Source organism: Seriola dumerili, unplaced genomic scaffold (genome assembly GCF_002260705.1).
Source record: "Seriola dumerili isolate Sdu_G_001 unplaced genomic scaffold, Sdu_1.0 BDQW01001387.1, whole genome shotgun sequence".
Classification (NCBI taxonomy): Eukaryota; Metazoa; Chordata; class Actinopteri; order Carangiformes; family Carangidae; genus Seriola; species Seriola dumerili.
The window spans coordinates 447,273-519,121 of NW_019175642.1; the positions used below are offsets into that span (position 1 = coordinate 447,273).

Below are 71,849 nucleotides of genomic sequence, written 5' to 3' on the forward strand. Positions count from 1 at the left end.
AATAATTAGAAGATAATGGGTAGTAATGCGGCCCGATCTGTCCCGATTATCTCCTGGCACCGACCAGCACAGCGCCATCTGGTGCCAGATCTCGGGGCAGCGGCTGCTCTGCCACATGAAAAGAAGGTGGGCTTAGGCTTAATCTCACACCCCGTTCTGTTATTGACTGTCTGTATGGTGCTGTGTTCAGAAGTGAGTGTGTGTGAGAGTGCGAGTGCATGTGTGTCAGTCTCTGTCTGCCCCTCTGAGATGGTCGATATATATCACAGAGAAAAAGTGAGATTGCATTTATATTACATGTATAGGTGACAGCCGGTGTTGCTGAGTGTCTTGGTGATCGACAGTAAAGCAGAGTGTTGTTGAGAGCCCGGTGTGAATTTCTGCAGAGCTGTTACATGGACAAGTGTCTGTCATGCTGGGCTCTCTCTCAGCTTAACTCCCACCCTGCGTCTTCTTAAACAGCCTCTCTCCCACAGCTCCGGGCCAATTCAATATGACAGTCCATTGTATGGCCGGTGTGGCTCGAGGTTTAGTGCATTAAGGCTCTTTGTGCTTTGTATTTACAGACGCTTTATGTCCCTGGCAGAATTCAGAAACCTCCCCGCTCACCAAACACCTTTTGCGCAAACCAAACGGCCTAATTCTCATAATGCTCCAGCTATTGTCTGTTTGATTGAACAGAGACGTGCTGCTTTATCAATTATCCCATCACGTATTTTGCAGACAGCCGGTGCCATTTAGGAAATGCTGTGGTTTTTTTACGCAGTGGTCATGGACTGACTCATGCCTGTGTGAAGGGAAGAGGACCTACAAGTTGGTCTGCATCAGTGTTTCTGTAGAGCAGGCAGTTTGGCACTTTGTTGTTGTAAACATAAGAAGAAGTTTTACTTCAGCTTGAAAAGTGACAGACGTCAAACTTTTGTCTGACAACTTTTCACCATTTTGTTTCCTTGTATTATTGAGAATCTCTGGGACATTTTGAAGATGTCACCTTACACTCAGGAAAATAGTGATTTTCTGACATTTTATTGATTAAACAAATGATCAGCTAACCATAAAGATAATTAAGACAATCAATAATGAACATCATAGCAGCCATATGTGTTACTTATTCTCCTCAACTTCACATGACCTAGAATATAAATTGAAATATCCTATAAATAATTAACTTTAAAATATACTAATACTAATATAATTCATTTATGAATGTAAACAACTGAAATATACACATACATAGAATATATACACACGTTATGCGTCTCTGTGTACAGATGTAGTTTTATATATTAAGTAATATTATGTAAATGTATCTTGAATATATGTAACTTATATATAAGTTCAAAGGTCCACTTACCTTCAACTGCATCTTATGGTCTTCTTCAGCCAAGCAAATAGCAAGCATAACTAAATGTCATATACAGTATATTACAAAAGTGTTATATATATTACCCATTTAAATATGTTACATATACATATGTTGCTGTCATATATAAAATAACATTTATGATATACATTTTAATCATCATTTACTTTTTGATTTCCATTAACTAAAAATATTATTTTTTAATCTTAATGATTATCATTCTATTATTAGAATATTTTAAAGAATAATAATAATAAAACCACAAGGTCCATTTAGTGGCTTTTGTGGAGCTTTCATTCCCATCACATAATCTTCATCAGCAGATGGCATTTGCCCAGTTGTCATTGACTTCTACATGTTCAAAGTTTTTACCCTCTTGTCCATGTCGACTGAAAAGTAGAATGTTATTAAATTATAAATGTTATTAAAAGTGGATTATTATCTACTTTATTATCCACTCAGCAGCTCTGAAAAACTGCCAGAGAGTTTAAATTATATGAGGAGTTTAGACTTTTCTGTAACATGGCAGCTTTCAGAGCACGATCTCTTTCAGTTTTTATATAAATACAGTTTGGTCTGTTCAGAGTTCACCCCCACCCTAACTCCGTCAACTACTACTGCCACCCTCCCTCTATTATTCCACTTCTGTCCCTACCCTCAAACTGTCCCTCTAATTTACTCTCCATACACAACCTTTGCTGTTTATTGAGATGCTAGCTCTCTTTATGAGCACCTAATCCCAGGGCAGGAGGGATAATTTATGAAGCATTTACATGAAGAAGCCCAGCTAATTGGAAGCATGTGTCTGGGTAAGCCTCTCCAATGCAGACACACTGCAGATGAGCAGGCCAGGATTCTCACCGCTTGTAATCTTACATCATAATCATTATTTTATCTCAAAATAAAAATTTCTCCAAGACTCTCAAAGCCGGCCAGTTCCTGAAGCCTGTGTAACAGTGGTGCCATATGTCAAAGGGGCCAAGCTAGCAGCGCAGAGAGTCTGGAAAGCTGTCTTTTGTTTGCCTGTACACGTACTGAGGCGGCATTCTTCTCAGGCTAACTGCCCCATCAGCAGAGAAATGAGCCGTTGGAGAAGCACTCAGCGCAGCCTCTCAAGGCTTGACCCCCGGTCTGTCGTGTCCAGGTGGAGGTCAAAGGTCAGCTAGGCAGGTCTTTGCCAGCCAGCCAAGAGGGCGCTGGCCATTTTGATGTCAGATGACACGTCGATTTTTCCATTTACCGGACCCCAGCATCCGTGGCCCTATTCTCTCCAAACCTAGCCTCCCTCAAAACACCCCCATCCTCATTTACATCAGGTCGTTTGTTATGACTTTATGATTATATATGGGGCTTTGTCTGGCTGTGCATGTACCTTCACCACTCCCAGCTGGTCCCCATTAATAACAGGGCCCCGGTGTCGACAGAGCAGGAGAGACGGAGGAGCTTGTTAGCGTCATCGCCGAGCGCAGGGGCTCAGCATGTGAGAGTGGAAGGGCCGACAGGACAGGAGGGAGATGCACAGTACACACACACACAAACACACACATACACAAACACACACCCATAGTCACCTGAAGTATCCTCTTACACTCCAACCACCAATTTGAAGTACATGACATGATGTCCAGCATTTGTCCCAGCAATTGCACAAAGCCATCATGGCATATTTGTATGGACCTACATGTGTAAATGTGTCAGTCTTCTAGTGTGTATGTGTGTGTGTGTGTGTGTGTGTGTCTGTGCTTGTGGGCCACTGGGCATGTGTTGGGGTGAAAGCATAATGAGGCTGACTGGACGGAATGGGCCGCCATGCAGACAGGCTCCATTGTGGGTCCCAAACGGCAGCAGAAGCCCCTAAAATCTGCGTCCCTGATCTACGCTCCAGGAGTCGGTTGGGAATAAAGGCGTGGAAATAGGATTTATTTAGCACGCCTCATCAAAAGGGAATTAGCAGGGTTTGGGGAGGGAAGACGGGGCTCTGTTTAGAGCTAGGATGAATGGCAGGATCATCTCTGTAATCCCGGGCCCCCCTCCTCTCCTCCTGCATCCAAGAAAAAGAAGAGAATCACCCACATTAGCTCTAAAGGTGCCTTCTGTAGCCTCATCCTGAACCTCAAACCAGAGATCCTGAAAAGAAAATCAGTTTGTAAGATCTTGGCAGGTGAGGTTAAAGCACAACACCTGGATCCTTTCTTCTTCTCTCCCGCCCATCTCTATCTTTTAATTCCTCCTCTCCCTTCAAAACATGGCCGCGGAGCTGTCAGACTCGATGATAGCGAGGCTGACGGCAGAGAGCTGGCGCGCCAACATGCAACAAACAACGAGCGAGCGTGTAAACTAAAGCAAACAAAGCCCCTCTCCGCTCCTCCAAAGGCAGGATCCCTCCCACCTGCCACCCTGCGCCGCTGATGAAACATACAGTAACAGAGAACAGCCATTAAATGGGCGAGCGGTAAAACCGAGTTGTACAATGTGAGGGGGGCTTGTTGTGGCACATCCCGCTCTCAGTCACACACACACGGGCTTGTTCATTATCATCCCCTCGCTCGTGTTTGTGTTTTGCGACTCCTCGCCTCCAGACATGGCGGCTGGGCTGGGTGCATTGTGGGGCATTTGTTACCTGAGGAGAAGGTGACAGGCTAAAGGGGGGATTGACTGGCAAATCTCTGTCAATGAGGCAATAAATTGAGGTTTTGCTCAGGTTCCAGACAAATCTCATCAACATTCCTCTCAGCATTTATATAATCAGATTTGGAGGAGGTATCGATAATTGACAGGGAGCCCAATTTCCAGAAGCTGGGCAAAATGAGGTGTAACTATCCATTATTGAAATGTCACACAACAAAAAACAGCACCTGAGCTGTTTGCTTCTGGTGAGCTGTAAATGTTTTCTGGTCAAATTCTTAATTCCTTCTGTTAAAAAAACTACCGAGCCACCGAGGCTTAAATGAGGCTAAAGTCCACACATTTAGACAAATGAAGTTTTAATTGTGGTAAAGTATGCAACAGTATTAATCTACATTTTCTGCTCCCAGGGGCTCGTCTCGTTCCCACTTTGCTTCTCCCTCCTCCTCCTCCTCCTCCTCCTCACCCTCCTCCTCTTCGTCTCAGGAGCAGGGCTGATATAATGGGCTTGGCTAGAATAAGCAATGGTGCCGTGCTCATATATATCTCAGCGCCTGGGTAATTTCAGCTCACTTTATGTGTCCTCGAGGCTGCGTCGGGCCCCGGCAGACCCATAGCTCCTTTATGTAACACCCAGGAGAATCTGCCCCCTGCACAGGTACAGGCCTTGGAGAAACAAACACCATCAGTAACCTGTCTGCTGTGCACCAGGCTGCCAGGCCCACCTTCACCCCTCCTCCCCCTCCCCCTCTTCCTCTTCCTCTTTCTCCAATCCATCCGTCCTCCTCTTTTCTCTTTTCCCTCTCTTTCTGCACCCCGCAACCTAATCATCACCGGCCCCCATTCCCATGATTTATCGCTCCACACGCTGCTGAAAACCAATAGATCAGGCTTGCGGCGGGGGGGCCTGGGAGGCAGAGAGGGACAGGGGATGGGGACGGTGGCAGAGGGGCCGGATGGGAGGGGAGGGGAGGGAACCTGGAGAAAAACCCACCTATGATGAAGTGCTCTGTGATGCAGAGGAAAAGCAACAGCAACATCACAGCTCGCAGTCGGCGTCCTGCCGTCCCTCTGAGCGCATTCCTCTTTCTTCCTTTACTCCATCTCTGCGCAGCCCTCTCTCCTGTGTCCTCCTCTGTGTCTCTGTTGTTCTCATCCTTCTTCTCCATGAGGAGCCCCCTCCCCTTGTTTTAGCCCTCACTGTTACTCCATAAGGGCTGAATTTCAACATTAGCACGGGGATAATTTCTTCAATTAGTTTGGATCAGCAGTCTGTGCTCAGTGATCGCTGACATGGAACAGGGACATAGCGAGGATTTTAGAAACACTGGAGTGATGAGTACAAGTTCTCCCCAGTGAACCACCCGGAAAATCATTGTTTATACTCCACAAAGCAACGCAGTCAGAGCCAATAGCAATACTGTTCTTTATTAATTATTAATCATTTTCTATGCCATCATTGTCAAATTTAAGTATATCAAGTCTAAACCTACTGGAATCAGTCATGCGTGAGCGTTTAATTGCACAAGTGAATCCGCAATAAATTCCCAAAGTAAATATCACGGACAAGACCTCAGTGTCTGCAACGGCAGCTCCAGCCCTCCTAAGTGTGGAGATGTGGGTAAATTAGCGGTGGTCAGCTGTTAGGACGTAAAACTGCATCGTAAATGTGAGTGACCACTGACCCTGGTACAAGCTCAGCCAGTTTCTACCAGAGATAGAGGCCTGTAAAATCTGTTCAGGTGCTTATCCTCTCCTAATCCTTTCAACCACTTGTTAAAAGCTATAGCTATAGAATATTCTCTGTACGCAGTTTTTTCATATGATTGAATAAAGTTGTATTTTATGGACTATTCTACATTTATTTGAAGTCAATAAATCAGTTAACATATTTTAAATCCCTTGCGATATATATAAATGTGATATTTTGATCCATATTCATGATGTATATGGAATAAACATAATATATATATATATATGATATAGTATATGAAGATGAGCAAAATCAGACTCCTGCTAATTTTTGTTTGCAAAGATTAAATACCAGAAGTTTAAATGAACCTTCCTCCATTAACACTGTGTACCGTCAGAGATCTCAACTGCCACCTGAAAATGTCACCATGCTTATAGTCTTAAAGCTTATCCTTCTCCAGAAATCTAAATCAGTTTGTGTGAAATTGGCTTGTGAGTTACTCCAAGCAAGTTCAGAAAATTGTGACTAAATGAGGCAATCATAGGTAATCAATCAATCAATTATCAAAATAGCTGTTCATGGTTTCCTTTCAATCAACTAACTGATTCACTGACAGTTTGTTTCAACACTAGTGTGACTTCAAAACGCCTAAGGAGGAATAAACAATGAATTTAGTTCAGTTTGCACAGTTCGTTTGAGTGTAATAAACCGTGTGTAGTTTATCGTTCTGAATTATGAGCTGTCTGTCATCTTTACATGAAACCTGTCCATCTAAAAGTGGACATGTAGAGTAACAGAATAAATCCTGGCCTTGGAAAATGCTCAGAGTTGTTCAGGTACAGCCAAATACTTGACCCAGCAGCCACCTGTCCTCTGTGTTTTCACAGCGGACACATGGTGTCAGTCCTCAGAGAGTACACTTCATTACAAACATAGATTGGATTATGTCTTCCAAAACAGACTGACCGTGTCCAATCACTCTAGTGCTGCTTTGAATGAAGAATATTCACCTTATGTCTGGACTGGTGGGTCGGGAAGGCTCACACACACACACACACACACACACACACTCAGAGACTGGTCCTCCTGGGGACTGGTACACGGGGCTGACGGGGAAACACGGGGGCATAAAGAGAAGCGAGGGGGGAGCGAGAAAGAAAGAGAAATGTCTTTTAAATGACATCCCCATTGTGAGCTGGAGCAGGACGATGGCACTTTGCAAAACTGCTAACAATGAGCACAGGAGAAATCCCTTATCCTACAGGGGCCCGGCAGCATGCTCTCCATTACCATAGTCATTTAAATACAGTAATCTCATTTTCTGCCTCAGCCGAGGGGGCATGCTAAATTTCCCAGTGTGAAGGGAGGAGAGAGGGGTGAGCATGGCGTCCAGGGCATGCAGGATTAGTGTGTGTGTGTGTGTGTGTGTGTGTGTGTGTGTGTGTGTGTGTGTGTGTGTGTCAGAGTTTGTGGGGTTTGTAAGTGGCAGCACACTGCAAAAAACTCCATCTTACTTTGGTCTCATTGTTCTTGTTATGGCCATCAATTGATTGGTGATAAACACTGTAGTCACAAAGTTGATTGCTAATACATGGAAATGCACTTTCATCAATAAACAGAAGTCTGATGGACAAGCAGGAGCAGTCAGGCCTAGGGACAAACTTGTAGGTCATCTGAACTTATGAGTTAAGTCTGGAAGAAAATAAAGGCAGTAAAATGAATTCAAACTGATAAGTTGGAAACATCCATCACAGTTCTCCAGATGAAGGATTATAAATGACATTTTGGCTCATCAGGCTTAATTGTTGGCTCGTTTTCAACCTGTCTGGCTGATCATACTTTTTCATTTTTGCAATATGGTTGTGTTCCCAAATCTCAGAAATGACCGACAGTCCAAAACCCAAACATACTCAGTTTACAATCACATAAAACTGAAAAAAGCAGCAAATCCTCATAATTGAGGAGCTTGAACCAGAAATTACTCAATTAAAGGGCAACTCCACCAATTCACTATCGCACCTCCATAAAGTTGCAGACTCATGAGACACAGATTTAAGATTAGAATCGTCAAAATCAAAGAAGCCTAAGTCCAGATGTCTTGACTTTTAGTTCCAGGTAAGAGTTAAACTTCAAAAATGCTTAATCCTACAATTCCCATAATGCAACCAATAGCCTCTTTTCATTAGAAAATCACTGCCTGGTAAATGAAAAGGGTTCCCACTTTATAATTCAGGCTTTCTGTTATACAGATGTAGTCTTCAGTCTTAATCACACATAACCCTGAAGACATCATCAGGGGCCATTACGTCAGACTTTACATCATATATTTGTTTTCCGAAGCTGCGTCTCCTCAAAGTAAACTAATCCTGAGGTGAGCAAATTGTTGGAGTTCTCTTTTATCGTTCTGTCAATCAAATCACTAAAATCAAATATCCTCTTTCTTTATTCTTCTGGGTTGACCTGCTTCATCCTGTCTCGTTTCAAGAGACCAACACTCACTTCGGGAAATTTCTTGAAACAAGTTGACGTGTCGAAAACCAGCAAACACAATTTTTAGGACTTGATTGACAAAAAATGACTTGATGAGGGTGAACATTTCTTGCAGTGCAGGTGTCTATATGCATGAGCAAGAGTGTGCGTTTCAGGAGGGGAGGTGGAGTGTGTGTGTGTGTTGTATGTGTGTGTTTGTGTGTGTGTGTGTGGGCGTTGGTCGGGGTTGCTGCAGCAGCTTTGGGGATATCATATCAGATTGAACAACAAAAGAGGAGCAAGGGAGAAAAAGCTGTTTCCACACAAGCTGTTTTCATTCTTCTCCGCTTCCGGTCCAGTGGAACAGTTGATGAAGTTTAAATGAAGCAGAATTAGGAGATCAAGCAGACACGGGAGCCGGTGTTGATGGTATCTGCGATGCCTCCCCTCCCCACCCCACACACACACACACACACACACACGCACCCCCGCACACCCAGGAGGATCGAACCGAGGGCAGCTGACCTGGATGAAATCGAGAGAAAGAGAACCGTGGAGGAAAGGAGAAAAAAAGGGCATGGAGGAGGAGGAGGGGGTGGGGTGGGTGGGAGAGGGGCTGAGAGAGATAAGGGGATGAAGTAATCTCCTAAATGTGATAATCTCCAATCACCTCTAACATCAATTCTGTCAAGGCCTGGGTTAATGAGCTCACAGCCGATCAAGCGTTATGCACCGCCAGCCCCACCACCCCCTGATTCTCCCTTTCTCTCCCTCGCAGTCGCTCTCATCATCATTGTTGTTCTTTTGATTTAATCCCTCTTACTTCAGCTGATTTGAGCAAGAGGGGAAAGAGGGATGGAGGGAAGGGAAAAGCCTATTACCCAAGCTCCTCTGCTCTCAACTATCTAAATGCTAACGATGTGAGGGGGCGAGAGCGAGGAGGGAAGGAGGGGAGGGTAGGAAAATGATGATGGGAGGAAGGCATCGAGGGGAAATGGAAAAAGAGAGCACGAGTGTGTTGGCAGGAGAGGACAAGACGCAGCAGAGGGGGGCTAATCTGCTGTTGCTCGGGGTCTCCGGGAGCAGTTTGGTTATTTTGAAAGCAGGTTAGCTGAGGAGAAAGCCCAGCGTCCTGTGTGCTGACCTTCCATCCCCGGGGTCAAAGCACCACATCTTGGTTCTTTACTTCCTCTTGAACAGTTCTGACACACCAACACCAACATCTCCTGCCTTTTTTTTTTTTTTTTTTTACCTGCTTTCACTTTTGAATTGATTAAAACACAAGGGGAGTGTGTCTGCCTGCTGCACAGAATAGATTTATAGAGTTATAGATTTGATTCGCTTTGGCTGGTGTAGTTGGTTGGAAAAGACTGGGGTAAAAGCTGTGGGTCACCTTGAACTGAGAGTAATGTCTGTTTCGATCTGGTTCTCTGCGGCGCACCGAGGGACCGGAGGCATTTTCACATTGTTTCATTATGAGTTTTTGCTCCTCGCTCTGCCTCCTGAACAATTGTTTTCTTAGTTAGGCTTCTTGATACAGTACCCAGAGGCCCCTAAAAACAACTGAGTAAATATTTGGCAATTGCTCGAGCTGAAATGATGATTATGAGCCAAGGTTTGGCACGACCACAGGATGCAGTATCTGTGCCACCACAACTCAAACCTACTGAGCTTTAATTGGACTACAAATTCTCCAAAGAGAGCACACGCAATCCAGTGTTTCCCTTGTTTAATTTCGCTTTTGTGAACTTTGCAATTACACGGCGGTAGGTAGCGAGGCACCTGTGTGTCACAAATTAATTGCCTTGCAAGTTCGCATGGCAGCTTGGCTAATTTACATGGCGATATGAGCGAGAGAAACACAGCGCAATGTGCCATTCCTTCAGCTGTAACAATCATTTTGACTTGTTTTCGCTGCCTGGCACTCAGCATTTCAATTCATCTCAAATACACAAGAACAATGGGAGGAATTTGCTCGAAAACACACACACACTCATTGGGCTTGTTCGCGTCTGCCTGAGAAGCACAGTTACTTATTCTGTGCATAACAACTCTACCCCTCAGATTCTCCTCTTTCAAGAATCCCATTTGATTTGATATTGGCCAATGAAATAGTAGAGGGTGAGAGGCAAGTGAACAATCAATCTTTGTAATGTGATCCATGGATTGAGCGCGGTGAGTAAATGTTTGCACAGGCAGCCATCCAAGCCTGCAGTCAAACGAATTCTGCAGAAAAGGAATCTATCCAGGGCAGGCCTCTCTCTTTATCTCTCTCCTGCCCGACAGCAGCAGGTTATCAAGCACATTATATTCCAGCGCTCTGTGCATTTTTCATATAGGCTCGCCTTTTATGTTTTATGTACGCCAGCTCAGGGGAGAACAGCTGTGTGGGCGCCGCATCCTCTGTAAGTTTAGAGGGAGAGAGAGAACTCATTTCAGTGGGAGAAGTGGAGCAGAATGCCAAACGCAGCGAGCGCGGTACCTGCGAACAAACAGGAGCTGCAGACCAAGGCCTGCCTCAGCTATTACATTACCATAATACACGGAAACAACACCTCGCATGCTGTTACTGCAGTAATTTGAAAACAGATTGACAGGATTTACAAGTTCTCAGCTTATCTTCGCTGTGACCTCTGTGACCTCTATCTTCACTGTCAACTTTTGGAGTAAAGTCATATGTTGGAGGCTTATTCACAGTTGTTGCAGACTTTTCCTGGATAATCTGGTATTATATATAATAATGTAAATTGATTTTTTTTTTTCTTTTCATTTTGCATTTGATTCTGTGGAAATGTAGCCAGACTAAAACAAGAAAAGAAGAATATATATAGTGTGATTTTATAATTGACCTTGCTTGCTCTTTCATGCAGAGTTGATAAATCCCCTCAGGCTTCTCCTGTGACTGTCAGTCTGTTAGAATATAATACACTTCTTATATGGAAGATCTCATTGGGTGAAGCGCCACAGTGGTAATAGAACAACAGCTCTTTGAGACACAGACTACATTGTAGATCAGTTTATGTGCTTTCTATAGGAAACTTAATACTTTTGTTTCTGCTAATGTCAATAGAGGATCAGTGAAAAACAAATAAATGTAAATAACAACATACGACCTGTAGATTATAGGTTTAAAAAATAAAATATACAAGGGTTTGGCATTTTTCTTCACACAGTTTAAATGAATCTTTATGTTTCAATATAAGATTATACAACATTTCCAGATTAAAAAAAAAACACTATTAAGTGTTTTTCACAGGCTCTTATACAAATATGTTTAAATGAATAAAAAACACCCATACACTGACATTAATATAGTTCATCCACTATTGAAAAAAGGCCAATTAGCTTTTATCAATACAATTAGCTGAACCTGGCCTATTTTTTATTCATCAGTTAAAGCAAACTAAAGCTTTATAGCGACTGCCTTTAGATGTCTGAACCTGTCTAAGTCTGAGTGTACTGGCCTTCTATTAAAATACGCAGAACATCATGACAAAAGACAAAAAGGAGCTATTTTAATGCATAGCTCTTATCTGGGCGAATAGAAGTGAATTAAAAATAACACTGAGTGATTTAGACCCTTGTCAAACACAGTTTTAGGATATTTGACCTCTTTGAAGCTTCAGACTGGTCAAAGCGAGATGAGGAATCCTCGAACGTCACCTCAGAGACTCTCACTTCCCACAGACTGAGCTCCTCTGCTGGAGACAGAGGGTGAAACCTTTTTGTTTAGAGGGACATACTGCCACCCAGTGTTACAGGCTGTGAGGCAGGAAAAGCTGCAGTTCACTCAAGTTTGTCCATTTCTCCAGTCCAGCCCCTTCACTTCATTCCTCTCCGCTTTAATGATCCTGTCTGCTGTTCAATAAATATATTTATTTCACATCAGACAGGATGTGATGCTATAATTACATGGCTGTTCCATGTCATTATGTAATTATGGTATAACCTACTGAAGTCATAATTATACATGATGAAATTAATTGTCTCATAATTATGCTACAGTTATCTCATTATTATAAGATAAGTCATCTATACAATATGAAGTTTCATATAATATGCTAATCTCATAATTAATAAATCTTGTGTAATATGTCGTATAATATGACTTTGTGATACGCTCATTACTGGAATAGCTTCATGTCAGTGAGACAAACAGTATGACATCATAGAGGGGGAGTGCAGGGTTTGGTGTCATGCAGTATGTTCGAATCTAGATGAACAAACATCCTCTGCCCATCAATCAGTAATATGTCTGCCATCTTTCTATAACCTGCCTGCCACAGTGAAACCTTGATGGTTTCAGTGTCTGTGTGTGACAGTTGCCAAATGGCTCCTGTGAGGCCTGATCGGCTCACTTGCAAACTTCCATCTGTTGGTAGAGATACCCCTGGTTGTATTTTGACAAACTTAAAAAGTGTGTGTCACGGCTTCACTCCTTACACTTGCATGTCATGTTGTCTTCAAATTTTGGAAAGAGATACATCCTCTTATTCAGTCATGATATTCTTAACATCGCACTGATGGTCAGACAAGAGCTGCTTCGGCACCTGTTGGGTTTGCTACAACTTAGTTGAATGACCATTGTTACACGATGATCACGAGTTCAGAGTTACACTGATCAGTCACTGTTCACTCATTTAGGTGCCATTAAAACCTCACACAAGACTGATCTGATATTGACATGTAGGGAAGTACAGAGCTGTCCATATATTAATGGATCGCATTAGGTAGATTGAAACCCAGAACCCTGAACTGTATATAAAACAAACATCAATGTCCCGCTCTCAGTCTGTTTTTCATAGAGCAGGAGTTCTGTTTTTGACTCCTCAGACTCTAATGTAAAAACTATACAACTGATTCTATTCATAAAGAAAATTTTCTTATTCAGTGTAGTTAAAGCACTGTTTCTCTTTCAGACTGAGTCGGACCTGTGCTCAGCGCTGACACTGTCAGCAGGCAGCTCACTGGAACCACCTCAATGACCCCTAGTGGCCACTTACCCAATCACTTATCAAACATCTACTGTATAATCTACATCCAGGATATTTACAGAAGACAAAGCCCCCACTGATGTCAGATTTCACATTTACAGACTCATGTTATTCATGCCAGCTGCACTTGTTGTCTATTTTTGGATTAGCACCACAGAATTGATTTTACATGCTCAGTTGATGTTCTTTGATCAAATCTGTGAACCCTAAATTTCGTCATAAGTGTGTGTCCATCTGCCTGAGATCCTGAAAACACAACAAAAAATTACACAAACATTACTGTTTTAATACAGTAAAACCCTGAATTTGTATTGCATATAACATGGATTCATTTACATGTGCCAATTGCATCCAGAGTCTTCTGCATGTAGATCTGAAGCATGGTAATCCAGAACTGTATGACTTTGTACTGTGTACTACATTGAACTAGTTTCTTTAAGCCCTATCTGTGCATCTTCAAAGATCTGAGTAGGCAGCACAGACTATTTGGCTCTTAATTGATTCTTTTGTTCACCGCAATCCCCATCAGCATGAGGCTGAGCTTCTATTATTGACCAAGAAAGAAGGAGGGAATGTAGAAATTGACAGACAGAGCATGAAGAGAGATAGTTAGGGATGGGGAGCGATAACGAGGAGGGCAAAGTACCCTGTAGGCTTAGCAAAAAGGGTGGATAATAGGGAGCAAGTGTGACCGCAGATACAGTAGCCTATCAAGTGAGAGTGAAAAATGGGGGAAGGATTGGAAATGAGCGAATCATATGCTGTAACTTATCCTCCCAGTTCACCAGAGACTAGAGACACTTTGTTTTAGAAGCAGAAAAGCCAAACTCCAGGTAGCCGCAGGGGGATGGGAGGAGCATTTTTTCACGCTTGAGAGGGTCTTTGCTGTACCTAACTGGCCACACTGGCCACCAGTCCTGTACACTAGTCCCAGCTTGGTGCTTTGTCAATGTGCTGTGACTAATCCAGGAGGGGTCCCGCATTTTCTCTCACCCTAATTAAAAGAGGATTAGATGGGATGGAGCGCTAGGCCACTCCAACATGCATAGCCACCATCCCTTTTGCTTTCCCAGGATAATCGCACTCACTGGAATTGCCTGGATTTTCTGCGCAGGCCACCACCTGAACTCAACGAGCAGGTCTCCCACTGAAATGGTTGGAGCTAAGACTAGAGGGGCTTACAATATATATTGGTACAAAAAAGAGCATTGAAGCAATTCTCTAACTGGTGTCTATATATGGTCTATACACTGTAAATCTGCTTCATCTCCAGTGTTGTATTTCTTAACTATGATTATTAACATTTTCAGCAGTGGCTATAGCATCTTTTGTATCATTTGTACATGCACTGTGGTGATATTTAAAGTGATTACATTGGCCTGTTTATTTTCTTGAAAATGGAAAATTCAAAAAATTTCCATCAGTCTGACAACAATTTATTTTGATATAGGGACAAAATTGAGTTTAGGTGCCTTTACCTTCCTTTACACCCCAATAAAAATGACCTTATTGTCACTAATGAATAAATTAACATTTCAGCTACATCTAAAGTCTAAGTCAACGAAAGAAAACAATACAAAGTACCATTTGGAAGATTTACTGAATTAAGAAATCAAGCAACTCTTAGCTATAAAACTGTATCTCAGCAGATAAAATAGGACTAACTGGTTTGTTCTTCAGACAAAATTTGCCCTGTAAATTGACTTTTAGGCAGCTTGACTTTATCCAGCCCTGCTGACAGTTACATGTAAGCCCCTTTTATACAGAGATCCCACTATATTGCCATTAAGAAGACCCTTTGTTATGCTGCTTTTGCTTGTTTACAATGAACCAAACAAAGCCAACATAAAGCCGCCCTAGTGTGTGATTTTAACTAGCATGCCTGAATCAGAGGCGTGACGTTTAACACAACAGTGTCAGCATCCTGTCCCGCCATGCTGGCTCTCCCTTTCACACAGAAGTCGATCCCGCTCTGTGACGACCTCTGCTGTCGGCATAAAGACAACAACAATGCTTCCCTGGTGAGAACAGTGAGGTGGAACGTTCCCGCCTTGAACAGGCGCTACAAAGACTACTGTAAGGCTAATCATAGCTATATTTTCATCCAAATACAAACTATGATTTGTTTATCTGTCATCTGATTGACTTGAAAATAATTGAAAGGAAAAAGAATATTCTGTTAAAGGTTTTCAAATTTGCTAAACTATATTTGAACTCATTTAGAGTGAATTTTTGGCAACACACATCTGTGAAAGTTTCCACCTCTACCTCCAATGACTCCCATGACTAAGGTTCTTATTGTGTTCTTAATCTTCCATTTGTTGATGCTTCAGATATGTCCGAGTGCATTTGCTTGTTTTCCACAGTGATGAAAAGCCTATACAGTATGTAACTTAAAACACTGCCATGCTCATAGATGTTTTTCTGATGTAGCCATTTCAAATCTTCAACGCTCTTTGTTCACTTACCACAAGTGAAGTGACAAATCAAAAAGCACATAATTTGTTATTTGGTGACATTTCTAATTTTTATGTTGTATACAAACAGGTGTGGCTCCAGGTTACCAGAATCAGAACATGAACAACACTGGTTTGCAATAGCTTTGCACTTACAAAGACAGAATTACAATAGAAAGTTAGTTTGGAGGGTTATTAATGGAAGCTGCTGTCAGCTGTTAACTAATCCTGCACTGGCTTATAAATAGCCAGCTGAGATGAGCTAGTTTAAAGTGCTGGCTAATTTAGCTGCCAGCTGCCACAGAGAGGAGTGCATCACTCCCACTGCATAGTTGGTATCTGGGGAGGCCTTTTAAAAAAATGACCTCTCAGGCCTCTGAGTGGCCCCTGTGGGTGTAGGCCACAATATATTCTCACGCTCATGGACAGCTTGATTAGTCAGTGGGAGTTTGCCACTGAATATAATCATCCAGACTGTGGCACAAGACAAATATGGGAGAATATTTCTGTTGTGGCAGCCTCTTGTCATGTGGCTTCCTCTTTTACATGTCTGTCTCATTTGATAGGCTACTGTCCACATCGCTTTTTATTTGCAGCTTGATTTGACAAAATAATCTTAACTGAAAGTCCACTTAATATCTTTTCCCAAAACGTTCAACCACATCTCACTGTCATTAGCATTTTTTCTCCATTTATATTTGTTATATTCCCTTTTAGTTGCTATTAGTTAGCTTTTATAAAAGAATGGCTTCATGTTGCTTTTTAAAACTGCATTTGAAAAACTAATTTAACTAAATTTAACTGATTCTGTTAAACTGTTATTAACGTTTTCGATTAGTCTACGACTTTAACAGGCTGAGCCGCGCCCACTTCACGGTGCCTGGAAAACAACTTACTGCGTCACAGCCCCTACGAGTCAATACTCAGGGTAACAGAGACCATCGTACCCAGCAGCAACTCGCTGGACCGCGTTCCCTCCAGTACACTTAGCTCTAACACTGTTACATATTTTGTTTGGCATTAACCATGGACAATGAAGACCGTGCAATGAAAGAATCCAGAAGACGGGAGCGTCAGTCAGGTAAGGACTTGCTTACTTCACACGGGCTGCTGCTATGGGCAGCTTGGCTACAGAGGCTAGCATTTACTAGCTATATGTTCAACGGTTGAAGCACAAATGTGAACACCAGGGCAAAGGTTTTTGACTTTTCCATAAACAATACATATCTTATCACCTGGTGTGAAAATACAACCGTTAGCAGGAAACACTGGTTCATGTTAGCTAAGTCTGACCAACCTAAAGCTACCATTGGTCAGTTAGAATGTTCCACTCACTAGCAAGTTAAAGATAATGGTAGGGTAACGAATTAGTTTTGACAACAAATTTGTCAGTGCGATATAAACACTTTAAACTGCCAACTTAGTTAGCGTTATAGCCGATATTAACTGGATTTACCCCGAGGCACAGAGTGGGATCAGTTTGAGAAGCCCTATGGTAATCAGAATCGATTATTTCAGTGACGTAGTAAGGAAATAGGCGGACGGTTACTGATATTATGGCACCTAACCATGAATTACTGAGTTACTGACTTTTCAGTGAATGCCTAACTGTAACATTGCTCTGAGTGATTCAATAGCATTCTGACCTCTAACTTTGTCTGTAGGCTCAAGCAGGTATGGTATACGTGATATTGAAGGTATGGATCTCAGCCATTAATGGTTGCATGTCACTTACAAAGTAAACACTGAAGGCAGGGCGGATGATGGGATTGCTAGTGTCTAGCCGAACAAATCCACAGAAGCAGTGGGTGTGGATGGAGGTGTCATTAAACCTAACTAACCATATACATGTGTAAGTGTGTGTCGTCAGAGATGGATGACAGCTGGAAGTGTAGTTAGTTTAAGTTCTGTCCGAATGAATGAACTTGCTTTGTGATGTTTTAAGTGCAGTGTTTATTTACAATTTCCAACAGATACTTTGAATCAGGTGAATTTATTGCAGCACATGTATTTGTCTTCTTCCCTCCCCAGCTTTGGAGAATACAGACTCTGACATCGGCTTGTGTGGCTGGATGTTGGTCGCGTTGTCTGTCCTTCTCATGCTGGTTACCCTCCCCATCTCCATATGGATGTGCATTAAGGTCAGCTGCTTGTCAAGTTCAGTGTTTATTTTCCATTGTTCTAGCAAAGCTGACTGGTATGGTCAAGTATAGTAAATTAGTGAGGATGGCCCCCTCTGTAAATTCAGTGTTTTGGAAATTTGAGAGATTGTGCTCCAGACTCATCCCCTATGTTATTTATTTATTTAACAGCCAATGGAAGTTGTGGAACCATTGTTGTGCATTTATTTAATTAAAAAGCATCCTCAGTCAGCAGTGTAAATGCTCTTGTAGGGAAAAGAGAAGACTCTTGCACAAGCCGATTTTGTGTTTTTTCCCTGTACACAGATTGTGAAGGAGTATGAGCGAGCCATTATCTTTCGCCTGGGGCGAATTTTGCGAGGAGGAGCCAAAGGACCAGGTCAGAAACCATCATTGTTTTATGTATACACCTTCATATATATTTGTTTTACTCTATCAACATCTTCAGTTCTTTTATTGAAATGTACTTCAGACATGATAAAAGAGCATTTATTTTCTGGTACCAAAGGGTTACATTCAGTACATATATTTAGTATGACCTGCACTGAGCACAGAGATCATGCCAGTGTTGGAGAGTGTGTGCCTCCTGTTTGTTAATTATATCAATTTGCACAAGGATTATCTGTTTGTGTTGAAAAACAACATCAGTCATCATCTTGAGACCAAATAAGATCATATGAGAAAAATTGGTTACCTTGATCTTTGCATGTGATTATGTTCAGCTTTACACAATATTTCTTGTGTGCTGTTTTTCCACTTAGTGCATTGGTGTCTCAGTTTTAGTTAACACTGACCTTCTACAACAGAGACCAAGCCCTGGTCTGTCATTGTCCAGGCCGAACTCTAATTCTGGGGTGTGGTGACTATGCTTGAAAGAATAGTGAGAGATCACATGACCAGCTTCAGATGATCTTGCCAGTCCTTGGTTGGTAATGCAATTAGATTCCTGATTTATGGCTCCTTTTCCCAGCAGACTTAATGACGTAGGCTGCTATGATAACTCTGAGGTTCAAAGAGTATGCAGATGTATACAGTGCAGACCATAAGTATTTGGACAGTGATCAATGTTTTGTTGTTTTGACTCTGCACTCCATCACTGTGGGTTTGAAATGAAACAGTAACTATGAGGTTTGAGTGTCAACTGTCAGCTTTAAATTAAGGGTGTTTACATCCACATCAGTCAAAACATAGCAGGAACTGTCACCATATACATACACACTCCTCCTACTTTAGGGAGACTACAATCATTGGACAAGTTAACATAAATTCATGTGATCATATTTAATGTTCAGTGTCAAATTCTTTCAAGGCAGTGACTGACTGAATGACCTACAGACATCAGTATTACTTTGGTATCATCCCTGCAGATGCTTTGCCACAGTTCTACTGCAGCCATCCTCACCACTTTCTTGTCTCAGAGGCTTCAGTCTGCTCATCAGCTGTGAAACACATGGGCAGCTGCATTGAGGTCATGTGACCACTCTTTGGGCCAAAATGGCTTGTCAATGGTCGCCTTGTCAGTATGTTTAGGCTCAATGTTGTGAACTGGTGAGGGTTAGTGTTTAAGGAGAGTCCTACACTTTTCACCAATATGAATTTATTCACTCTCGCCCTTAAAACTGAAAGTCAACACTTTACTTCATTGTCATTGTTTTATTTCAGATGTGATGTGCTGAAGAACAAAGTAAAACAATAGTAAATACAGTCACAACACTTAAAAACAATGCAGTACTAAACCTGTACTATGGGTGTTTAGGATTTGTTCCTCAGGAAGAAAATTTTAGCTTCAGCCCAAAGGATACTGGATTTTTTTCCACTGTTAGCCAATATTCTTTGTTGCTGCCCGTGACTTTTTTGATTTTTTGAGGTAAATTTAACTTCTAAACCCAAATTATATTAGTCTGTCGGTAAAGAACCAGTATGTGTTACATAATGTATGCATATGCTGTTCATTATATCAATTCTTATCAATTCTTATCAAATATTAGCAAATGTTAGCAAATTCTGTTACCATCAGTATTTTCTCTGCTCTGTGAGGCTGCGCTTGGGTGCTTGAGCTAAATTCTAACATCAGTGTGCTAATGTGCTTACAGTAACAATGCTAACATGCTGATGTTGAGCACGTGTGACCACATCATTGTTTAATGTGTGGAGGATATGTGTCTGCCATATGCCTGGCAATACTGCTGCATATGTCTGTCAGTGGTCTGAATGCCTGAAAGGCAGTGTATTTGTTTAAAAAAAAAAAAAAAAAAAAAAAACGCAGATTCCCACAAGGAATAATTTGCATACATATCATAATTCACTGTCTCTTTATCTTTGATTTCTTGTTTTTACTGGATCTAAAAACCAGGCAGTGTCCTCTCAAAATGCTGAAATGTGACTCCTCAGAGAGCCACCGGGGCCCTTTTATGACAGCACATGGTAATAATAGCTCTCTAACAGCAAACCTCACATTCCTGAGGCGCTTGATGAGCCAATGGCAAGGTAGAATTCAGCATCTGGTTTCCTTTATTGCCCCTTACCCTCACCCTCGTAATCTGGCTCCCTCTCCATCTACAACAGCTGTTATACAATAGTGACTTAGAACATGTCTCCATATATTTTGTTTGAAACAGGCTCCTGAGGACAGTTTGTCATAAGATGCAAAGGGTGTGTTGGAACATTTTTTGATCAACAGAAGTTTTTATTAGGATTCTTATCAGTGGAATTTTCCTCTGTGTCACATGATGCGAGAGAGCAACTTTAGCCTCTTTATTTGTCTGACGAGAACTATGTGTTGAGAATGCTGAGAATGTCATGGTGGAAACGGCACGAAGACACTGCTGTTGCCTTCGTTCCCCCTGCTGAACAGATGGCAGTGATCTCCCAATTTAATTGCACAATATCCTGAGAGGAAACGCCGCTCACAAGCCTCTAACTGGTGGGGTATTAATGTTCGCTAAATGATTGCACACCTAGCACATGTCTATTTCACTCAGGCACATGCCTAGTAGTGTTTATTGCACTAATTCAATTATTGTGACGTGAAACAGGCTCATGAAAGCTGCAAATATCTGCAGCTTTGCCTCGCTGTCAGCACAGCTGCAGTCTTACAAAGAGAGCTTGACTTGGCCTTCTGTCAGAATTTCATTCATCCCGGTGTGTTCATACATTTGTGAAGAAGCTTTCTCATTATTGTGTTTACAGTGCCTTTAGTCTTTGTTAAAACCATTTGCATTCTTGTGATTCTGCAGGGTTGTTCTTCATCTTGCCGTGCACCGACAGTTTTATTAATGTGGACATGCGCACCATCACCTTCGATATCCCACCGCAAGAGGTATGACTTGCACACTTCCAGTTCCATTAAACAGTTACATTGTCACATTCCCTGAAATTCAAAGGACATCACAATAGTTGTTCAGATTCTTGACAGAGCCTGCCTGTAATTCACTCTTTGACAAATAGATGTATACACATCAAACATTTTCTTCTTAACATGCATCAGCTTTTTCCTGTTATCTCCTCTTGTACATCTTTAATCACTGTCCTGTTTCAGGTTTTGACCAAAGACTCTGTGACAGTGAGTGTGGATGGTGTGGTCTACTACCGGGTCCAGAATGCTACTCTGGCTGTGGCTAATATCACTAATGCTGATGCTGCTACACGGCTGTTGGCCCAGACCACCCTGAGGAACGTCCTGGGTACCAAGAACCTGGCTGAGATCCTGTCTGACCGTGAGGAAATCGCACACAGTATGCAGGTAGCATACAGGAGCAGTTGTACACACTTCATAACTCAGTTCAGTACTCAGTTCATAAGTTTTGTTGTAGATTTGCCACTTGAAATATAAATATGCTGGTAAGAGTGGTTTATCTAATATGCCATATAAGGCCTGTTAGCCTTTTTCTGCATCTATATACAGCCATCGGTTCTTGTTTGGTTTGACCTTTAGACATTTAACTGTCTGTATCACCCCTGTTGCCCACATTCAGTCTCATCTTTATGTTTATTGGGGGTTTTTTTGTCCAGTACTCATTTCTGAGTTTGAAATATTTGAGCCATGCTCTTTAAATATTAAAATATAAAAACAAATAATTTGATTACATTATTAAGTTAATAATTTATGAATCAAATAAATATGTGGAGTATCGAAGGTGGCGCTCATAGTGATGAACTCAAGAAAAGGATAAATTATTAAAAAAAACAAAACAAAAAAAAACAAAAAGTGTATGCTACCCACCCAGCACCAAGCAGTATACTGAGACAGTTAGCAGCTAACTGGTGAACAAAGTCAGCCTTCTCCGCAGTCAGTGACCAGACTAGATCTGAAGAGAGCAACTTAGACTGAGATTCATCACATGTCGAGAAACACAAATTATTGCTGATGTTTCTCTGCTGGACATGTGAATAGGCAACTTTTTGTGTTGATTAATATTACTAACAAGCTAACATGTTATCCATAAAAACTTAATAAGGTGATAATATGAGGTGTGTTTTCAGCTTCTCCTGCTGCTCACAATGTGGCAAAAATTCATAAATACAGCTTTAACTAACATTTTTCACATCAAAGATAATTCATGTGGTTAGTTATACTTTGTATTTGCAAAGCTGCTACAAATAATGAATACTTTTTGACAAATGGTAACCTGGTCTATGCCCCTCAGATGTTTGGACAAGTCAAGTGGAACATTACAATACAGCCTCAGGTCGAAGCATTCTTTGTGTGTGTTACAACATTTCCATGCATCCTGGATGTCTCTTGGACATTAATGAGGCTCTGCAGAGAAGCATTCTTTCTTACTACCTGGTAAAACCGCTACAGTGTTTGCCATTCATCACCTAGACTGAATTTGTCCCACCACAGTTTCATAATGAATGGAAAGATTATTTACACTTCTAACATAACATAAAAAATCTGTAACGTTTTGATTTGCTCTGAGGCTTCTTTGTAGAGCTGTGCGCAGCGCGTTGATTCGCTCAGCCCTTCCTAGCCCCTCAGGGCGCACAGAGCTGCTATGTGCAGTGCCAGGAGTGGACTCAGTGGTCAGTCACAATATGTTATCAACTTGCCACAAATAGAATCAAATTCTGTGTGAAACACTGCACCATTAAACTAACAATACGACAAGGTGCAAGCGTGCCTGACTTTTAAAGGGAATGGGAGATGGCACTCTGATTGGTTTATTGCATGTTACGCCCAAAACACTCCCATGATTAACAAAGAGACTAAGTACATCCCTTGCGCCTAGATGCAGGCAATAATATGAGACTCCAGTAACACAGTCTGACTCTGACAGAATGGAGGATTACAGTGCCACCTTGCTTAGAGTCAGGTTTACCAGCTGCTTAATACATCTGTCACCTGAAGTGTGTTTCAATGTCAGTTAAACTAACAAACTGTAGTAAGTGTGTAACAGCTGTAAACTGAGCAAACCAGAGGTATCCTGTATTTCCATTTAGACCACAGCTGTTTGTTGCCTTTGAGCTCAATTATTTATTTATCCATTAAACTTTTACTTTCAGTTTGTATGAAGCTACTGTCAAAAATAAAATATTTAGTTTAGTTTGGTTTGTCAGTGATCAGATGTGTTTTTAGGAGAGCTTATTTAGAGCTTATTTAGTATTAGAAAAACTAGACTTGCCCATTAACAAGTTAGTGTTAGTCATGACCAAGTTGACTTTATTTGAGTCCTTTGACAAAGAGCAATTCTTCATATAAAAAAGGTTTTGTTGATTAATTCCCTTTGACTTTGCTATTTTACATTCTTCACCAGCTTTATTAGAACCCAGCACTGCGGACAGAACCTGCCACTTTTCATTACTGTTAAAGCGAAGTAACATTCATGGTGTGTCTGAGATCACATCTGCACATATGCTAATGTGCATAATGTTGTTTGTGTGTCAGCCCCCACACCAGCTACGTTCACCATCCCCATTGAAATGTTACAGAAAAACAGTTGGACCTCTTCCTCCTACTGTGATGGTTTGAAAATGGCAAATCTGTGCATATAGACTTTGATGTGTCTTGGAGCAGTGTTGAACTAAGAGGCCATTTGGAAATTAGCATGTTTTTGAATATACAGCATGTAATCACACAGGTGATAACTCTCTGGTTCAGTTGTCAGACAACTGTACAAATCTATGCAGTGATTTCCGCACTTAAATGCAGGTATTTGTTAACCAACACAGATTCCTTTGCTGCTGCATGGTGAGCTCCAATCACTGCTCAGTGGTGATACAATTATTGACAGCATGAACATAAACACAGTTGCCTTGACAAACACATTCAAGGAGCTTGCAGAACAGAGCATAGCCTCGTACCTTTCATTTTTGTTTTCACAGTAGGAGGCTTTGTCTGATTTGATTTAATAGAAAAAGAACAAAGCTCCTTTCTCCAACACCCTCACTGTACTGAGTACAGAGACCAGATTGTTTTAGATGATCATCAGAAACATCGTTCATAAGATACTTCATGTATAAAACTTAAAATAAGACATGCAATCTGCCACTTGGTAAAATAATAATTGTAGTAATATGATGTTTGTAGTGGTTACATTTTCGCCAATTTTGCTTTATGTGTACCTGGCATCACCCCTATTTGATGAACTTTTTTTTTTAAATGTAAATATAATCTAAATGTAATCTCTGTGCTTGAGGCGGAAACATTTAACCTTTTTGAGCTCCATCTGCTGGACAGTTTAGAACAAACCAGGATAGTTTTTAGAGAAGAGGGAAGAGGAGGGTGATTAAAACTTAATGACAAAATGTGGACTTACAAATGTATGTCGGATCATTCATTAACTGGGGTTAGAGGCAAGTAGTTTTATAAGGGCAAGTCTATGAGGGCCCATTAGAGTAAACGTTGACCACTTCTCTCTCTGTCCTCTCAGTCATCTCTGGACGATGCAACAGATGACTGGGGGATCAAGGTGGAGCGGGTGGAGATCAAAGATGTCAAGCTGCCTCTCCAGCTCCAGAGAGCCATGGCAGCTGAGGCTGAGGCCAGCCGTGAGGCCAGAGCCAAGGTAAGGTGGTTCTTTCTGTTTAAAGTAGGAGATTCTCTCAAACCTCAAAATATTCCCACAAGTTTGCACATCTGGGCTGCTGTTTTCTCTTGTGGGTGTTAATGAGGCCTAAAGCTCTAGTAATACCCAGACTGAAGACAGTCTTTTAAGGGCAATGTCAAGTTTGTGGAGGAACAATTATCCAAAAATACAAAAAATGAACTAACACAAGCAACATAATTGTGTATTTATACCAGTAGTTGTTGTATATCATCTCTAGATATTGGTACTGATTTGGAAAGTATTTGAAATGTCGCCCACCCTGTCTCCAGTTTATATTTCAGTGCATCATTTCCATTTATAGGTTACATTAGCTTCTATGTCAACTTTAACTCAATGATTTGAAAAAAATCACATTGCATAGCAGGGTATTAACATATTGGTCTGATCCAACTAAATAGTTTTAGTTTACAGGATATCTTTATCTTTTGAAGAAGTGATGAAAGATTACAATAGAACTTTCATCCAGTGAGCTGTGAGATCAAAGCCCTCTGTCCTAGTCATTCACCTTTCTTTCCTCCTGTTTCCTTCTCAAGGTGATCGCAGCGGAGGGAGAGATGAACGCATCACGGGCACTGAAGGAGGCGTCCCTGGTGATCGCTGAGTCTCCGTCAGCCCTGCAGCTGCGCTACCTGCAGACCCTCAACACAATCGCTGCGGAAAAGAACTCCACCATCATCTTCCCGCTGCCGCTGGACATGATGCAAGCCTTCATTAAACACTGAGTCTTCATACATGTTGTTCACATGTACACACTCATGCAACACATATCATTTACACATGCATTTATAGGCTCTATGTCCATTCAGCACGTTTCTTTGAATCTACTACGCTAACACAACAGAAACATCTTTGCGTTTGAACACACCACAGACTGTGGTCAACAGTAGAGCCCACATGCATGTATGATTTGCGCCTGTGTGAGGAGAAATAACTCCATACAAGGTGGTAGCAGCTGTCTGGACTAGTAATGAAAAAGGAAAACTGAAACATGGTCTTTTTTTATTTCATTCCAAAGTGCCAAAATATTCTTCTAGATCAATCAGAAAGCTATAGCAGATGAGCAGAAATTAAAAAGGTTATCCGGAGCCAATGGTGCCAAACACACAGCTAAATCTACACCAGCTAGACTGGTGTCTGCCAAGGACTGACCAAAGTAGGTGCTTTGCTGTAGAATATTCATTCGATTTGTTATTGTGAATTACACTGATCTCCGTAGTGCAGCTTTATGTTACACTACAAATGTAGATTTAAAGGTTCCCTGGCTGTCGGCATAGAGGCAGGAGCGCAAACCTTCTATCATCCGTTTTACTAGAGCTTTAAAGGAAAGTGCCAGCTGGATATGCAGCCTTACACCTGCGCATGCATGCACACACACACACACACACACACACAGATATCCTTCTGTTACTACTAATATCTCCTGATGATGTGGCACTTGTGCAACCACTGCCAGTATCGCCATTGTCATTTTATACCCAAAATTATATTCATGATATCCATATATTTGTGTGTGCATGTTTTTTTTAGATGTTTTAATCGGGAGAGTGAATGGAAAAAAAGCAATGACATACTGGTATTAAGATCCTTTAAGTGTTAAGTGTTTATTAAATGTTAATGTTACATTTTGAAAGCTATGAGATGAATGCACGCAAAAGTTGTAATGATGTAATGTTTAAGGTTTGTGTTTGGCAGAATTTATCACATACTAACCAGCTCCAGAGGCATCCAGAAGTCTTAAAATAATCCCTACAGCAAGTAGAGATTAGCCAGTGACATACAAATAATAGTGCAGGAACACACACACACACACACACACACATATATTCCTCTCTGTTAAACACCTTCTCTCCCGTTGTCATTACTACTGTCCCAGATTACAAGCTAAAACTTGGCTGCGAGGTCACTATTTTATGTTTACAGTGTGCTTTCTATTCATACACAGTATACTGTATGTAATTTGGAGGCTGGTGGACAAAATATTATGAACACTTCATATTCTTATAAGGTTGACTCAGCATCCCTTTTACATAATCAAAAAGTGAACCTCATCAGCCACACAGGTAGTAGTGTGTGTATTGCAGGGCTGCAAGTGGTTCCTGTCATTTTGTCCATCCCCTGGTTTATTAGTCTGCTCAGAAAGAGCAGGTACAGAAATGTATTGCAAATCTTTCAGCCAAATGCCTTAACTTACTGCCATCAATTATTTTACAGTCTAATATGACATTTCTATGCACTTCAAAATGGAAATAATAATAAATTATGGATTTTATTTATCAATTTTTACTTAAATTAGCAATATTGTATCATATCACACATGCTCTATATGTTCTCTCTGAGTATAACATAAACCAAATAGTAAGTAGATGAAGCATCAGTATCTAGTCTATGTCTGACTTAACACTACTATATATACATAATAGGGCTGCACAATGTATCATTTCAGCATTGTTATTGTGATGTGAGCATGTGCAATAGTCACATCGCTGGAAGTTAAATGCTCAAACTCAAACATGTCATGCTATAAATTAGAGAGTGAAGCGGGAGTGGATTTTTATTCTTGTTCCATCCCACTCCCACAGAAAGACCCCTATTCCTCCCAATCCCATTACAGAATAAAAAAAATCCCGTCCCGTCACAATCCCGGAAGAATGACTCCTGTCCTATCCCGTCCCATGAGAGGACTCTGACTCCATTGATGGCAATGGCATTTTTTACAGTCTCCCACAGGTTGAGCAATTCCCTTGTGGTGGGTGGCATGGCATGTAACGGATGTGCCTGCAGGGACTCAGTAGACTCAGCAGTTTAGAGGGGGAGACTGTATCACCAGGTAGCTACAGTCTACAGATGTCCCCTAAACGTCTCACATGCAGACTATCGGTAGAAGCTACAATTTACCGATGTTCCCTAAACGCATTCGGCTGCATACAGAGCAGCCTCTAGTCTCCACTCAGTTACTGCAGCACAGCAGCTCAGACAGGCGTCAAAACTGCTTCAATTTGATTGTTATTACGATTCCTGTCCAGTCCGCTCCCGTTGACTTTTTTTTCCCGGTTCTGTCCCAATCACGTGATCAATAATGAAATTGATTCTCATGCTACAGGAATCCTGTGACCCACAGGATTGCCTAAAAATTGTTAGCCTCTACTACAACTTTCTTGCAATATTGCAATGTCATATTGTGTCACATCGTGCAGCCCTAATATATACTGTATACATATGTAATTGCATTCTGTGAATTATCAGTTTTGCTGTGGGTAGTTGGAGGGTTCAAGTTTGTCACAATTGGGCCCAGGTTTAATCTGACATTGTTATAAATAGGTATTTTTCATTTATTTTTGTTCTAGAATATGACACCTGTTGCATTAGTTTACTACTGTAGCTCCTGTATATTAGATTTACTGTTACTTTGCTACAGCTACAATAAGCCTTTCATTGGGGGAACCATTCAGACCTGCTCTGAGTTGAGTTTACTGTTTTAGAAATAGGAGAGGTTGTTACATTTACTTGCAGCACGACCACAGTGTTGCTGACCACTATGCAGCTACTCTGCTTCTGCTCTCACTTCTCTAATCGTTTGACTTTCACTGAAAAGAGAAAAACCCCATCATGAAAATGAAGGCTTTGTTTTAGTATCTGCCTTGTTTTTAAAAAATGTTACACACATGAATATTTTTTTAAAGCTTTATTTAGGATTTATGGTAGATTTGTTAGTTTTTGCAGCTAACTACTTTTTTTCTACACTTTGCTAATGTTTGATATGGTTTTATCTTGATATAATACTTACATATATATATATAAACATATATAAAGACTTGAAATAAAGACCCTCTTAAAATATTTTTTTCTATGGATTTCATTCTTTCAGAAGAGCGCTGCAAGTGTTTGTAAAAAGTAGAGAAATGACACTTTAACATGTTTAATTAGGTTTTATTGAAATGATAACAAGCCTTAGGGAAACCTCAAAGTGTCACAGAAGACCTAACTGGTTGGTAAAGCAGCAAAGCATTGGTTTCCCACTGTAGCATCACACAAGCTTCCTGGGCATAAATCTGGCATTTAAAAAAAATAATAAATATAAGTGACATCTAAACTGAAGGTACAAACAACTTGTCTATAAAGGCATTCTTATACTAGAACAGTACCTTTTTAAAAAGGTTCAAAGTTGAACAGGTTAACTGTAAACTAGAGGAAAGAATATTAAGGCATTGGTTGTATTGCTTTTAATAAGCAGTGTTTGCTTGGCAGTGACTTTTCCAATGCTGACACCAAGGCTTTAAACTTGCTATATGTTTGCTGTTATTACATTTCACTAGTGAAAAGGCTTTATTGTCAAAATATGAAATAAATGAGAAAGATTGCCTTCAATAACAGTCATAGAACTAGACTATTTAGTGCAAAACCCTACAGGAAGCCTGTGTATCTGTTAAAGCTCTACTGTTATTGGTTGGTTGAATTAAAATACTGCTTTATAGACGTCTGTCCCTTTTAAAAGCACAACAAAATGTAAAAAAAAAAAAGAGAAATTACTCATTTTCAGGGCGAAGCTTAAAAAAGTCTTTATGGTTGGAGCTCGGTGCTTGCGGTGGAGCAGCAGGGTGAAAGGTCAGGGCTGACAGGGAGGAAAGCTCACAGGGCCAACTCAGCCATAGCACGCTCCAGAGGGTCGCTGGTCCAGTAGTCGTGGTCCCAGCCCAGGAACCACCCGGTGAAGGTGGGCGGCTCGAAGCCCTGCTTCATCTTGACAATGGGCGTCCTGCGGTCTCTGTTGGCTGGATCTGTCTCGATGTAACGGACCGCTGAGATGGAGAAAGGTTGGATTACTGACAGTCACATGCCACATTTCTCATAGAGTAAAGCTGAATCACAAATGCACAGAATCATGTCAGGGAAATGAAACCAGATTGTATCCAAATTTTAAAGGCCCTGAAAACATTGTCTCAGTCACTTCCTTTCTATGAGTGGTGGAATGTGATACGAGCATAATATTTTCTGCCAAAGCCAGAACACTTTGTTATTTCATATGACAGGTTTCTGTTTTTGAAGTGGGTGGGGCTCAGCTGGAAAAAGATGATGTTGCGATGTGTAGCGACAGTAAGAAGCCCTTACAGTTAAGACTGGCTTTAATGGATTCAACAAACATTTGATTCTAAATTCAATAATCTAACGTACATGTTGCTTCAGGACATTATTTATCTGTGATGAAATGGAAAAATAAGATTTAATCATCCTCAAAGAAGCTTTTATGACTCTGGGTTTATTTCTTTTTTTAGTGCAGTGTGAATATTTTCTCGAGGTACACAATTTAAATATGACCTAGGCTTTTTTTTTATTTTGAATAAGAAAATGTTAATATTTGATGGGTAAGAAAAACTAGGAATATTTTTAAGCTATAAGAGATGTCAGTTTAGGATGCCAAAGAGTATTTAGAGAAAAAAAATGGAGGAACATTCTGGCGGCGTTTTTCTTTTTCTTTTGTCACAGGTCTAAATGATTTCAGCTCATAAGTGCCACATATATAGATGTCACATCTTTATGATATGATGTTGAGCTTAAATGTCTTTACCAGATGCCATGGCTTCAGTCTTCTCTTCCTCCTGGGCCTCGTTTCCGATCCACACAAACACCTAAAAATAGGAATGGTTTATGCATATTTGTTCTTTTTACTATTATATAACTCTGCCCCTGCTCTGACTTCATATACAGCTACAGCAGTCATAGCTCCGGTTTCTTTACCTGCTCCCAGGTGTCGAGGATCATGACATCATCAGTGGCAAGGTCGTCTTGGGTAATCTCCCCGGGTACCTCCTCAATCTGAGAAGAGGACAAGGATTTGGTGATGATGTAATTGATGCACTGTGTGCAGAAAGAGCTTTGGAGCATTCAGAAGCTGGCACATTTACATTTTAGAGATAATGTTCATTGTAATCTGTCTGGTTTAAGGGGCTGGTCCACTTCTTTTGTGAAATGACCCTTTTAAATGACTTATGAAGCAGCAGATGAAGCTTAGACCAAAGACTTACGATGAAGTTTCCAGTCTTATTGGAGCAGGCGAAGAGTCTGGGTGGATGAGCGTCCATCTTGTCCTTGAGTCTGGTAGAAGTGCGATATTCTGTCTTTCCTCCTAGGATCTCCCAGAACTGATCTGTGAGGTGGACAGACACACTTCATCTGTTACCCGAGAGTTAGTTGAGAAGGAGACGGTTAGCTTAGCTTAGCATGAAGAGTGGTGGCAGGGGGAAAACACTTGTCCTGGCTCTGTAAAAAGTTTTTTTTTTTTTGTACAAAGTAAACACATGAGGTCTAATGTGTAAATTCATGAGCTGTAAAGGTGCTCATAGGTGGATTTTGTCACCTTTGAACAGAGCCTGGCTAACTGTTTACCTGTTTCTGTTCTCTGTGCTAAGCTAAGCTAACTAGCTTTCAATTTACCAGAACCACTGAACCACACAGTGCATGTGCTGTGAGACCAAAACTATGAGCTAAAACACGCTAAAAAGCTCCACAGAGCTGCAGGGCTGGTGACGTCACTATGAACGCTCCCTTTCACATTACAGTTTTTCAATTAATATGAATTTTAATCACAATGTGTAAAATAGTAAGTGCGTTAACATACTATTTTACACATCACTTACCCTCCGAAAAATTATTTCTCATACACAACAGCATGAATTTTGAATAGAGAAGGTTATAAACCATCTTCTTTAGCTCACAGAAATAAAATGTTGAATTTCTGACTGATCGTTTGTTCTTAACCATTTTTAACCCATGGGTCTGTCCATTGCAAGTATCTATCTAGGCCTATCTATCTATTTTGTCTTAAACAGCCCTCAACTGGGGCCAGTTTTTAAAGAGCAGATTGTTTATAAAAAATTGAATGTGTTGTGTTTTAGCCTGAGGTTCTATATTTGAAACTGTTAGTAAAGTATTCTGTTTTTTTCAAGCTTTAAAAGTAAATCACAAGATTACAGATAACATCTAAAGGGGTGATACAATCACTCCTTTGTTTTAATATAGATGAACATGAGCCATTAGAGTAGCTGAGATACAAAAAGAAAACTATTTAGCTTCACACAAAAGTGTTATTTTCACATCTCGACTGAACTATTTTCAGTTTGAAGCTGAAACAGAAACAACATGTATACGTGCACATATATAACTGGTATTATATTCAGTTTGTCTCAAAAGCACAAAAACATGAGAAAATAATATACTGTGCTCATCATGTTTCCTCACCAGTCTCTCCTCCCTCAGACAGCTCGGAGGCCGACACTCCCAAGATGTCACATAACTGCTGAGCTCCCTGCTTCTCTGTGTCGCTGGCACCCACTCCCACCCACATGAAGGAGTCTCCAGGGGTCACCAGAATGAAAGCGTCATTGGAGTTCAGGTTGGATGCCACTGCATCAAGCTGCGTGAAAACAGAAGCGCTGTAGATTTACATGTGCAGTTCTGATACTGCTAATGTTTCACATTGGTCGCAGTCAGGGTTTTCCAATTTATACACACACATTCAAAGTGTTTTTATTTTGAATTTTATTCTAAATTTCTTGCACTCTTACATTTATTTCATTTAATCCCCCCCCCATGATTTTCTGTGATATTTTCATTTTAGTAAAACAAATTCATGGAAAATTTACTTGACCATGTGACAATAATAAAATCAATATCTTAACAAGCCATTTAGTCTATTACAGTATTATAATTACCCTAAACAACAGGGCACTGTAGTTTTTTGCAAACATTACTAAAACAGTGCACAGTAAATGCATTTGCTAGGGATTATTTTTCAGCAGCGGATTAATACACAAAATCAGCTCTGGTAAAGTTAGAGGTTGAATGACGTATGTTCTCTTACCTCCACGGCTCTCGTGTGTCCCGCAGAGTTGGACCGCACCTGGAAGAGTCGTGTCTCTGCAGGAGCGGACTGACCTCCTTCTCTGGAAGTTCCCCCCTTGTACACCACCATGGGCTGTCCTCCAAACAGGCTCATCAGATGGGCCGGCTCCTTCCCTTGCACCACCCTCACCTGGTACGCCAACAGCACGATTAAAAGTCAGGAATGACGAGACGGTTGTTACAGTAAGTCCCCGTTGCAAAATACCTCATGCGTTTTGATGTTGTGAGTTATATTAAGGTGGTGCAACCAAATCACAGCAGACAGATCCTCCCCTTGTTGTGTCTTGTGAAATATGCATCAACAATATGTGAAAAAAAAATCTGCTGCAATCTCCACTACAGACACAAGATGGCGGCGTGGAGCAGAGCCACGTGTTCACTGTCTGTGCCACAAGGTGATGGGACTCAAGGTTTGTGAGATTAGGACACAAAGTGATGACGCAGGTCATGTCTGAAACAATGTTATGAGTCTCTTTGGTCTGAAGCTTTTCTCATAAATATTTATGGCAGTGAGGTGGAGCAGTCAGCTCTTCTCTCAGGTGTTACTGCAAATCATGATAATCCTCAGTTTCCATGAGAAAATGGAGACATAGTAGTATTCATTGAAGAGTTAACTCAAACATTGCTGCAAACAGTCCCAGCATGCGTTACATGTGCATGAAACCTGTGACTTTGATATTATACTCCTTTAATGAATTTAACATTTCAGATGTTCTGCTCCTTAAAAGAACAGCAGGTTTTGTTGAAAAACCATTCCATATTCCTCAAAATATCATTTTGGTGTCTTTACCAAAAAACATTCAAACAATACCCAGTAAAGTCAAGTTTAGTTTGACAAACTGTGAATACAAAAGAGACATTTGGGAGACAGATGTCCTCTATTTTGAAAGTGAGAGCAGGGAAACACCTGGAAAAATAATCGTGACATTTACAGATGTTTCAACACTGGACAGATTCACACAGAGTCATGCTGAGTGCAGAGTGCAGAGTCAGCACAGATATGAAGACAAGAACACGAACATGCAAATGAAGACACACGTGGGGAGTGAAGTGCGGATGCAGAACCCAGAAATGAATGAATGAATGAATGAATGAAGACTCAGGCGAGCACAGAGCCAGAACTCACGACTCTAAACGCCTCAGAGTTCACAGACTGATCTCGTTTTGTGAACTCCACTTATTATTTCCAAACTCAAATTGTGCTCATGCATATCTAACAAATATTACTGACATTGAATATCATCATAATGTCAGCTCAGGACAGAGTGTGGAAACTGGGCTGTTGTTTATGTGTGGCAGACTGAGCTGGCGACAGAGGAGGAGGGAACCTCCCATTAACACTGACATAGGAATGTCCTGTTTCTGTTTGACCCAGATGGTTTCACTGTAGATTTGATTTGACTCGTTACCGTATTGAAAGATCCAGAAAATATACATTTAAAGCCCTTTTTTAATATCAACATAGTCATATTTATCTGGAACTGACAAAGAAAGTTTTTATTGTTCGCTTCTTTTCGTTTCTGGCTCTGGACAAAATCATATGAGTCATTATGAGGAGGATGAGGAGCAAAGAAAAGGAAAGGGGAAAATACCTGAGTGGTTATAGGAGCACCAACAACCTGAGGACACAGAAAAGGTCAGAAACCAAGGAGGAAAGAAGAAGCAGCAGCCGGGGAGCCAGGAGGGAGAGGAGAGAGAGTGAAAGGATGTCAAAGGTCAGACAGGAGGTGACCGGGATGAGTGAGCCAGAGGAGAGCACAGACATAAATAACACGAATGATAAAGTGAAGATAAGCCTATGGGAACAAAGAGCAAACAGACTGAAGGAACGATGTATTTTACCTGGACAGGACCGCCGCCGAGCTCCTCATCCAGCTGAGCGCCGAGGATCGCTGAGGCCCCGATCTCATCCTGACTGGAGTCCATTCCCTGCCTGGGAAACAGTTAAAATGTATTAGCATCACATTCACACATGATGACTGGAACAAACCGGACTGTACCGCTGGCACGCCTTAAACTGAACGCTTGTTCCGTGCACCCTGTGTGTACTGTTTATTTTGTCACGCTTGGTCCTGTTCTTGTGAAATAGTCGCAAACACTGTTTTCTTTTCTTCTTCTTTTTTGTTCTTAAGCCAAATACAACAAACAAAGAAGTGCTTCTTTTTGCAGTCAGAAGGTCACCGTCATGTTTTCTAGTGCACATTTGTGGAACGTGTCCTCGTACAAATACATGTAAAAGTCTGAGGGCAAGCGGAAACCATTTTTTGCCTTCAGCCGTGTGCTAGCGCGCGTGCGTCCTCTCGTGTTTGTCATAATTTACCTTTAACTTCAAACAATCAAACATTTGTCGTTTGATATTTACTTTTTTTTTTTTTTTATCAGTATGAAGTATTAGAAACACATTTCTGAGTTCGGACTCCTTCGCTTCTCGTTCTCTCACCACATGTAGATGATGTGTCCCTGGCGTCCTCCGTGATGGTAGTTGTACAGGATGATGTAGCTGTCTCCTCCGTAGAACTGTCCATATGTGGGCGGATCCACCGGCATCTTGTCCGCTCCCTCAATACGCCAGATCTGTCAAGAAAAATAACAAAGAAATATGACTGTGAGAAAACTTAGCAAATTTATTCACATTTGCCGCTACAGGGAGCTCTACATGTGGAACACCTGCGCCCCCTGCAGGTGGGAAAGTGACAATCTTCTCACCTGTTTCTCTCCGCTGCCGTCATCCACCATGCCGTGCTGGGCGGCCATGGCGGCGGAGTCGTGCAGGGTGGCGGCGTCGAACGGCACCTTCTCGATCTTGGCGATGCTGTTGGCAATGTAGGCGATGCCCAGGCCCTCTGTCTGATCTTTGTCCCGCCAGTTTTTGAAGAATTGCTTGAAGAGCGGCGTCTCGCCCATCTCTGGCAGGATCTGCACCTGCGTGTGTTTGGGGTAACCCATCTTCTTGATGAACTCCTCCGCTGCATTCATGGACGCCTTTCGCTCGTCCATGTTGGCGTCTTTGCCTGTGGAGAGAAGAGAGTCAGGATAATTCAGTTAAGTGAGTAATATTACAGAATTGTTTTTTTAAATTGAAAATCTCAGAAATGGATGATGTGGGTATTTCAATTTAGAAACAATTTAGAAATAGAATAATAAGAAAAATAAGAATAATTCAGAAACTTTCTAATCCTTTAATCCTATTGGCTGGAGGTAATTCCCACAATGCACTGCCTTTTGCATTTGACAATTCTCTGTGGAGCAAATTATATACTCTCCCATTATTGTAACATTTTATCAAAAGAGGAATTTTTTTTTTAAATCGATGTAATAATAATAATAAAAATGTATTATTATAGAATTTCTAGGATTATGATTAGTTAATTCTAACTTCAGTTGAGTTAACATGATTAAAAGGATGACAGTTTGGTTTGTAAGCACCAAAAACAAAGCACTTGTTATACATTGTCGGAAACACGCTTATTTGATTTGTTGCTGAAAGTCTGATGAGAACTGACACCACTCATGTCTGTACAGTAACATGTGCACTGTCGTTTCTAAAGGTGTGAAGTATTTCAGCTGATTGTGGGCTCACCTTAACTGTTCAGAAAAAAACACACACAATATATGTTATACAGTGGTATCAGCTATCTGCCTGTGCGGGTGAACCACTGCTACACCGCTGCACTGACCTTTCCAGACGAAGATCTTGCCGTCGGCGCCGTGGTCCAGAATGAAGCAGTCACCGGACTCCAGGGCGCTCTGGGCGAAGGGGTTCTCTGCTGCCACCAGTGTGATGGTCATGCCCCCGCTGGCATTGGACACCTGTGAAGGCGGAGAGTTCGATTGGACGCATTCTTGTGAAAACGAACAATCCGAGGCTTTTCAAGCTGGTGAATATCAGCTGCCGTAAAATCACTTGGACATGATATTTACAGGTTGGTCACTGGAAATGTTTTTCAGAAGGAGATTGGTTTAAATGAATTTTCACATTGGGTTTATCAAAAAAAAAATTGTGTTTCCTACTCCTAAAGCAACTGATCACAATAAATTCCAGTAAACAGGCTCCTCTCACAACAAACACGGTTAAGAATCCTCTAGCGATCGAAAAGTGTCTCTGTAAATCCATGTCTCTCACCTTGTAGAGTTTGGCCCTCTTCCTGTTTGAGGCATCAGCTTTGATGTCGTCCGAGGCTCCGACAGGCAGATCTGGTTTGGGGCCTAAAACCTGAGGGCAGAGGCAGCCATTTTAACAAAAGTCTGCCGCAGTGAACCCGGAGTCGGCCTGTTCTCATCATTCACCGATCTCACCTCTAACATCTTCTCTCTCTCCATCCCCTCGTCACAGACATACACTCTGGCTCTCCCACTGCGCTCGTTGTCACGGATACCCTTGGCGACCTGTGTAGCCTTCAGCTTCTCAAAGCGGTTGCTCTGGGAGCCACACCACTGGAAAATCTCCTGTATAACAAAAAAAAAACAGAAAACAGAAAACAGATCGCAAAGAAGGTGAATAAAATCTTTACTGAAGGTGGAACTGGCAGAACTAAAGACTTCTTTTATGCTGTTGTTCTGATTAACAGATTTAAGATCTGTACAAATCTTAAATTGCGACAGTGACATATAACACAAAGACAAATAACATATATATATATATAATAAAATAATATTATAATGTATATCTAGTAATAATCTGCTCCGTCTGACTCACATCTCCCAGGTCCAGGATGAAGCAGTCTCCCTGGTTGAAGCTATCCCAGCTCACCGGCACCTCTGTTGCCCGGACAGTACGGCGACCTTTGACCTGGAGCACCCGCTGCACAGACACCTCGTTGGTGACGACATGCTTGAACCCAGACGCCACGCCCCCTTTCTGGAAGGCAAGAGTTGCACATTGAATTGTCAAAATAAAATACCTGCCTTTTAAAGAGATTGTTGCTCGCACCTCAACCAAACTGCAGTCAAAGACTGATTAAAACATCATTTTAATGGCTACTGGGAAATTTAGACACTTCACTGACAAAATAATGATGTCATAACAAAGTGAATCTTCTAATTACAGATGCTGGATGATAAAATTCATGCTATGTGTTATTACTTTTATTGAGTGCAGTGGTTCTACAGCAAAATATGAAAACATTTAAATATAATGCAATTTTTTAATGGATATTAGGAAATGTATACATGTTTGACAAAATTATATTATATCATAAATGACTTGACCTTCCCCTCTACACATATTGAGTAAAACATGCAGTTTATCATTTAAAACATGATGAAACATGAGCTTAAAAATGTTCATAAACAGACAGAAATCAGATTATCCAAGATTTAAAATGCACAAAAACAAAAGAAAAAACACAAAACACATGTGTCATAGTTTTTGCAGATAGATGTTTATCTATGTACAGACACAACATCTTACCATGTATTTGATTCCAGACTTGAAGTAGCCCAGAAAGGTTTTGGACTCGTGTCCCTGGACCTCGCGGTACTGGATGGGTTTCCCCCCGAGGAAGTCGTCCATTTGGACAGTAAAGATGGCCGCCGAGCCGCTCTCATCCTGAGTGCAGAAATCACCTGCACCAGAAGAACCAAACACGCACTCCATATTAATCCTCGTCTCATTCGATCTCAGCAGACATCCTCTGCATCCACCCAGAGAGTCACATTTTGTGTCTGACGGGTTCTCTCACTGAGGACTCGCTCAGGAGATCGATGCGCGGGACCAGCAAGGGGTCAGATCCCGGCAGACACATTAATACTTGCAACATTATTTTATTTCTGCTCACAACATGGAGTTCAGTGGCATGTGTGAGGGGTTACATCATATCCTGTTTACTGGTAAATGCCGTTTCCATGATCAGTCGAGCGGACTAAAAGCACATGGAATCAATAAAGGAAAAAAGAGCAGACTCAGCTTCTGGTTTTTATGTTTGCTCTGAGCTGAATCCTAATAAATGACCCAGTCAGACTCACCTTCTGTCAATACTTTTGCCTCAACCAGATCCCAGTTTGACTTCAAATACAGACACTGAAATCAATCAGCGTCCAGTGGAAAACTGCAAGAGTAATTTCCCCTTCTCTTCTGTTTGAGTTCAGACAATTATTCTGTCCCAGGTATGATGTAATATCTGACCGCAGCAGGTTACTTTGCAGTTTCAGATGTTACATACAAACGTTAGATCAATGTATACGGCATAGTTTGGATGTAGTACCTCCTTTTCATTTGCATTGTTCATGCTCATAATATACATATGTACTAACATTAGATTTCGATGCATTTCATGAGTGATAATAATCAACTATTCTGACTTTTTTACTTTTGATGTTCAGATTTCATTTTAGGTCCAATTTTGAATTCTGAGCTTTAATTTGAAATTAAATATTTGCTGATTTGACTTAAGTCAGGGGTCTGAGTACTTCAAACACCAAAGATAATATTCTATTATCTACTATTCTATTAAAAACAAAATCATATTTCATTCAACTTTCACAAACCGATAAACAATTTACAAAAGCACATCTGTCCTTCCCTCGTTGAAAAGAAAAAAGGCCCATCACAATTTTCCAGGCTGGTCAAAGTAGGCAGGATGTGAACATGTCAGAAAGATCAAACACAGCAGCAGCAGCAGCAGCAGCGTCGGTTCACACATCAGTGTCTGTGAGCTTACAGTGGACAGAAGTGCACACACAGTCCCTACATCACATCACATTTACAGTAAAAACCTGCAATGCAGCGACACTGTCAGGTGAAATTAGGCTCCAGGAACACAGACACAGATCCCCATGGGCTTTGCGAGTTAAACAGGGTCGTAGCTGCACTGGAAAAATAAGATCAGCTCTTCTATGTTTCGCCACACCTCCGTGGAAACCAGAAAAAATGTGATTTCATGTCTGCAGGCTGCTAAGTGGCCTTCAATCCAAAGACCTCTTTTTTTTTTTTTAGCAGTGTTTGTGGCTGTGATTCAAGTTTAAGACACAATTTCATCTGCTGTCTAGCCCGACTCATTCCCGCCTCACTGCACTCACCCAGCCAGAAGTGGAGGTCGTACTGCAGGTTCCCGGAGCGCTGTTTAATGGTGTTGAGGATGAGGTAGGCGTCTCCGGTGTAAAACCCCCCGTACAGGTTCTCTGGGACTGGCACCAGGTCGAACTTCTCCACCCTCCACACCTGGAGGCCCGGCTTCTGTCCGGCCCGATCAAACTCTGGGTGGTGCGCTGCCATCCTGCCTGCAGAGAAGTCACACACACCTGAGATTTTAGTGCTTTTCTACCCCTGTGATTATTCCGAGTCGGCGGTCAAATACTGCAGAGATAAGAGTCGTAAAGCTTCGTAATAACCTTTGAAAAGTGAGACCGGGGCTCTCGATTTATGAGGTGTTTGCTCTGGGAAACATGAAGCAACTCCCTTTAAGGCTGAGTTGTTGCCATGGATACAGAGATAAAGTTTAGGGGTTATAGTTAGATATTAATGCTCAACAGGGTGAGTCACTGTTGCCCTGTGCTCAGAGTGTTTCCTCCAGTGAGGAGGAAGAGGAAGTCCTGGCAGTAATGACTCAGGCCAAGTCATAACTGCAGATGATGGCGGTTGAAGGAACACTGTATAATTATATACAGGAGGAGAGACTGGCTATGACACAATTTTCTTTGTACTTTTGTATAACAATATGCAGACAGAGGCAAATCAAAGGAAGAACCTGCATAAATGAGTAGAAAAACATAAATGCAGATGCTTCTATACAACAAAGAAAGGCTCAATGAATCGTATGATGAGTCCTGACTCCTCAAAGATTTGATTTGAAACTACAAAGCATAAAATCCCTCATCATTAAAACAATAAATCAGTCAGTGACCTTGTGGATGTGCAGCTTGATGATTGAATTATTAAACATATGCATGAAAGGACTTGTGAAACACTGTAAACACAACTTTGGAAAGTGTCGCTCGTCAGGAATGAATGCTGATCAATCATACCTGACAGACTTGCATGACGCTGCACACTAGACTTAGACTTGCCCTTAAGGACGTAACTTAGACTTGCAGCTCCGTTGAATACCAGACAAATCAGAGTAACTTCATCACACTGATGCACATCATTAATCTATGAAGCAGTCCCAATCCTGGACTTTCAACATTACTTGAGATGGCATGATGGGATTTTTTTTGTTGTTGTTTTCTGTTTGCATGAGGAATTTCCTGTTCCTCATGCATGCAACAGCATGCCTGTCATCACCTGCACCGGTTCCCAATCACTCACATGGCCCTGATTATCCCCATAGTCATCCCTGTGTATATTTACTCCCCTGTTTCTCATGCTCTTTGCCACACTGTCTCTGTCCCCTCATGTGTACAGTGATCCTGGTTGATGGATTTTTGCCTGCCTGCTGCCCCCTGCCTGCTTTGTTTGCCTTTTTGGACTGTGTATGACCTATTGGACAGTCAGTAAAAACTTTGCCTTTGTACCCTCATCCTGACCTCCAGTGCGCTTCCCTGCATCTGAGCGTCTGATCCAACCAGCACTCTTAAACGCAGAGGCTGAGATATCCTGACTTTTAGTCTCTAATATGGTTTACACTCCAAAGATGCTGCACCCTACACTTCCCATAATGCAACTTGATAGCATCTTTGCATTTGAAATGTTTCATTAGACCTGTAAAAGTCCTCATATTTCCAACTTGACATCTCCAGCTGTTACACTGTTAGAAATGTGTCGTCTTCAAACTCAGGCGGCATCACTTGAGTAATCTTATCAGACTACAGAATCAGAAGACATCCCTGGACGTTATTGTACTCGTCAGTCACACACACTCAAACCTAAACATCCATGGACACTCATACCACACACTTCACTCATATCCAACAGCAAGAAAAACACATGGCGCCCAATCAAGAGTTTCAAGTACGTGTCCGCGCTGAGCTGGCTCACGGCCCGCTGACCTCTCATTATGCATGTGTGGATGTTTGAGATTTTTAAGATTGGAGTTGAACATCCTGTTAAGATCTTCGCTGTGGCTGTCTGGAAACTGCTTATAGAACAAGATAACAGTGAGGAAATCATCTGATTCAGCTGGTGTGGACACGTTTCAGATGTCAGTGTCAGAGAATTTCAAAGAACTGATTATGGAGGGTGGTAAAGTTCTTCTGCTGCAGACTGAGGTTTAAAATTAGTGTTACACTTCCTTTTTACTCCGGTTTGATAAAAGACACAATAACAAAGAAGGTTAGAGTAGCGCAAACAAATAAGTCCACTTGCCTTTGTACATATGCACAGACTTACTTTAAATTTTATTTGTACATTACTTGCTACTTCATATTTCGAAATATGAGAGGCAAAATAAGAGGCAAATATTCTAATGTTGACGCCACTATATCTGTAGTTGCTACTTATTTGTCACATGAAGACTGTTAAGTAAACAATCAGAGTACATCTTCTACCTCTCGTGTGGTTAAACCTAAATGTTTGCAATGTTTAGCAAACATGATGTTTACACAATCAACTCTGTGGAGCAATTCTTTGGTCGCAAGTGTTTTTGCTTACACACCCTGACTCCAACAACCTCCATATTAACTGATGCTTGGCACAGTAAACACTGCACAGAGAGCGCAAACACTTTCTCAAAAGTGAAGCTGTGTTCTCAAATTAGAACCTGACCTCTCTGAAAAGAGCCTCTGTGACCTCTCATGGTGCGCTTCTTCTTCAATATAACTCTTTTTTTTTTTTTTAAAAGGTAGCGTGCTTATAAGACATTCATAAAGCATAAAGGTTCAGGTATTACATTAAAAAAAAAACATGCACAAACGGGAGGTCATGTAGTTCAGAATGGACACAGAATCCAGTTTTCCACAGGAATGCTGCTTGGATCTGCTGCCTCTCAATTTGCATGACTAACCATCCACAATGGAACAAGAATCGTCCATTCTTCTACGTGGCCGTCTGCCCACAAACATGGCAGGAATCTGCTGCTGACCCTGGAAAAGGGAAGCGCCTCAGTATCGAAGCAACCGGGCCAACAAACGTGGGGATCCTTTTCCCCATTTCTACTCTGCTCTTATGTAACACCCAGACCCACTGCACTGTACTCTGCAGCTAAGGGGAGTTCCCACATGGAAACGTAAGTGGATCATTTTGGCAGCAACACACAGTCAACCTTCCTGATTTTTCATTCTGACATTTTACAACATTGTGGTGGCTGGCTGGAAGGTTTCTCTGATGTGAATTATTTGGATAAATATCTGACTATACATATACATATATCTGGCTAATTGGGTCACACTATGAAGACCTCACCCTTTTGTAGCTCCTTTAAACTTCATGTGTAAAATGACAGTTTGGGGTGAATGCAGTCAAAACAGTGGAAATGCAGCCAAAACAACTAAGTGCGCACAAGGTTGTGCAGAGTCTGAACTTGACGCTGCAGCATCTGCGCCTGGGTTTGGCCCGACAAAGAACAACTGGGGCTGCTGGGCAATTCCATTACGGTCATTACAGGCTGATGGAGGACGTGGAAAGCTGAATTTTCCTGCAGTAACTCTTAAGTAGCCAGGTGGAGATTTTCCAGCTGGGAAAAGCCTGAATCCTCAGACAGTCAGTCAGACAGCAGGTCTGCAGACTGTGGCCGCACACAGGCACCATCACAGAAGTTAAGCATTAGGTGAGTTAAGTATTAACAATTTTTAATCTTTAATTTATCAAGTCCTGGTATGAGTAGCCATAACACACAGTGACCAATAGATTAATAGCAGTTGAAGGGGGGATAGGGCTACATCAGCTGATTTGGTCTGTTTCTCTGCCTTCCAGAGGTGCGGATGCTGCCAGGATTTCTAAAGACTTTAGGAGGTTTTGGTGTCTTATTATCGTCTCCATGGTGATTTGGATGATTTTTGTCATTAGGGAATAGTGAGAACTCATGTTTGGGACATGGAAATGATTAGATGTGGAAACTGTGAATACTTGCATATACACTTATCAAGTGTCTTCAGACTGAGGGTGCTGTAGAGGTTATTACAATTTTATAACATGACCCAACACATTGTTTTCAGTGTTGATAGCCTGGTTTATTTACTATCCAGCACTGATAACAGTCCAAGGAATCAAATCAGGGCATTGCAGTTTGGTTAATCCTCAGCCCTTCTGTTTTCCTATGAGCCATGTTTATCACAGAACAAATAGCAAGAGTGTGTGTCCCTGTTCAGACTGGTGACTGGATGAAGTGAACTGGATTATCACAACGGTCCGGTCCTTTAGGTAACCAAAATAGGAAAGTATGCAAGACTGCACCAAAGCACTTCCTCATAGGATGTTCAGAGCACTGTAATGTCAGTACAGTAATGTACAGTACTGTGGTATTCATTCATATCTCTAATCGATCATACCAGCTAAAGACGGGGCCCAGTTACTGCAATATTTCAACTTAGAGGAAGAGCTCCAGATTTTAGAGACTGCGCCTTTTTTTCTGCGGGCTAGATGAGAAAAGATCGATACAGCTGGAGTCAAGAGGCCATTAGCTTAGCTTAGACTGAAAACAAGGGGAAACAGTGCCAGGCTAGCTGTTTTCCCCTGCCTCCAGTCTTTATGCTAAGCTAGGCTATTCACCTCGCCAGCTCCACACTTGACACACAGACATGAGAATCAACTATTATTTTAAGCAAGTTGTTTGACAATAACGAGTTTAGTCATATTAGTGACCCCATCTAGCATTATACAATAACATATGGTGACAAACTATCACTCAGTGTTTAAAATGCATCTACATGAGGTTAATACCACATCCTGCAAACTGCTGCTTCCAAAATATCACGGAAGCAGAACACTGGTGACAGAATACAGTGACTTAATGTTCCCGAGCTACTGGAAGTAAATCAGTAACTTCTGCTTCATATACTTCATCCAATCATTAATGTCATCTGCCACACCCAGCAATATGAGAGCAGCTTGCATACACAGATCCGAGCGAAGCAAGAGGATCCTCACTAACACGGAGGCGGATGTACAGCAAGGGAAACAAAGTCCCCGAAGGCAACACGGGGCATATTAACACCGAAAACTGTGGCCAGAGTAAAGAGCAACAGAAAAACTTCAGTTTTCACTTCTTAACCACTTGAAGTAAAGTTTTGCATTTTTGTGAATTTCATGACAACAGTACCCGTGTATCCCTTTCAATCCTCATGATAAATGTTCAAAAACGTACTGCAAATGCAGCTTTCTCAAAGTCTGAAAAAAGAGCCGTCTTTTCTTTTTAAAAAAAAATCCTGAAAACTTGACTAGTTCAAGGAGACAGCCTTTTCATCCAGTAACAGCCACATACCTTTACTCTGAAAATTTTAACTCACGGAAAATGCAACTTCGTATCCTAAAGATCTGAGTCTCTGTGGCACTAAATAAAAACGGCTGCCTTTGACTGTGATCTTTCCCTCTGATGGGGAGAAATGTTCTGTCTGTCTCTGCACATCAAAGCTGTTTCATCCCAGAGTTAGAAACTGTCTGTGACTTAATAAAGCAAACATCAGAGGGGATACGCAGCATCTGAATCACCTCACACTTTGAAAAATCAAAGCCAGTATTAAAAAATGTGATAACAACTCTTGACAAAAGCTGGATAAAAACAAAAGAATCTAACAGGGAGACAAAGAGTTTAAGTTTTAGAGAATATTTTTTGTGTTTTTTCTCTCTCTCTCTCTCTCTCTCTCTCTCTCTCTCTCTCTCTCTCTCTGTCTCTTTTTTTTAAGGGCAGCAGCTGACTAAAACAAACATTAACCATTAAATGTTTCTGGCTGCTCCAGATTGTGACTCAAGTGACTCAAGTGACTCAAGGAACTGCAGTTTGACTCAGCTGTGAGCTTAAATAGAACAGGTCACATGACTGTTGGTTAGTGGGTCTTTACAGGCATGCTGGTTAAAGCAGATGGTGTCTGCAGGCCACCCCACGCCTCTGCAGAGCTGGAGGTATTCGTCGGGTTTCTACACCCTCATCTGCTGGCTCTTTGTGCCCCGACCACCCCCACCCCCACCCCCACCCCTCCTCACCTCCAAACAAACACGGAGCAAGTGTGTGTCATTCCAAGCACAGTTATTTAGCCCCCTCCCCCACTTTTACCAGCCTCTCTTTTGTTGTCTGCCTCCGCTTGAGGCCCGAGTGAAAACTTAATACTTGATCTGCTGTGCTGATAGCAAAAGTGGATTCGTATGACATGGAATATTAAAAGCCCTTGTGATTTGTCTGCTGGTGTCCCACTTCACAAACATGCACTAAATATATTTATCTGTGAAATTATGGATTTCTGGGCTCTTGTCCTGAGTTTCTCCCCCCAAAAAAAAGCTCCTTCTTTCAGTAAGGGGGATTCTTGATGACTCATTTTTTCCATGCATGCCACTCTCAAGCTCCTGAGGCCCGCTTGGCTGCCCCGCAGCTCGCTCAGGACACTTTAGATGACACACACACATGCACGGACTCTTTACTAGCCGCAACCCCTTTCTTCTGTTTACACAGTGTAAAACAGACACAACTAAAATGAGTGTTTATGACTTGGTAAATAACCGTCCTGATATATGGGGGGTTATTAAAGGATATGAGAGGGGCTCTTTCAGGAATAATCCACCTGTACACACTTCAAAGAGCCAGCCACTGAAACCAGTTCTCTTGCCTAAAGCACATGAAGTCATATTCATGACAAAATGGCATCTTGTCGGATTGACACTGATAATGCAGTTCAATGTTACAAAGACAGCCTTTATATGTACAGATAAGGATATGTATCAAGATTGCACAGAGTGTGTAACATTAAATACAGTGAAGCAGAGTTTTTAACCACTGTCCTGCCCTAAATGCAAAGCAGCTACAGGATGACATGATGTACGTTATGAGTGAGGAGTGTGGCCCTCTGTTTCCTCGTCTGGAAAAACATTGACCATATCGGAGTCATCGGGAAAACCCCAAACTTTTTTCCTGAAATATAGTGAATATTATCATCAACAATGTATGTGTTGCTGACTCCACTTTCTCTCATGTGTATTTCAGTATAGATTGTGATAGTTACTGTCTCATGTAGAAGACATAAGGGTTTTAAGAGGGGTGTGTTTGAGGGCGACTCTGCTTGATGTACATGTATCTCTATCTGTCAGTGTACTCGCTCGTCCTGTCTCAGCTTCACTATATCTGCTAAATTTCAAATTTCATGCCAACTTAAATGGCCAAATAGGTCTTTTGTCATTGCCCCACCCAACATCGACCCATAATACAGTTACAAAAATGACTCATATGCGCGTTTTCTGAGCTGCCAAAATGTGGTTATGGTCTAATTGAGTTTACACAACTAAAACCTTGAATTGGTGATTTACAGGCCACAAGACATCTGACGTTTTTGAGTCAAAAAAAGATAATAAATTTGATTAAAACAGTAAAGGTCTTTGAATGTCTAAGTTAAAAAATATTGCATAACCTGTTTAACATAGACATACAGTTATTTAAATGCTGAAACAATGGTTATAGTTAACCTGCACAGCCCTGGCCCAGTTTGAATCTTGACATCTTCTGACTTGTAAATCACCAAATTAATGTTTAAGCCAAACAAACCATCCAACCTCCTCCTCAACACTTTTCACAGCAGCACCACGATGTCACCTCCACTTTTACTCCTCAGAGAGGACCAGGAGGACAATCGTTGCATGACTGCATAACCGCAATAGGTCAGTTGTCAGGAAACATCATAACCTTTGTTAATGTTTAAATACCAAAAGACATGCTGTCATTTTTCGTGTGAGGACACTCTCCCAAATTTAGATTGCCTGGCTCACAGAAGGGGGAAAACCCAAACTTCAGGCAACAGTATGGCAACACAGAAACTTTTTTGGTGCCTTCACAGATGCTGTGTCTGTGTTTTTTGACAGGCTTTGAGCACAGACAAGAAATCTGAACAGCGAGAAACACCTGAACATAAATGAACGAGCGCAAGAAATGTGTTCAACGTTATGACTTAGTAGTAAAGACGAACAGTATTTCCTGTTTTTTCTGTCCTTGGTGAAGACAGAGAATATGTCCACATACAAACACTCTGCTCTCCTGCCCTGTGTGTGTGCACACAGTTGTCTACGGCTTGTATTTAAATCTGAAGTGGGTGCAGTACAGTCGGTGGATGCAGGCATCCCATAATCTCTGTCCGTCTGACAGCTGAGTGTGGATCTGACACAGTGCTTTCTGAGTGGTTATACACATACACAGACACATATACATCCCACTGTCTAACACACACACACCTTATATGGTTGCTGCCACAAACACCCACTACAGGATGTTGTGACTAACTTCCTCAATGAACAATCTCAGTATTTGGTTGTGCGTTTCTATGGCAACCTGCAGATGCCTCCAAATAGACAGCATAAGCAGCTGCTGAGGAGCCTCAGCAGCTGTATATACCATCTAATTTGGAGGCATCTGGTGGTTGTCATAGAAACACACAACCAAATAGTGAGACCTCATATAGACAGCATATAGAGCTGCTGAGCAGTTCTTTTTAACTTTAGATACTTAAATAAACTTACTTGGCTTTTTTTTCTTTTTTTTTTACTATGATGCAGCGAAACACAGCAAATTACATTTTGTTCAGGGTTTGAATCACATGATGGCAGCCTCAACCTATCTTATACAGTTAAGGAAGAATGGCCTGTTAAGGTGGAACCACTGCGTTTTAATCATCATTCAGCTTTTCCACTGCCTGTCCATATATGGCAGCGGATGCGTTCCACTTTTGACGATAAAAGGTGGTTTACACCTCTTTGAATGAGCTGGACAAAGAGAACTTCTCCTGTTTCACTCCGTACTCTATTTCTCCCATCAGAGCAGAGCTTTGTTAAAGTAACGGGTCACTACTGTAGCTCTAATTAAGGCATCAAACTACCGTCCTGCAATCTGTGCTGCAGGCTGTATTGTTCCATAGAAGAAAAGTGGGTTTGTAACGTACCTGGACGCGTAGGGTTGTAACGGACGGGTTTGGACCTGACTGAGCAGCGGTGAGCGCTTCTGGCTGAAGCGGGAGCAGAGAGGCGTCGAGACGGCGGGCCAGCGAAGTGCGGAGCCGCTGTTTATGCTCTTGGCCCTGGACACTCCCCGTTACGACACTCCCCTGGTCGGCCCGCTGCACCGCCTGCAGAGGGGCGGCGGACACATGGGCGTGTACATGCACACATCTATCTGTCTCGATGTCTGTCCCACTATCTATCTAGATATCCATTTATCTATCTGTTTATCTGTCTGTCTATCTAGCCTATCTCTATAAGGCCTTTGGTTGTGTTGTTTTTGTAGGCCATTAGACTTAATCCCAAATTGTTTTTGCTGTTTTATGTGGTACACTAGGTAGCTACACATTGATCAAACACTACAACTTGCTCCCTGACATGTTGAATCAAAGCGTCTCTCTCTATTACAGTCTCAATAAACGTTTGAATGCAAAGGTGTTTTATTTTATTTTTGTAAAGGTTGTAAATTTAATCTCAGCCACGTCTGAGTCAGATATCCAGCAGAGCGTGCACATTGAACAACACTGCCCCTGTCTGTCGTGGTGGACTTCTGAATGGTACAAAGTTAAGCCCTACGCTTTATGTCTATGCAAACTGTGCACGGTGCCTGCATGTCATATACAACACTAATTCAGTACAGATACTAAATGATGACTGAATGATGCTCCACGGGATCCACATGCTCACTAAAGGCCTGAGGTTGGGCAAAGTGAAGCTCTTTAAGATTCTCACTGGTAAACTTTACTTGCTCTCCAGAGGATGAGGTTATAACCCACTGTTCCTGAAAACGACATATTTTGTTAATTTACACTACATCATTCTTACCACAGGAGTGTGTGTACTACAGTATTACTGTGAGCCCCTCTGCCACACACCTGCATGAAAAGTATTGAATGTAAAGTTTGTAATCTATGTGTTTATCTGGTCATTTAACATTAATGTGCCTGAAAAGAAGAGAAATCAAAGGTATGTGCTTTTTCACCTGAGTTATGCAGTCAAGATGCCATATTAGTTTCATGTTTCTGTGCAAAGAAGATGCATTTATTTTGCTCATGATTATGTATTAAATATACAATCCCAGACAACAAAATCATTACATTCTGACTGTGATGTAATTGCTAATTGCCGGACTGTAATTTGTTCATTATGTGATTGTAGTATCTGCAGCAGGAGTGTAAAGCGGATTGCAAAACACTACTTTTAAGGCCTTGAAACCTTATTTAAAATGTATAGAAGGGAAACACACAGCTTGTAATGTATTCACTTTGTAAAAACATGTTAAATGATCATTTTGAGATGTTTTCTTCCCTCTAAAAACAAAGACTCGTCTTCTTTTGGACACCTGGCATTCAGGGGTTTAGAGCAATTAGAGAACTCAGCACTTGGTGGTGTAGCATGAACAAAATGTTTATGTTTTACAAAATTGTTGTCTAAAGCTGGATAATGAGAACATGCAGCCATCTGTAGCAACTTAAGCGGCAAACAGCTTTTTGGAAGTCAGTGAAGAGTCTGCGGATGTTTTTGGATGATAGAGATGTGCCTCAAAATACAAACCGGTTAGCTCCACTGCCTCCAAAGCAGGTGCTGGTCAAAGGTATTCTGTCAACTTAGGAGAGGAAATAACCATTGTGAGAAAGTCTCTCTGACTGAGTGCCCTCTGTTATCATGGAAAACTGGAACCAGTTATGGTTACCTTCCATTGCTATCATGGTTTGTGCATTTGTTAACACATATATCGACTTTTCATGATCATGCGCTGCCATGTTGTATTAAAAAACACAGCTGGCATGATGTCCTGCCAAACTGCTTCAGACTGAAAGCTCTGGAAAAGCTTATAAAAAAAATGAACTTCTCATGAAAATTTCTGTTGGACTAACTGTGAGTGTTTATTTTACACAATGCTGAGACAACAGAGAAAACAGCTGTCCACATCTGGCAGACAGCCATGGAAACTGGGTTTTTAGATCGTTGAATGTTTATTTTGTTCTGTTTTCTGCCTTACTAGACATACTCTTCCACTGTTACTATGCCACTAAGGATATTTATAATTATATGCAATTATAAATACCATGTTAGTGTTGATTGTTAATTGGAGCATATTATCTGAAAGTGTAGATGCCTTGATCCTGATAACAATTATTGTTAAAGACTTAACTGATTCTTCTAAATGCTCCATACTGAGTCATTACTGCTGAGGATTCACTAAATAGTTGAAACATTAAATTATGCAGTTTGTGATGTTTTGGGTGTTTTAACTGACACATGCAATTGCAGGAAAGTTAGACAACAGAAACATATAAACTGGTACATAATGAGTTATATCTGGGATGGTAAAAATCAAATATTTTCTTAAATAAAAAAATCCTACATGGCTTTTTCAATAAAGACAGTCATTTCTTTTAAAAAAAAAATACATATAAAAGTAAAAATATATATTAAATGTAATTTAATATTGCCATTGTAAGAAGTTGAAAAAAAATTGAGGAAGTCATTGAGGACTTCAGGCTTAAACAACATCTGGACAACATCTGTTTTACTGCAGGAACACCCCACAGACCAGACAGCACCAGCTGACACCTTCCTCCACGGTTTCTACAAAGACATCCATTCTGAGGATATTTAACACATACTTTTTTCTGTTGAGGAGGAAACTGATGCACGTTCACACTGAGAGCCTCTGTTGTCTCCTGGAGCTCAACATTTTAAATATAAAAGTCACTAAATTGACTTTTACCAGTGTGATAAATGCCTGTTGAAATGTGTGAAAAAACTTTTTTTTTTTCAGTTAAATGTTTGGCAAATTCTATAGTATTTGACACAGCATTGTAATACAAACATTTACATATCATGGTTTGTTGGTGTTTGTGAATCATAACACAAATCCAGACCACATCTTGCATTGTTTTTAATCTTTTATAATATAGGACCCCTAATAGCAAACTTTTCCCTCAAGTCCTCAAGTCTTGGCGGCCCTCTAGTGGACAACAGACCAAAAAGCAGGGTAGTTTCTACTCATCCCTATCAGACTGGCATAATTACACAAATATGACACAGTTGACTGAGCGAGAAAGACAATGTTAGAAAGAAGGTTGCCTTGTTAGGTGGTTGCTTTAACAGGAAATTTAATTTGAATGATGTGAAAACTTTGACATCAATAACCTTTTCCTCCTATCTTCTACGACAAGGAACAGTTATAAAGAAAGTAGAATGATTTCTTACACTTTTTTTTGTTGTTGAAAGTATCTTATTATGATCCATGGTAACAGCATGTTGCATTAGGACAGCAGGGAAATAGTTTTGCTCCCCTAGGGAACAAAATGTTAACGACAGCTTTATGGAGATTACATGTTGCCTTAAACAGACACTGTATATTGAATTACTCTCACTGTCGTATTGTCTACCAGTTTCTAAAACTAGGAGATGTAATTCATGCACACATTGTACGGCTCCAGTCATGGATGAAAACATCCCAACAAGAAAGTCTTGTTTTTGTGCCTTGCTGCCTCAGACAGTAACACAAGCTGCATTCAGCCTCAGAGGAAGTCCAGTTTGCCTCAACACACAGAGCTGAACATTTGAAACTTCAGACTAGAACTTAAAGGACCAGGTCACCCAAAATGACCTTCCCATAAGCCTCGGCTGTGTGTTCAGTACCATGCAAATTAGCATGCTAACACTTTAAAATAGTTCAATGAACATAGTAAAATTTATACCAGCTAAACATTGCATGTTACCATTGGCACTATGAGCATGTTAGCATTGACCTTCAGCTCGAAGCACCACAGTGTTGCAGTATTGCCTTTACCAGCATGGCTGTAGTCTCATTATTCTGTTGAACTGATATGGGAGGGCAGCATGTCTGTTTCCCCAAAAGAATTAAAGGGGAAAAGGGAAAAGGCATCCAAATTTGAATTTAAAAACTCATCAGCAATGTCTGGAGACCATGTCCTGGTTACTCTGAATAATCCACAGATCTCACTGTGAACAGGTGTCATTATAAACTACCACAGACATGGCCCCAGTGAAAACAGTTGACAGTGAGGTCTGCAGATTACCCTTAAAGATGGATAGACATGGAACTCAGGCTGCCAGCTGGTCACTGCAAATCTGAATCTTTCAGCAGGGGTGTCCAGTCCCCTCTTTGCTGAGAGTTTTGCTGTCTGTCTCTGGGATGAGGGGCAGGTGGCCAGCAGAGGGGCGCACTGCTGCTGGACGTTTGAGGAAGATTGAGGGGGACCTTGTCTTTGCAAACGTCAATTAAAGGGTTTGAAATCATTGAAAGGTGAAGTGGGTCAGAAAGCAGTGTCTGGGAGTGAATCGACAGCTTCACTGAGTCTAATAAGATACTGCAGCTGGCAGTTTATTCTAACTGAACATGCCTCTGGCAAAGAAATATTCATCTCACTTTGTTTTCTCGTGGGCTCAGCCTTTTGATGGTGTTCCTCACATTCCTGCATTTCTTAGCAAGCCACTGCTCAGGAATGCTGAATTTCTCTTTTCTTCAGTGGGTACACTCACTCTGAAAAAAAATAAAGGATCTGAAGTGTCCATGTGGGTGGTGAAACTATCACTTACACATCTGAAGGCGTCTGTTGTGCCAAGGAGTCTTACAAACTCTGCAATCCTCCACAGAGTCCACCAACAGAATGTGGTTCCTTCACAGTATGCATGACTTACCAAAAACAATGTGAGCTGAAGAGAAATATATTATTATGAAATTTTGACAGGCAGTAAGATATTGATTTCAATTGTGGATCGCATATAGATAAATATTCAGAATGTGAATAGGCTTCCATTATAATAATGCTATTATATGGCAATCTGTGCAAATAAATGTCCACACTGAACACACTGAATGATACATTATAGATAGATTTATTGTCAGATTTTACTTAATCAGAAAAGTACTAACAAGTTCCTTGGAATAAGTAGTGTCTCTTACAGTATGTAATTTCTCCTCTTTTTCTCTATGTCAGCTCATCAACTCAAATACAGAGAAGCCAGAATCATTATATCCATAATTGCTGTGATTGTCTTGCAACACTGACAGAAACAGGTAAGCATTTCACAGCCAAACATTTTTTGTCTGAGATATGCTACAAAAATAGTTTATACTTCATGTTTAACTCCTTGTATGTGTTCTGTGTTTTACTGTACAAAGACTAAACTTTTCTGTGTCACTGAACTAAATCCCTTATTGCACTGTGTCACTGACACTTTCCCAAGAAACTCCACAGGTTACATTCCTTGTAGGATCATACAGATAAAAACATCAGAAGTTATCTTTTTATTTTAAGCATGCCATATTAACCAGTGTGGAGCAGAAGAGGTTAATGGTGCAACAATGATGATGATGACTGGGCTTACACATTCAATTTGCTGAATGTTTTTTTTCCTGGTTTTGTGCAGTATAAAATCAGGAAATTAACTTATTTATGAAGTACTTTTCAACTACTTCTGGAAAGTCAAGAATTCTTCAGCCAGGAAGATTCTCTATTTAATTTTTTTTTAATATTCTGCTTTTTCCACTCATGAGGAAATCATTCCAAATCAAAATAAACTTAGCTGGCCAAGTAGAAGTCAAAGAATTTGTCTCTGGTTCTCAGTAGCTATTTGACAGATTGTACTGTCTGTACAGGAATTATATGGTAGTGAAGGAATGCATGGTAACCTGGAATACATGTATGGATATATAAAGGTGATGTATGCACATATATTGGTGGATTGTGTTTAGACTTTATGTGCACATAGGCTACAATTTGAGAAAGCTTTCACACACTATAGACCTCAGCTTTGGAGAGTGTTCATGAATTGGAGAAGGTTGATTATGAAGGTGCAGTCAAATTGAAATACTGTAGCCCAGATACTTCAGGAAGCCACACTGCTGCTTTCACTGTGACCAAATGTCCAAATGATCAGTATATAGTCCTACTTTCTGTTGAGTGCTTTTTAAAACAAAAAAATATTTATAGCTCAGTAAAGTGTGAATAAAGTAACAGTGTTACTGTTTGAGTAGGACAGTCTAATACTCTTTCATCCCTAGCTAGGTGTCCATCGATGTGCACGCGCGCGGCAGTGCATCCGCCATGCTGTGTGCGCGCGCATTATAAAAACCCTTTAGTTCACGTGCAGAGAGGCTGTGGAGGGGTGGGGAAGAAGTGACTTGTGGGATGCGAAGTAGCCGGCGGCAAGAGAGACAGAGGGGGAGAGTGAGTGACACACAGGGAGAAACAACAGAGAGAGAGGAGCGGGAAAGCAAAGGAGGGGAGTCATAAAATAACCAGTTTTACGGTTAATTTAGCGCCTGACATCCAGGTTTGCGCAGACACAACAGCGGAGATTCAGCGGAAGAAAAAGTTCAGATCCCACGAACCAGCGCGTGGGAGTGGGAAGCAGGATCGTGACTGACTGAGGCAAGCTCCACTGTCTGTCTCGTCATGGCAGGTAATTCAGTTTAACCATTACACACATAAACACCACCGACTGACCGGCGTTTTAGCAACGCGACTCTGTCCCAACAAGCTTTCTGTCCTTACGGTTGCAAGGCTTCGCTAACACTAGCTACCGTGAGTGTCGGTTTAGCTAACGGTAGCTAGCTAACAGAACTTAGCTAATGCTAACGTTAGCTAGCTAGCAAACTGGAGTGTCGTCGTCCATCTGGCCTGTCTTTGCCGACTAACGCTAGCTAGCCAGCTGCTGCTAACAAATGATAGATGTTTACCATTATCACCGGCCCAGCACCAGTTTTGAAAGCTAACTCTTATTCCGTGTTAGCTAAACACAGCTATCCGTGACACCCTAGGCTAACTTCTCGTAGCCGTAACGGCTGATTGTCAGACTTGTGCATGGGTCTTATAAACCGCAAATTGAGAGTATCTGGCTTGCTGTTTAGATTGGAAAATGAAACAAATAGAACTGACGGTTTCCACTCCAGTGCATATATATCTCAAACATGCCACGACTGGCTTGACAAGCCAGGCGAGCTAACGTTAGCTCAAACTTTGACATTGCCCACATGCAGGCTAGCACTGTGGGCCTGCTGCAGGTTGATCAAGCTGTTAAATATTATGTGCAATGGCTGGAAGGACTGAAGAGTCAGAGACCGAGTATTTGGGCACAAATATACTTCAGTGGGAAAATCACTCCCCTCAAATAAGACCCATATAGGTAAGTATTTGTTAAGCCTAACGTTGCAATTCAAATTCCATTCATCAGCTGATACGAGAGCAGTGAATGTGAAAAATTATACTTAATAAAATTATGAGGGACTATAGTCGCATGCAGCCAATTGACATTAATAGTTGTTTAATCATAAATCATAAAGTAGGTTGGTAATAATATATTTAGTACTTGCATTCCATTCATTTGGGCGGGGAAATGACACTGATCTTCACACATCTTATGGAAACACATCATATTAAAACTGGTGAGATGATTTGCACATTAAAACACCTGTTTGCTTGCAAGGGATGCTGCCAATCTGTGAGAATGCTACATTTTTTTACTTGAACCCTATCCTGGCATTTTGTATTAAATCATGATTCATTTCAGAGTAAGTGTATGATGAAGGCACAGTGACTCATAAATGTCCTTGATTTTTCTGCAGAGCTTTTCCACTATGTGCAGACATTGTTATTGACAAATCAGACCAGTTTTAATTGCGTAATAACAGAAATGATCATGTGTAAAATTATGCGGAATTCAGCTACCTTACTTGTGCAATGATACACGCTGATGAAGAACCTGTTGAGGCGAGTGATGGAGGTCATTATCAATCAATGCAGCATGTTTTTTCTTGTTGATGTTTAACATTGGAGCCTGGTGTGAGAGCATCTCATAATGCTAAAACAGTTGCCCTGGCCTAAAAAGAAGGATGTGTCGAGACTGAATTTACCTATTGTATCAACAATCTGGAGTTCAATAAAATAAAATCTTTATGATCACAATACATAATCTACTTTTTATCTGAAAGTGAGAACCACAGTACCAAGGCTCTACAGTTAAGATTTAATGGATGCATTTATACATTTATTGAATGGTAAAGATATTTAAGATCAAAATGGCCTGTATGTTGTTGGCTACTTAGTGTGCCCATAACATAACTGCCCTATCATGTGTAGAGCAGTATCTTCAGATAGATTTTAGTTTTAGGAGAGATTGAAATGTCTCATGTGAGATTGATTTCATTTTTGTTTGGAGGCTAGACTTGCAGAAGTTGTGAGAGGATATGTGCACATGTGTGACCACACAAATTTTCACAACAGGTCTGCCATCTGTCTGTAGTTCCAAAATCATTTAATTTACTCTGCCTGAGAGTGACAGTGTGCTGAAACAAAATCTTTTGAGGAGTTACTTCTTTTGAACTATTTGCATTTACATGCAAGAGAAGTCCAAACACATGTATGTTTTGACACACCACCTCGATTGTTGCTGAGGAACTCTCTTCCGTTATTAAAAAATAATTAGAATTTGCAACCTGGCCATCTTTGTTTATCTCAACCACTTGTAAATCATAGTTGATGCACACTACAATAGTTGATAGCTGAACATAGGAATGCTTCAAATGAAATATATAACTTGCAACCAGCCAGAATTTTACTTGAATGTTTTTTTTTGTTGTTTTTTTTGTTTTTTTTATCTCTGCAGGACCTGGAGGTGACATGCAGTGGTGCTTCTCTCAGGTGAAAGGAGCCATCGATGACGACGTAGCTGAGGGTATGAGCTCTGCCAAAAATGGAATATTTATAAATTTAAAGCATGGATGAGAAAATGGTGGTGGAAATATGTATGTCTGTAATATGTAGGTAATACACAGCAGCTTGCAGTGACTGAGCAGTTAGCAGCTTAATGTCTTCCTCATTTTTTCCATTTCCACTAGCTAGATAAAGCATGATTTAGCAATGTTATGATGTGAGGAGCTGTAATGCTGTGCATTTCAACTGCGCACTCCCTGCGGTTGGACAGTTATTCGATGGGTCTTAACCCTAACTGTAACCAAGCTTCATCACTGCACTAAATTGACTGGCTCTCTGTGTGTGATAGTCATGCAGATGAGTAGAGAGAAAGGAGTGGTTCCTCTCCTGCCTTCTGTTCTTACTTTTATCTGACACCAGCTTGTTTCCTGAATTATTGGCTGTATTGGAGGTGTAATATCTTTGTTAAAGTAGTGCTAATACAGGGTGTCCTGGTGGCTCACCTGGTAGAGCGTGTATCAAGAAGGCTTAGTACAGGGGCGTCGCGTAGCGCAGTGGGTTATGCAGGCGCCCCATATATAGAGGCTACAGTCCTCGCTGCAGCTGGCCCCTGGTTCGACTCCCGCTTTGGATGGCCCTTTCCTGCGTGTCATTCCCCCTCTCTCTGCCTCCCCATTTCCTGTCTCTCTACTGTCCTGTTAAAGACATTAAAGGCACAAAAAGCCCAAAAAAATAAAAAATAATAATAATAATAAAAAAAGAAGGCTTAGTCCTAACTGCAGCAGCCCGGGTTTGAGTGCGATCTGTGGCTCTTTCCTGTATGTCATCCCCTCTCTCCCCGACTTTCCTGTCTCTCTCCCACTGCAACTATCGAATTAAAGGCAAAATGCCCCCCCCCCCCCCCCCCCCCCCCCCCCAAAAAAAAAATTAAAAAAAAATAAATAAATAAAAGTAGTGTTAATACAAACCAAACACACTAGTGGTCAAAGGCTTTAGAACACCTCAGTTTTTCCAGTTTTTATTTAAATTTAAACACACATTTGGTTTCTTAATAAAAACAATAACAGAAGATGAGCTCAGTTGCGTTGTGAAGTAGTGTGGGAACATTGCTGTCATTGCAGTCTGCTGCACCTGGTTAGGAGTCCTTCAGTGTCAGGTTTTACCGGGAGCTGAATTATCCGCAGAGGTCTCCTCCCCAAAACAAACAGACCTCGTGATTAAATCCAGTAAAAAACACTGAATTAAGCTCCTTTAGCTTCTTGCTTCTTGTTAAAATCAATGTTTCTCAGGATGCTATACGGCAGACACAGGATGTATCAGAGGGGCTGTGAGCCTAGCTGCCACTAATGTTTGCTTAGCTTGGTTCTCTGATAACTCATGATCCAGATGTTCAGACATTGATTAAATCCACTAAAATAAACCTGCCTTTTCATCTTAAAGATGTTAACAATAGCTAAATAGAAAAAAATAATTTAATTCACTGTGCTGCTCAAAGGATATCTCCAGTGACTGGCGACTTTTAAGGTGAATTTTTTTTTTTTTTGCATGTTACTTGATGCATAAGTTGATGTTGTGAATCAATCTTTTGTGAATTAATCCTCTGAGCAAAACACTAAACCTCAAAACCCTCACTAATTTCAAATCAGCTTGGCTCTGTCACATGCTTGATTAATTGATTTTATTTAATGATTAAAAGTATAGTTGAATTTTTTTCCCCACAAATCACAATAAATTTAATATTTATATTAGTAGTTTGTAGTGCATTGGGCTGCATAAAACTATTGTTTTTAGTATCCATGAATCCAAATATTTTCTTGAGTATTGGTTTTTCTAATGTAAAATTTCAGAAAATAGTGACAATTACAATTTCTCGTAGCCCAAGGTGATGATATCACAGGTCTTAGTTTGTCAAACAACAGTCCAAAACCCAAAAATTAACTAGTTTGCAGTGACATTAAAGAGAGAAAAGCTGCAAAGTCTCACAATTAAGTAGCTGGAAACAAAATCTTTGCATTTCTACATGAAAAAAATGACTGAACTATGAATTGATGTTCAAAAAATTGGTGATTTTTCTCCTCCATCAGTTGCAGGATTTCATTTTTGCTCTGGTGGAGCTGCTCCATCACCTTTTTATATGATATTGAATCAGAAATCACATTAAATTGTGACCTTCTGAATCGGAATTAAATCACTTTGGGGAAATAGCAGTTGCATAACTTGTATCAACGGTAGCGTTGTTAAAAAAAACTAATTTTCTAAAATACTTGTCATCAATACTTAGGCAGAGGTTACAATTATGAACTGAAAGTGTCTGCTCCGTGCAGCAGCAGAGCTGCATCACAGAGTAGCAGTCTTGTGATGAGAGGAGGCTTGACCCACAAGACAATGACAGAGGATTTGGTGTCAAAGTGAAAACCAAAAGCACCTTCTGGGCAATATTTGACATTAATCAGTAACACCAATGTTGTCATGAGTTTATTCCCTAGTGGGAAAATTTCCACACCGTAGTGTAACTACATACATTTACACACACACACACACACAAACACACACACACACACACACACACACACACACACACACACACACACACACACACACACACACACACACAGAGATGTGGATGTCCACAGTAAACCTAACCTAACCCAATTCCTTTTTAAGTTCCCCTTTCTTAAACTTACAAATTACACTTTAATTTTAACATGTTCTAACCAAACAATGTATTCTCGCACTCAACAACTGCTCACACAGCTAAAATATTCAGTGTATGGGAAATCACACTTCTTCCTTTACAAAATGTGAATTTTACATGTCTTTCTTTTGTTAGTTGGCTCACTGATTAACACTGCAGTCTCATAATCAGAAAATTCAATCTTTGCTAAGGGCAGACACCTCTTGGCAGGTTATTATTGACATTTTGTTGAGTAAATTGTTAAAATAAGCATTTAATGATAGCTGATGGATGATGAAAAATTTGATTAATTAGATAAAAAGTTCATTGCTGCCCTAATGTAAGAGCAGTTTTAAGTATGTCCTTCCAAGTAGTCTAACTGCTAGCTCACATGTATTAGCGTTTACATTTGGCTTCAGGGAGTGCATCGTTCACAAAGGCCTCCAAAAACAACCTTTTCCAGTATTGTCTTTCTGCTCCAATGGGCAGCAAAGGGTTAAGTGTGTGTGTGTGTGTGTGCGTGCGTGCGTGCGTGCATGTGAGAGAGAGAGAACAAGCGTGCTTTGGTTTATAAAACAACATACTGCTGCTGGGGGAAATATGTAATGCTGTCTGAGTGAGGGGGGAGAGAAAAGAGAGAAACTAGGTTACTGATCATTTTCCGTCTGCTCTACATGCTCTGACATCCGTCTGCATCTCCGGCCTACACGCTCATCTATCTAGTGCGCTCTGATTCCCGGACAGTAATTCACAGGGTTAGTCAGGATTAACTGAGACGTTCCTCATTGCCTTTAGTATTGGAAAGAGGTTGTTCTATTTCTGTACACCAATTTGAAAATGACATAGTTACGAATATAAGTTTAAAAGTCTGTTGTGTTTGTGTTTCTTCTGCAGCGGACATCATATCCACGGTTGAGTTTAACCACACAGGGGAGCTGCTGGCCACAGGAGACAAGGGTGGGCGTGTAGTCATTTTCCAGCAGGAAATAGAGGTACAGCTGCATGTTTGTCTTCTTTTGAGTTTTATTCCCACAAACTATCAATTTTAGAGTAGATTAACTCCTGAACTCAATTACTCAGAAGTTTAAAAATAGATTATTTTATTCTGGAAACTATTGTGTAAGCGAGTTTTAGATTTTAACTAGTGATACGCTTTACATTTCAACAATGAGCTAATGGACACATGAATTTCCCCTAGGGCGGGGGTCGGCAATCCATGGCTCTGGAGTTGCATGCGGCTCTTCAGTCCTTCTGCAGTGGCTCCCTCTAGCTTTGAAAAAATAATAAATGATATGAAAATAAATAACGGATTATTTTTTATTTTATTTTTCTTTTAAAGAGAACACCTCATATTTTGGAGATCGAGGTGATACTGATAATATTTCGTCGACTAAAATATACGTCACATCTTACGTCTCCATAGCAACATTTCCAGCCTACCGCCTCTTCCTGCCGCCAATAGGTGGCTAATCTTGAGTTTGAGTTAACCATATATAAATCCAAAAAAAAAAAAAAAAGTCTCAGAGGAAAGAACTAAAGAACTAGCCTGTTCTTGTATATATTTATTTCAAAGTGGGTTACTTTTCTATTTTTTTTTAAATCCTTCACAAATAAGAGAAGGACTTAAATAGGCCTGCATAATTCTGTGTTTTGTTTAAAAGTAAGCATACACATGCCAGTGTTTTTTTCTCCTATTCATAAGAGTTTGGTGTTTTCCTTTGTTATAACAGGTAAAAACAGCTATAAAATGTCATGTTTTTAGTAGTTCTATAATTTCCTAAATGCAATAAACTATAGTTCTTTTATAGTATAGTATAGTATAACTATATATAAAACTTTAACGCTGTGTTATCTTCATTTTAAGGGTCGAATAGGTTTTGCAGCTTCAGATGATTTTTATTTGTGGGAGAGGGGCCAAATAGTTTTAATAGTAAAGGTTGCAGACCCCTGCCCTAGGAGATAAGTAAAGTCTCTCTCTCTCTCTCTCTCTCTCTCTCTCTCTCTCTCTTTCTTTCTCTCGTGTGTGTAAGTCAAATTTTTTCATAAAAGTAATTGCCAGTGTTATTTGAAATATTCATATGTCTTTTGAAATGAAACTCATCAAACGTAGAACAAAAATCGTCACACTGACTTGTTTTGTCTAATGCAATCTCCTTTTATTTTTGTCTGATACTTTGCATGGCAGAATAAGAATCAGCCTCAGTTTCGGAGCGAATACAATGTTTACAGCACTTTCCAGAGCCATGAGCCAGAGTTTGACTACTTGAAGAGTTTGGAAATAGAAGAGAAGATCAACAAGATTCGCTGGCTTCCTCAGAAGAATGCTGCTCAGTTCCTGTTGTCAACTAATGGTCAGTTAGTCGTTTTTACTTGAGCACATAACCAGATATTTAATAACAAACTGTGGTGACTTTAACTTTAGATACACATAAGTGTAATTAAAACTGGTTCTAACAGAGAAACAAATTATCTCTTTGGACACTTAACAGGTAAATGTGAAAATGAACTGGGATTAATATTTCAGAAAATATGATGTAGCAATTTCCTCTCTTTTTCCATTTTGAGCAGATAAGACAATTAAATTGTGGAAAATCAGTGAACGAGATAAGAGACCAGAGGGCTATAATCTCAAAGAGGAGGATGGCCGCTATAAAGACCCCAACACTATCACGTCTCTTCGGGTAAGTACTTAAATCAAATACAACCTGAGAAGTATTTAAATGAGTGGAATTATTCAACCACACCAGGGTTCCTACATAGAACTTCAATAATCCCTACAATCCCTATATTTGATACTTAATTATATTGTAAATTCAATTAATTATTAGTACATTAAACCAAGACCACCACAAGTATGAAATATAAGAGCAGGGGTGGGGGCAATAAGTTATCTACTGATAAACATAAAGTAACAATTACAATCTGCTGAAGAGCATGCTTCCTTTGCAACTTTAGTGTCACTCTATGTCAGTTTCTACTCTTGAAATCACATCCACTATGAGAAATGTCAGTATGTTTTGAGGAGTAAACACAATCAATTGCGCAAGTTGACTTCCCTGTTTTTATATGTGAAAAGACATCCATTATAATCCATGTGACCTATTCAAAACATGATGAAGCAGAATAAGCTGGCAACATGGGTATTCCAATAGTTGGTTATAGTTTATACTTCCTTGTTTGATGTAGACTGCTCAGGTTTCTCGTCCTGCTGACATTTTAATTCTGGTTATGAATTGTATAAAAATGTATGTTGAGGTCACCAAATGATATGTATGTAAAAGAATCACTTGGGTCTAAGCTCCCTGCCCTAACAGGTGTGACAAAACTGGTCGAGCACTGCCTGTACATGACTAACAAAGTCCTGAAAAGATGTCTCATGAGCCAAAATAACTGAAAATGCTGGTGTGTAATATAGGTGTGGTGGGGCTTTACCTACTATTACTGGTTATGTTTACTTACCAAGGAGCATCCGCACAGGTGATTGCTTTGTATAATATCCAAGCTATAAATGGTTGTATATCTAACCTGTAGGAGAAGCTACTACTTGTTATCTTAAATTTTCATGGCTAAATACCATTTATTCCAAATCTTACGACAGACAACCTTGGATTTAAAAGTATTAAACATGGGTGTGTTAGCAGTCAGGAAGGGCTACCAGTTTGGCTACATTTTCTGTTGCTAACAAAGAGAACTGCAACTCCCAATCTGTGCCAATACACTTGCTCTTTGAGCTAATGTGAGTACTCCTCAAATTTGTTTCAGACTCGCCTGAAGCAGCTGACATGCATCCTGTATAGACTATTTTACCCTGCTAATTGAATACATAAAATACTGTGTTACACACTGGTTGCATGCTCTGGTTATTAAATCTATTTCAGAGTGTCAAAATTCAACATTGTTTGCCATCAGTTTCAAATTATGTCCTGTTTGTTCTTACCTCAGGTACCAGTGTTAATACCCATGGACCTCATGGTGGAAGCCAGTCCACGGAGGGTGTTTGCCAATGCCCACACCTACCATATCAACTCTATCTCAGTCAACAGTGACAATGAGACTTACCTGTCTGCAGATGACCTCCGCATCAACCTCTGGCACCTCGAGATCACTGACCGCAGCTTCAGTATCCTCAAATGCACTTGGGCGTGTTTGTCTATGTACCTGCCTAAACCATGAAACTCAGTGTTAAGCAATATAAATTAATCCATGGGGTAGCATAATACTGTCACACAAGACAAAGAAGTATCTTTTGTCTAGCTAACTAACTGTCATCCCTACTGCTTTTCTCTACAGGACTCTCTTTTGGACTGGTACATTATAGTCAGATGCTTTTATATGTTTTTTTCCCCTATGCAAATGCCTTGTTCAGGGCACAACTTCTGGTGCTGAAAAAATACACTGTACACCCTATCATGTTTACCAGGTGTTGTGGTCCTAATCTCTTGAAAGTGGTATTCCTCTTAACCCTGTGCTTTTCAGATATTGTTGACATTAAACCAGCCAACATGGAGGAGCTAACAGAGGTGATCACAGCAGCAGAGTTCCATCCTCATCAGTGTAACACCTTTGTCTACAGCAGCAGCAAAGGAACCATCCGTCTGTGTGACATGAGGGCTTCAGCACTATGTGACAAGCACTCCAAATGTGAGTACCCACTTTGTTCACTTAACATCACCTTATCTCTACTTCGACAGGTGGATTTTACACTAGATTGAATATGCTAAGCCCCTTGAACTACGCTTTCTCAGACTGGAGCATTTGAGAATACAGCAGTTTGACTTTGTCATTTTACTTATCTTTGTATCATCCTCCTTTTTTTGACAAGTGTTTGAGGAGCCAGAAGATCCCAGTAATCGCTCCTTCTTCTCTGAGATCATATCCTCAATCTCAGATGTTAAGTTTAGCCACAATGGACGCTACATGATGACTAGAGACTACTTGTCTGTGAAGATCTGGGACCTGAACATGGAGAATAGGCCAGTGGAGACCTACCAGGTGAGACTGACAAACAGATGCACAGTTACAATATGTGTTGTCAAGTTTGCAACACACTTGTAAACAGATTATGAGTGACCTATCATGAACTCTGAATTAACATGTGATGGCCCCATTGTTACAGACCCCATAAAGTGTAGAGCAGCAGATACAGTCCAACACCCTGAATGATACTGGTCATTTCCCGTCATTTTAGTGCCCCACAGGGGATTACACCACTTAAATTGAACCTAAACAAAGTTTTGTTTCTCTAGATTAATTTGGTTTCAAGGCTAAACATTTACATTTGGGGGAAAGTATGTTACCTTGTTTGAACCAGTTTCTGAATAAAGTTAGCATTGTTCAGAGTCAGATAATTTGTTTTGTTAGAGTTGCACCAAAAATTACATCAATGTAAATACTAATGTCTGTCTGTAATACTACTGATATATTTTTTTGTCTTAACAGAGAGGCCACAGCTTTTCTAACTTTAAATTTTTTTTTTTTTTTTTTTTTAAATAATTCATTGTAACTTCACATAGTGGCCACTAGGAGGTACCCTAAATGTGTAGTTTTGCTGTGCACTGGCTTTTGTATAGAAATAAGTTCCATATGTTCCTTTTATGATAAACGTATAGATTATCTAATAAACTTACACATTATCCATCTACATAATTGAATTTGATTTTATGTGAGTCTTTGCCTCTGATCATTACAGGTTCATGAGTACCTGAGGAGCAAGCTGTGCTCGCTCTATGAGAATGACTGCATCTTTGACAAGTTTGAATGCTGCTGGAATGGCAATGACAGGTGAGGACATGCCGGTGGTTATGTGCCTATGTGTTTGGACTGATGCCCTTGTATTAAATTTAGCCCTTTTGTTTGCAAATCAGGATAAAGATGCTTTAACTCTGAATCTCTATTAGTCTTGTACTGTGTAACATTGTGAGATTTGGATTGCTGATTGCACTTATATTGCTTAGAAATTCATCCTTTGGTACTCGAATATTATCCACCTGTGTTGAAGTGTTTTGTCATTTTGATTAATATGTAATATTTATTTTTAATAAATTTTAATATAATAACGAATTTATTATTTTCATTATTATCAAATTATTTGTCCATCACCTGTATACCAATGATAAGTTCAGTTTAAGCCTACTACTGAAAACACAAATGTTTTTGTTAGGGACATTATCCTAAAACAGCTGTGTTAAGACTCTCAAACTTTCCATATGCCCCTATCAGCGTGGTGATGACTGGCTCATACAACAACTTCTTCCGGATGTTTGACCGTGGCCACAGGCGGGATGTAACCTTGGAGGCGTCCCGAGAAAACAGCAAGCCCATGCAGGTTCTCAAACCCCGCAAGGTGTGTGCAGGTGGCAAGCGCAAAAAGGATGAAATCAGCGTGGACAGTTTGGACTTCAACAAGAAGATCCTTCACACTGCCTGGCATCCCCAGGACAACATCATCGCAGTGGCAACGACCAACAACCTCTACATATTCCAGGATAAGGTGAACTAACTATGGGGATGAGCTTATATGAGATCTGGCGTGGGTGATGTGTACAACCTGCAGCCTCACCGCCTCATCCAGAGTGATCTGTGGTAACACCGATAACCAGCATCCCTGTCCGTTGCTACTTGGTGACCAGACTTTGCCACTTTGTTCTAGATGTGGACAGAGGAAGCCTCGCTCTTGCCCATCATCAGCCTGTTTGTGGCAGAGTGACACCTGCCTTGTTGTTTAAGTGATGTTGTGCCAATTTTTTTTCCTTTGGTATGTTTTTTTTTTTTTTTTTTTTTTTTTTTTTTTTGCCAGCCCACCTGCCCTTTTCTTCCCCTGGGGTAACATGGGTAAACCAGTTTAATTTACTTAAAATTCTGAATACAGACACACTTATTTTTATAACTTTTGCCCCCAATGGCTCTGTGGTAGAAAATAAAAAAACACTTATTTAGTATGTCCCCTTAATTGTCCTGTGCCATTGTAGTGTTTATTTTTCTAAGAAATTTGCCAGTCTTTTTTTCTTTTTTTTTTGTGTAAACACATTTTATTAATTCATCCGTTATACTGTCATAGTATTCTTTGATTCTCTTCACGTGTCTCCTCTTTCATTAAACCATGCATACTCAACAGTCACAAAAGTATGCTCAGTTTCTTTACACACTTGCTGCTCAAACTGGACAGCAACACCTCAGCGGTTACCTCCAGGAGTTTGAGAAGTACTGTGTGTTTTCACAGATTCAAAGCCCAGTCCAGTGAGACGTCATCCCGCTCACTCACTGTGCTTTAGACTCTGGCTGGCCTAGTCTCCAGAAGAGTTTTTTTTTTTTTTTCCCTTTTGGATTGGCTCTGTCTTGACATCTTTGTGCATTGGTTCCTCTTCTTTTTGTTTTCTATTCAACAATAGTCAGGTATAAGAGATAGCCTATTCAAAGATAATTATGATTGTCATATTTATATTAAAAAAGTTAAAACGTCACCAGATTTGTTCCGTCCTATTTTGTGAAATGAAGCTGGACCTCACATCTTTTTGAGTGATTTTTAAGTATTGTCTTCCCATGGTGTACCACAGCTCTGAAGCAGTACTTCATAACAGGGAAAACTTTTGATTTGACACTGGACTCTCTTACTGCACCAACTAAAGTACTTGGATGTCTGTGTTGTAAGACTACAGTTTAAAAGAAAACATTATTTGAGGCATTAAGTCACTTAAAATGTTTGTTTTAACTACCGCAGACATTATTACTGCTACTGTATGTGATGGTACAATAAGCTGCACAAGGATTCGCAGCAATTGATGTCTCCACACCGTATTTAAAATGTGGACAGTTCAGACTATATTGATGCCTCCAGTAATGTATAACTACAATTTTAATCTATGACAGTGAAGATAATAAAGGAACTACTTTTTGCATTCTTGTGATTGCCTGATCGTTGCTGAGATTTCAGTATTAAGCTCTCATTTGCAATGTTATCCATGTTGCGTTTGTACTAGTTGCTGAATCAATCATAAGATACCAGATCAATGGTTACACAGCAGCAGATATCAGTGATTTGGACACCTTCAGATTGAGAAGCACGTGTGTTGAGGCTGTAGCTGCAGTGATCCTCCATTCAAATCCCTGCTAGTTTAAAAAAAAAAAAAAAAAATCTGCACCCGGTATTTCAGGTGTAAATCCAGCTGTGGTTCTATAACTGGTCTGACCAATTGACAAAATGAAAACTAGCCGCTCTCTGGTACTTGATGAACCACTTAAGGTTAATTGAAATCAGCTGATTGGGTGTCTGCTTGCTGAAAACTAGGCTTGGACAGTAGGCACACACCTGCCTCATGTCTCCACTGGCGTGTTCATATGTACGTGTGTGCACGCACGCCTCCTCCGGCATGGGCGGATTGAGCTAGTAGTAATAAATTTGATGCCATATTCATCGAATTTCCACTATCCGTTATTAATTGGTGCTGCTGGTACATGCATGTCGGCGGATGTTTTTGTTTTGTTTTTCCAGCTCGTTATGTAATTCGACTCCCTCTCTTTGTTATCAACCGGACGGTCTGACGTCATCACCCAGCTCCGGGAAGGTCTGAGCGGCTCGCGGCTGCTGCCTTCAGACCAGCTAACGGACGAAAACAAACGGCAGTGCTTTAGCTTGCTTTAGCTAGCCGGTCACTGAAGAAACGGGGTACCAGGCGACGCGGGTCAGTTGTACTATCGCACGTCTGAATGTGTGCAGATAAGTTGGTGCGCGTTTTGCACTGACTTGAGCCTTTTATGCAACCCGCCCTGCTCACCAGGCACGAAGATGTCCAACGCTGCTAACAGTACTTCTACAGACAACAACGGAGACTCTGGGCTAAATGGTAAGCTAAACATTTTCAAATTGCTGAACTAGACCAGCCTGTCAGTGTATTTTCTCGCTGGGTCATGTGTCGGGGTACGCCGCTGTATGTTTAGAATACGTTTATTGGTAGCTTTTAATCGTTAAAGGTAGTTTAATTTGCTTGTAAATGTTTTTTTTTCTCGCCGAAGCTACATCGAAAGGGGAGGAGTGAGAACGCTATGTTCCGTGTGTTTATTGACAGTGGGCGCACCAATGGCGTTTCGACAGGCTTGACTGACAGGCAAGTAAGCCAATCAGCGATTCACGCGAAGGGGTGGAGGAGGGTTTAAGGGCCGTCAACAAGGCGAGATGGTAGAAGTCGTCAGAATCGACAAATATGGGGACAGAGAGATGTTGACAATTTACACGTAGTTACTGTACTGTACACTTAGTGAAATTCTTGTAAACAACAGAGGCCAGCGTAGATATCTCAACGTTATGTCTGCATTCAGGCTTTTATGTATTTTATTTTTGGGGTTCAGTCCATATAGGAGTACCAACACTTATGTTAAAATAATCAATTTCAAAGTAATTACGGTTTATTTCTAAATAGATTACTAGTTCAATTAGCATTTGACGAATATAATTTTACACAGTCTTTTCACAGCAGAAGTCCATCTGTGTAGAAATATACGGCATGGACCCTCAGTTATGTAAGTGGTATAGAATACACACAAGACCTCGGCTTTCATAGGCCATAGAGACGTAAACAAAGGCATGTTTATTACACTGACTCAGGGGCCTCAGAAAGCTGTTGTGGTTTAACTTTTACCACACTATGGGGGGGGGCATGACTTGGCATGCTATTTATGGCCACAGTGACAAGGAGACAGACGTTTTGGACGTGCGGAGGGTGGGGAAAGTGTTAAAGCACACGGCAGAGAAGGAACATGTAGGCTGGTGGATTGAAAGCCACAATCTGGACAGGAATCAAACTTTCCAGCCCCTTTTCTTATTTAACAGACAGAATTTTTCATGTGATTGGGTAGCCAGCAGTGGATAGTCATCTCTTTAAAAATGAAGCAAGTTGTCAGCATTTGGCTGGTGCTTAGTGATAATGTTCTACCCTGGTTTGTCATTTGTGCATTCAGCAGCATGTTTAGTTGTATCTCCCCCCTGTTGTATGAAATGAAAAGCAACAAGTGTTGCTTTTATTCTGCTCAAGTCTGGCAGTCCTGTTGTGTATTTTAGAGCAGTCTAACCCAGTGGTTCTCAACCTTTTTTGGGCCAGCGCCTCTTATCCATTATCCAGGACCCTTACTGCCCCCCCATCAAAAAAAAAAAAAAGTAGGCTAATTGTCTTAGCTGAATATTAATGTTGATTATTATTCTGTGTATTATTCTTATCCTTATTCTTATCCTCCTTATTATTTATGTTATACAGTGTATTTATTAATATATTCTATTCATTATTATGACTATTATTTTGTTTTGTATCATGAAAAAACATATCATTGTATGCCAAATAACAGATTTTATTTAAGTTGGAATATCATTATCATTAGTTTCCCGGGAACAAAATAGACTGTCATGGCCTCAAAACACTCGTTCACACAATAAACACACTGGAAGTTGTGCATTAGTGGGAGAAGGTGTGAATCCATAGCTAAGATATTAGATACAATACTGGCAACAATTTTCTTGTTCTGTGTCATTATACTTATACTGATATGTTGAAAAACACACAGATATGCCACATATTATGCAGCATGTAACTTTTTGGCAATTGAATTGTGTGTGGTGTCGCTCTTGTAAATTTGTAACCACAGCAATAACACAGCGTTGACGATGTGTTCTCCAGAGGTACAAATATTTTAAAGAGGAAGAAACTCTTAATTTTCTCCACAGGGAATACCAAGGAAAAGACCACTGGTTTTCCTGAGTTGACATAGTAAACGCCTTATTGGTGAAATTTTTATAGATGATACTCGTATCTCTGAAGTAAAGAGTCGTTGCTATGGAAACGACACAATTAACGTTGTCTAGTTGCATTGGTGTAAACTGGTATATTTCAGTGTTGCAGATCACATTCTTCTGCAAATAGTTGCAGGTTTCAGCTTGTCTCATTGTGAAGATTTGGTGTAAACTCACCTTAAACAAACATCCCTGAAGAACACCTCAACTCCCTTTAAAAAATTTTGTTTCCAGCAGCCCCCAATGTTCTCCAAAGGCCCCATGTGGAGCTGTATCTCCCCCGTTTAGAAACGCTAGTCTAATCTGTTATATCTTGAAAAACCTGGTTGGAGAAGGCCTGTAAATACTGCAGAAGTATTAGCGATTTTAATTTGTCAGGGGCCCCATAATCCCTTGCTGCAACATTAACCCAATACCATTTTTGAAAAACTTAGCAGTTGGTATTACATCTGACTGAGCCAAAATAACTTACGAACTATAAAATCCACAGCAGACTTTTTTGGTGGCATTGGTGCAGCAGGACATGTATACACTGTAATGGTACATGCTGTGACATAGCTTTAGGGACAATAAGACCTTGCACTTATCAGATGGAGAGGCCAGCAGTGTGCTATTATCTGAGAGTGTGTTATTTTTAGCGTTTCCCTGAACTCTAACACCAGTGTCATAAACATTTTTATCTAATACCTGGATCTTCAGGCGAGAGGCAGCCTCAGCCCTCCTCCCTCCCGTCTGAGCCTCAGCATCAGTGGATCAAAGAGGTCACATCATGTCTGCCTCCTCTAAACCACCCGGCAGCTGATAACGGTTCTGTGGCCAGAATGTTCGGAAGCGTCGGCTCCATGGCAACGTGGTTTTAGTCCACGGGGCAGAGACAATGGGCTGTCGACAGCAGCTTGGCTCGCGGTCCGCCATGTAATCCGCGGGATGAGTGTGAGTGCTGAGTCGAGGCCTGTTTTGGGGTGGGGGCGGGCACCGCTTGGGTAGTGGGTATAGCTGGCCTGATGCCTGTGAAATACAGTCCC

General features: G+C 40.8%; 4 protein-coding genes across 6 annotated transcripts in view; 3 read left to right on the forward strand and 1 right to left on the reverse strand.

The window, feature by feature from the left end:
- Positions 1-16,512: 16,512 nt before the first annotated feature.
- stom (stomatin) lies at positions 16,513-29,307 on the forward strand. Of its 2 annotated transcripts, XM_022768031.1 has the most exons (8): positions 16,513-16,681; positions 17,265-17,297; positions 17,632-17,741; positions 18,048-18,120; positions 20,978-21,060; positions 21,280-21,483; positions 24,614-24,748; positions 25,324-29,307. In XM_022768031.1, the coding sequence occupies exons 1-8, from the start codon at positions 16,627-16,629 to the stop codon at positions 25,510-25,512; spliced, it is 882 nt and encodes a 293-aa protein (XP_022623752.1). In that variant the 5' UTR covers positions 16,513-16,626; the 3' UTR covers positions 25,513-29,307. The 2 variants fall into 2 exon arrangements, with proteins under 2 accessions (XP_022623752.1, XP_022623753.1); XM_022768032.1 differs by lacking the exon at positions 17,265-17,297.
- Positions 28,702-48,759, reverse strand: LOC111238489 (gelsolin-like). Of its 2 annotated transcripts, XM_022768029.1 has the most exons (17): positions 48,629-48,759; positions 39,704-39,904; positions 38,097-38,251; positions 37,383-37,544; positions 36,983-37,132; positions 36,810-36,899; positions 36,364-36,496; positions 35,393-35,697; positions 35,127-35,260; positions 34,529-34,619; positions 34,279-34,305; positions 32,646-32,816; positions 32,024-32,198; positions 30,811-30,932; positions 30,524-30,601; positions 30,354-30,414; positions 28,702-29,586 (listed from the first exon to the last, which is right to left on the reverse strand). In XM_022768029.1, exons 2-17 carry the CDS (start codon positions 39,897-39,899, stop codon positions 29,417-29,419), a joined length of 2,220 nt encoding a protein of 739 aa, XP_022623750.1. In that variant the 5' UTR covers positions 39,900-39,904; positions 48,629-48,759; the 3' UTR covers positions 28,702-29,416. The 2 variants fall into 2 exon arrangements, with proteins under 2 accessions (XP_022623750.1, XP_022623751.1); XM_022768030.1 differs by lacking the exon at positions 34,279-34,305 and having other exon boundaries at positions 48,629-48,758.
- Positions 48,760-54,864: 6,105 nt separating this feature from the next.
- On the forward strand, positions 54,865-66,833 carry LOC111238473 (serine/threonine-protein phosphatase 2A 55 kDa regulatory subunit B alpha isoform-like). Its single transcript, XM_022768008.1, has 10 exons — positions 54,865-55,127; positions 57,330-57,398; positions 60,945-61,042; positions 62,236-62,401; positions 62,619-62,731; positions 63,993-64,170; positions 64,527-64,691; positions 64,873-65,042; positions 65,740-65,831; positions 66,270-66,833. The coding sequence occupies exons 1-10, from the start codon at positions 55,121-55,123 to the stop codon at positions 66,547-66,549; spliced, it is 1,338 nt and encodes a 445-aa protein (XP_022623729.1). The 5' UTR covers positions 54,865-55,120; the 3' UTR covers positions 66,550-66,833.
- Positions 66,834-68,602: 1,769 nt separating this feature from the next.
- Positions 68,603-71,849, forward strand: part of LOC111238475 (BCL2/adenovirus E1B 19 kDa protein-interacting protein 3-like) — an 11,982-nt gene continuing 8,735 nt past the window's right edge. Inside the window, exon 1 of the mRNA XM_022768009.1 lies at positions 68,603-68,890. Coding sequence (XP_022623730.1) covers positions 68,833-68,890 — 58 coding nt within the window. The 5' untranslated portion in view covers positions 68,603-68,832. The remainder of the gene's footprint in view (positions 68,891-71,849) is intronic.

What these genes read in the sequence shown, in the direction of transcription:
- stom (XM_022768031.1), top strand. Translation starts at nt 16,627, where the DNA reads ATGGACAATGAAGACCGTGCAATGAAAGAATCCAGAAGACGGGAGCGT. An exon ending in CCATATGGATGTGCATTAAG is followed by an intron (nt 17,742 to 18,047) that starts GTCAGCTGCTTG and finishes CCCTGTACACAG; the next exon opens with ATTGTGAAGGAGTATGAGCG. An exon ending in AAATCGCACACAGTATGCAG is followed by an intron (nt 21,484 to 24,613) that starts GTAGCATACAGG and finishes CTGTCCTCTCAG; the next exon opens with TCATCTCTGGACGATGCAAC.
- LOC111238489 (XM_022768029.1), bottom strand. Translation starts at nt 39,899, where the DNA reads ATGGCAGCGCACCACCCAGAGTTTGATCGGGCCGGACAGAAGCCGGGC. An exon ending in GTGCTCCTATAACCACTCAG is followed by an intron (nt 32,817 to 34,278) that starts GTATTTTCCCCT and finishes TTGGCGTACCAG; the next exon opens with GTGAGGGTGGTGCAAGGGAA. An exon ending in GACTGAAGCCATGGCATCTG is followed by an intron (nt 29,587 to 30,353) that starts GTAAAGACATTT and finishes TCTCCATCTCAG; the next exon opens with CGGTCCGTTACATCGAGACA.
- LOC111238473 (XM_022768008.1), top strand. An exon ending in TTTTCCAGCAGGAAATAGAG is followed by an intron (nt 61,043 to 62,235) that starts GTACAGCTGCAT and finishes TTTGCATGGCAG; the next exon opens with AATAAGAATCAGCCTCAGTT. An exon ending in GTTCCTGTTGTCAACTAATG is followed by an intron (nt 62,402 to 62,618) that starts GTCAGTTAGTCG and finishes CATTTTGAGCAG; the next exon opens with ATAAGACAATTAAATTGTGG.